Genomic DNA, 72089 nt, shown 5'->3' on the forward strand with positions numbered 1-72089 from the left:
GACTGCCTCTCCTGGACTATTTTCGACAATGAGTCAAAAATTGAGAAAGATTAGGGACCACTCGCCCCCACTGGTGCCCAACAAGTGGGCAGGTCACTTGACTGCCCAACCTTTGCACTCTAAGATTAGCTAGTGCTTGCACCTTACGCAATAGAGTACATCTCTAGCCATAGCTGAGCTATGTACTTGCACCTTATGCAATAGAGAACATATCTAGCTAAGCGGAGCCCCGCACTCACACTCTATACGGTCTAGCCCATCTTCTGCTTATCTCTCTAAGATGAGCTCCAGGCTCACACTCTATGCGGTCGAGTTAATCTCCCGCTTATCTCACCAAAATGAGCTCGCGCTCACACTTTATGTGGTCAAGCCTATCTCTCGCTTATTTCGCTTAGACTATACGGTCGAGCCAGCCTCCAGCTTATCTCACCAGGATGAGCTCCATGCTTTTCTATACAGTCCAGTCTATCTCCCGCTCGAACCTGATTTTGACTTTTCAAGCCTTAATTTAAAAATATTATAAAATTAAAATATTATTACAATATAATTTTTGAATATTATTTTCATTTTAGAATTTAGAAAAGTTAAATTAGTTTTTATTTTTTGTTTTGAAGTTTGGAAAAGTTATAATGATTAGAAAAGAAAATGTTGAATATTTAAAATTGAAAAGTATTTATGTTTATGGTGTTTGGATATTAAGATGAGATGGAATGAGATGAGACCATTTTGCAACCCAAACAGAGCCTTAATTATATTCTTTTCCCATGATTAATCTATTGTTCATTGTCTATCATCTAATTCACCTTGGTGTGCCTATCTCTCATTTTAGGTTCTAAAACTCAGTCAAGAACTCTAAAAATTCAATTCCCTATACTTTAATTCAATACTCGATATTTTAGTCAGTTAACTCTCCATCAAAATTATCACTAGCTAACTTTATTATAATTACATATAGAAATACCATTATTGTTAAAACTAAACCTTTAAATTGTGGGATTGATAAGGACTGATCTATCTTGATGTACAATGTTTTGATTTTACAGAATCTCTTTATGATATATATTTTTTTTTTGGGTCCTACTTTCCACTAATTAATGTCAAGATTGAAATGATATAATTAATATATGGGGTGGGGTACCTCATATCGATGTGTAGATGCCAGCTATATTTCTTTTCAAAATATAACTAAGTGTAATCAGCAATGTAGACTTCTTCGTCATCTTCTTCTTCTTCTTTCATTTTCTTCATGGTTGTACCAACTTAATCAAAATTATCTGAAAAAGACATCCATTTTTATACCAATAAACAAAAATAAAATAAAGGTTCGCGTGGGCGTCCTCCAATGGGTTCATGTGTATAAACGTGAACTACCTGACAAATATATATTCTCAATCAGATAATTATTAAATCGAGTTAAAATTTCAGTTGATCTGAAAGAGAAAATATAAAAAAAAAAAATTAAAATAATATGGAAAGCGAGATTTATTATTAAAAAATTAATTTTTTTATATGAATTATATATTTATTTATTTTTTAAAATAATTACACAGTACTTATCTCTATTCACGACTGTAATTATTATTTTTAAAAAATTTATTGTGTAAATATTATTTTAAAAGTGGTTGTCAAGACACTTCACCATCGAAATGGTCTTGATTAGCACATTGCTTTGCAACTAAACAAAAGCTATTTGTTTTAAGCATAAAGTATTCACCAACCATTATTAATTAGTAGGTACGGTTGAGTCATGCTTCTCTACTAAAAGTTTAGGCTAAATTATTGAGCCTTAGATCATGGGATCATAAAAAAGACCTCGTATTCTTTTTTCATAAGATTACGTACACTTGCATGTGCATGGCCCCACAAATAATGTTTTTTTTTTTTTTTTGGAATTTTATAAAATAAAAATAATAATTTTACTCATATCCCTACATTACAGTATGTCTACTTTATTTTTTTTTATTTTTTTATTTTTTTCTTAACAAGTACGAGGTGTAGGATCATGATAAGTAAAAAAAATTCAATTAATTTAATAAAAATAAAATTAAATAAAATTAAAACAGATGTAATATGTGGTGTAGTAGCAATCCTCAAATCAAAAAAACGTCCGGAAATTCATTTCAGCATTAATTTTTTTTATATATAATTTAATAGCTTGACGTGTTAGTATTGATAATTTATAGCATGTAAATTATACAGAATTCTGATAATTTAAAAGTGCAAAATATAGATAGTAAGATACTATATATGTTTTATAATTTAATATACCATATTAAACCATATTAATTTATAAATTTATTTTTATAAAATATCTTTGTGGTTAAAATATTTTTCAAAAATTTATATGGTTGACGTGTATTCTTGAAAGATGTCAAAAGAAGAAAAAATTGAAGTCATGCATATAAAAGATAAAATATAAAAACGAAAAAAATATGGTAAAGAGGACTCCGAGAAAAATACAAAGGGATTACACTATATGAGTTCTAAACTTTTAAGAAAGATTCAATATTTTTGTTGCATATGGGACTCGATTGTAACAAAAACCTAAATGTATATACTATATATTTTTAACATTTTTCTCAAAAATAAGTTATTTTAAATAGATAATAAAGGAGTTATTTAATTTTTTTTTCAATTTTGAAAAAATACATCTAATTTTTCTTTTCAATCTTAATTTTAAAGCTATTTAAAAGAAGACTTATATATATATATATATATATATATATATATATATATATATCAGCTATGTATGATGCTCTCAATTATTATTATTTAAAAAAAAAGGTTAAAAAGGGTTAAAAATCTTGGAGAAAAGTAGTTTACATATATAGTATGTAGTTAATTAATTTTAACATGAATGAGTGAGTAAGCATGCATGTACGGAGGACATTAAGAAATGACAAAATGGTGTACCTTTCTTCAAAGTGGTTGGGGGGTACAAAGAGGGACACGGAACCTTTTGGCACATCTATTGTCTGAGTGTCATTCCAGCCTGTTTTTGGGTTAATAATTAATAATGTTTTTTAGTGCTCTCAGTCAAACTCAACAAGTTTGAGGTGACCACTTTTAAATTATAAATTTATTAAGTATGCACATTCATTTGGGATAGAAGTTAAAATAATTACTTAGGCCTTGGTTACTAAAATTCAAAATATTTTATTTTATTTTATTTTATTTTATTATTATAATTTTTTCAAATTTTTATATAGAATATATTAAATAATTCAAATTTTTAAATTTTAATATAAAATTAATATTAAAAAATTATATTATAATAATATTTTATTCATTATTATTTAAAATATTTTATCTCATCTTATCTCATCTCATCTAAACTGTATAACCAAACTGGATTTTAAAATAATTTCAAAATTTGAGTATCTTTGTCTAGTTTGTCATATGAAAATTATTGTTATTATAAAATATTTATAACAAATCATATAAACTCACATTAGTTTATAAAATTACTTTTAATTTATTCTTTTTATGATTGTAACAATTTTCTTAAAAAAAATAGATTTTTATACAAGCTTTTCTTTCATACATATTAACCTATTAAAGAGTCATGAAAGTCATAATATAGCATTTAATCCATATTGTATCAAAATAACATCAACATTTCAAGCTCTGATACCAGATGATGCCCGTTAAGAAATTTATTGACAAATTGCTGTTATCTAATGTTATATCTTATTGAAGATATAAAGTATATAGAAAGCTAAGCGAAAATCTTAATAATCTAAATATTAAAATATATTTTAAAAGAATTGTGTATAATGTTCTCTAATTTTCTTTTACCGTTAACTTATCAAATAATCTCATAATCTAATAAAATCTTCACCCCTTTAATACCACCTAGGCCTACTCCTGCCCTATACGAGCGAGCAGTAGCTCATCCAATACCTTTCCCTCCACAAGGACGGGGGGCCGAATCCCATCCATGCCTCTTTGTTTGGTCCATTCGTCCTTGTTGATCGGGTGAGTGGATTTTTTTATCCCCCCACCTATAGATCTAGCCAAGATGTCTCATTCGCTTGTAGATCCTGCCAAAATCAACACCAAAGCAAATACCTAACTAAAATCTACATCAAACAAATGAAAATCAAACAACAAAACATAGATCTAACTTTAAAATGTAGATATAGGTTGAGAGCACTAAAAAAATAAAAGAAAACGTAGATATGGCTTGACATGGTCACCGGTTTTTGGACCTAGGTCGAGAACCAAAAAAAAAAAATCAACACCATCAGCTCCCATGGGCGCTGGTCTTTGGATCGAGTGACCCGTGACTATGGTCATGGGTCTCTAACTGGACATGGCTGTGAGTGAAGCCTAGACAACAAGAAGAAGATAAAGAAGGAGGAGAAAAGAGAGGAGGAGGAGGAAGAATTTGAAAATAGGAAAGGGAGAAGAGAGGGAAGAGAGAGAAACAAAATTGAAATGGGAACTGAAAAGAGTTTTCTTCGCCTCACATATTAAAAATAATATATATAATAGTAATTAAAAGAGATACGGGTGGGTGGGTGAATTATAGGCGAGCGGGGCTCCCCACTCATCATCCGCTCCCACATCTCTCAAAATATATAGAATCCACCCTCCCTTAACCAGCAAGCAGGGGTGCCTGGGTTAGATACGTGTGCCCACCCAACACCCTTAATACCATCAAGAAATTCCAAATGAATATGCTAATTTCTTAGGTATTTTTTTTATATATAATTTCTTAGGTATATTAATTATTATGTAGACGATAAATATTTACCAAGAAATCAAATAAACATTTTCAAAGAAATCAAATCAATTAAAGTCCTAAGCTAATGTAGTTTGTTTGTGATTTAATTAGGTTATAAAATTCTTTTTATAGAAATTAAATTAAATTTACTATATTTAGCCGCATTAATTTATAAAAATTATTTTAAGAAACCTTTTTATAAAATTAACATTTCTATATAAAGAGAAACATATGAATAAGCTATTCGTTGAAGCCAAGATGGTGAGTAGATTGACTTCTTAATAAATAAATAATATTTTTTAGAAGAATAATGTTAGATATAAACTTATATATATTTATTTAAAAAAGAATAAGGTCTATTGTTTTAAAAAAAAATTATCATGCATATTTTAAATTTTCTCACTTAAAAAAAAAAAAAAAAATACACTACTCTCATGCCCTGTTTGGATGTTGAGCTGAATTGAGATTAGTTGAATTTTTTATGAATAGTAGTGAGTTGAGATGACTAAATAAGTTTTCGAAGACCTACTTAAAATGAGTTTTGATGTGTTTGAATATTAGGTTGAGTTTAGATATATTTAGGGCTGTGCACATGAACCAAAAGCCCGCTTAGTCCGATTAAAATAATCCGATCCGACCCAAGTTTTATCGGTTTGAACCTGACCGAGTCATCAACCCGTTACTAGTAACGGTTTGCATTTTGGGTTGTCAAACCGTCCGACATTTATTTCTTCCCTACTCAAACCCTAGCCACACTCTTAATACTTGTCTCTTCGTCTCTCTCGCTGAGCTTATCTCTTCGTCTCTCTTGCTGAGCAAACATGGAGGGTCTGATTAAGGCCTGATCGATGTCACTCTCGGCCACGACAACAAGGACGACAAAGATTACAGAGTGTGTTTGAATCTGTTATGGTCTCTTGAGGAAGGGGAGATGGGAGTGGGTCACTGGGCATTGAGTGGGCGTGATTGAGTGGCTAGCTTCCAGAGCGAAATCGCCAGCGGGAGTGGCTCTGCTTCCAGAGTGAAATCACCAGCTTCCGGAATCCATCTCTCGGGCGTGGGTGTGGTCGGACGTGGGCGTGGGCATGGCTGTGCTTGGACGTGGCCGTGAGCGGAGTGAGGCCTTAACTGTCGAAACCCATGATCGATTGAGAAGGATGAAACGCTTGGTCAATCTCTCCAAACAAGAAGCAGGAGCTTGAATCAAAGAAGAAGAAAAGGGCTGAAAACCGAAAATCAAACCCTTGGTTTGTCGATTATGTTTTGAGAAGAAATATGTTTAATGTGCACTAACAAATGGTCCTTTGCTTTTTTTTTTTTTGCATCTAATTATTTTCCATTTCCTTCGATTTCTGCTTGAAAACCCTTGCTGTAATCGTGTTCTTCTTCCCGGAGAATACTCTGCAACTAAATTCGGGTTCGACCCAACCCGAATGATGCGGATCTCTGCGGATCGGATTGGCGCGCTTATGACTTGGATTCGGGTTGGGTCGGCCCCAAACCCGGCTGCAGCTAATCGGGTTGCAGGCCTAGATATATTTATAGGAAGTTAAACAAAGTTGTAGGGCTCGTATATAAAGAGGTATTATATTAAAAAATATTGTAAATCTCATATGTAAAGAGATTTTGAGTTTAGTGATTTAAGAGTTGAGTATTTAGATATTAGATTAGCTTAAAATTAGATTAAAAAAATATCTCATTTCATTTTTACAACTTTCTTAAATTTTCACATAAAATATAATAAATAATTAAATTTTTTTAAATTTTGAAATAATAATAATATTATAATAATATTTTATTTAATTTTATATTTTATTTAAAATTATCTAATTTTATCTTATCTTATCTTGAATTCAATCCAATCTTAATCCTTTCGAATTGATTTCAATTTAAAACAAGATCTTTATCTAACACTAAAAATACTATTTTTCTTTTCGTAACTACTTTTTGTGGGATACAAAGTGGAAATAAAATATTAATAAAAAAGAAAAGAGAAAAGCATATGGGAAATATAAAATGAATCTGAGCTAATCGGAAACAGTTAAAAAGAGAGATGGAAGAGTGTGCGTGAGAGAGAGAGAGAGAGAGGAATCAAAGTTGGAAGGGAGTGACCGTATACGGACGAGGACCATACCATACGGCTTGTCCGACACGGCCGTTTTACACCCTCTCTCTTTCACTCTGTGTGCTCGTGGGCCCCACCTGACCTCTGTTTCTCTGACCGCCACGGTAACCAAACATAGAACAAAGTTACAACGACAAAATAAATTTTGGACCAAACTACCCCTCCCCCTCTCACTCTATACGACAATCAAATGTTGTGCGCTCTTACCAAACTACCCTTCGTGGAAATGACCTTAGCTTTTTTGAAATGAAATGACTCCTGCTTGACTTGACCCTATAGTCTTTTTTGCTTTGCTTTGTTGACAGTTGTCACATGCATACTTGACCCTTCATACTTGATATTCATCTCACCTATGCATATTTCATGTTTATTTTATTTAAATTTTTATTTATTATTTTTATCGTTTATTAATTTAAATAAATTTTTGTATTTTAAAGTATAACTAAAAGTAATAAAAATTATGATAAAAAAAAAATTATGTATATCTATCACTCTCCCACCTTCTTGGTCCAATATAAAAAAATTAAAAGGATCTCCTATTTTTTAAGCTTTGATTATTTATTAAAAAAGTTTACATTTTTTTGTTAATTAGAGAGATTATATAATATAAACTTAACTTGTAATTTCAGTTTTATTAGAGAACATAAGATGCATTATTTACTAAAAGTTAGTTATTAATTCCTAAAGAGTATACTTTTATCTCATTTAAAATTTAATATTTTTCATCACTTTTAATGTTTTTATTTCTTAAAATAATATTTTTTTAAAAAAGAAACTATCATAATTTATTTATAAAAAAAATTTACATCCATGACCAAATTCATTCTGGAATGTTCCAATATCAAACATGACGTCATAGATTAAAATAATGCATTTGAAACTCAACAAGTACTCTATTTCTTTTTATGATTGGTCTGATTTTTATTATTATTGATGATACTCTCTATAGATAAAGTCTAAGAGATAATACTTTCTACCTAAACAAATACTTAACTTCACCATTTATAGAAAAATATGACTTAGCCCTTATAGACAAACGTTCGAGAGACGAATTTTTTTTATTTATCTTAATTAACAGTAAGGAAACAAAAAAAGAAAGCAATAAGATAGATGTAAAAAAGAATAAATTACAGTTTGAACCAATTCCAATTCAGAATCTGTGACTATCGGTGAAAGCAACATACTTACTTCTTTTCAACTACAAATGTTGTATCTAAAATATATGATAGGGATGAGTCTGATAATCTAGTGTGTGTCAATAAGAATTGTCAAAAGAGATTGTGCGTGAGTTATTCTATTATCAAAATGATATATAAAGTATATCATACACATAACTTAAAATAATAAAATTGATTTATAAAATTTAAAATTTATCTTTTAAATTAAATTATTTATATTTTATTAAAAATATTTTACACAATTTTTTCGATAATCTTACCTCGTTATAATAAGAATAGAATAATGATAACGTTGGCAGTGATTTGCTTGCAGCAAAGTTAAAAGTAGACTGGGGAAGAGCAATTTTGGATAATGGCAATCAACAGAAAGGGCAAACCGGGAAACAGAAAGGGTCATTATCAAAGGAAGCCCCGGATGTTTGCTCAGAAGAGGATCCTCGCACGTTACAAACGTAGAGTTTGTGTGATCGGTTTTATAGCAAAGCTGAGTGTAGAGACAGACAGACAGAAAGACAGGCGCCTTCTGCTGCATATGCTTTCGCTGCACACCAGAACCCAGAAACACCAACTTTTACATCTACATCATCCCAACCCTCGCTCTCCGGTCCTTTCTTTATCTCTTCTTTGTTTTCGTTCCGATTAGCCCTAGCAAAAGCTTTAACCTTTTTGTGTATCTGTGTTTGGGTTTGTGTTCCAGTTCCAGTTATCATTTCATAGCTTTGGCTCCGGAAGATGAGAAACCGTACGTTTTGTTTTTGAAGTGATGGTTTCTCCGTTCCGTATGTCCTTTTTAGTTTGCTTTAGACTCATTGTCTGAACAAGATTGCTTATCCTTTCGGTTAGAAACCAGTACTTTTCGTACTTCTGTATGAAAGTTAAATACTCCTACGTATTTTGACCGTAGTTTTTCTTTTTTCGTTTCCTTCTTTCAATTTACGGAAAAGTGTGTGTTTTTTTTTCCATTTCTTGTACTTGTTTATTCGAAATAAATTAAGTTTATAGGATTTCGTAGAGGATGTGATAGCTCGAAATCCGTTTATCAGAACTTGAACGTTGCAATTTCCGAAATGTAGTGGGATAAGGACCCGTTTAAAGGTAGCAGGTCGATTTTTTTTTTTTCCCATTCTGTGTCTTTTTCAAATCAAGTATCTATAAGAGCTTTGCTGCGTTTCGGAATGTACATGTGGTTCAAGACGCTAAAGGGAGTGCTGATTTGATGGTTTTGATGAGTTTTGGTTCAGACCCATGAAGAATTTATACTGTTTTAAGCAGATTTCCACGACCAATGGGAAATATGAGAGGAATCTTTCCCTCGGAGAGTATAGGCGGGCGGTGTCTTGGTCGAAGTACTTGGTGTCGTCGGGGGCGGAGATAAAGGGGGAGGGAGAGGAGGAATGGAGCGCAGATATGTCACAGTTACTCATTGGGAATAAGTTTGCATCGGGGAGACATAGTAGGATCTATAGGGGAATATATAAGCAAAGGGATGTGGCTATTAAGCTGATTAGCCAGCCGGAGGAGGACGAGAACTTGGCTGCCATGCTTGAGGAGCAGTTCATTTCGGAGGTTGCTTTGCTATTTCGGTTGCGGCATCCGAATATCATCACTGTAAGCTCTGTTTCTGGAATGGGGTTTGTATATATACATACTCACCTGTATTCTAGATTTTATGGAATCAATGAGGCTGTGGTCCTGCACTAATGTAATACGTGATTTGAACTTTTCCTTTTTTTGCTATATATTATGCTTTATTGCCATTCTGATTGACCTTCGAATTGAATATTATGTTATAAGCCTGATAAATATAATGCATGTATTTGTAGTATAGTTGTCAAAGTCCCGTTGGACTTTCACTTTTTGCTTGAACCTAACAACGTTGAATTTACACTCTTTTTTGGATTGCAAAAGAAAAAATTGAATTTTCATCTAATGGCGTGAACACAACTTTCATTTTTATGAGGAGGTTGGACATGAAAGAGCTTTCGGAAAGAGCAGGTGGGAAGGAGAATACAAATGCAAGCTTAATTCTATACCCACCTGTTTTTGTTTTCTTCTTTATATTCTCTATCGTTTATATTTTGTCAGCTCTTTCCTCAGCAGGAGTGATGTTGAGCTAAAATCACCATTTTCTCAAACCACTTCAAACTTACGCCAAAATGGGGAAGGAGGCATTACTGTAGCTCATAATAGCAAGTGGCAGCATCATGTAATGTATATTTTTGTCTATACCAGTAACTAAGAGGAAAGCAAACAAGGTGGAATTGCTTGCAGTTGTCATAAGTGAGGGCAAGGATTTGAAATGCTGGTGCCTTGTGAAAGAGTTACTCATTATCTAATGGAATATAATAGTGGACCGGGCATGTCTTATTGATTTCTGGGTTCATTTTATTTTTGGTGGTGAAGCTATCTTTGTCTTTTACCCAGGGTATAATTGAATAAGACTTTTAACTTTAATAGATTCGTCTTTTTGAGATAAGCAATTAGTTGGTCCTTAAATCTAAACAGCTGACATTAGTAGGACTTTATCCCTTTTTCTGACCACTTTGTATCTTTGCCTTCATGCAGTTTGTTGCAGCATGTAAGAAACCTCCCGTGTTTTGTATCATCACCGAGTATTTGGCTGGGGGTTCATTGAGGAAGTACCTCCATCACCAGGAACCACATTCTGTTCCACTCAACCTAGTTCTGAAATTAGCCCTTAACATTGCACATGGGATGCAATATCTTCATTCTCAGGGGATACTTCACAGGGATCTAAAATCTGAAAATCTTCTGCTAGGTGAAGATATGTGTGTGAAGGTAGCAGATTTTGGTATTTCATGCTTAGAGTCGCAGTGTGGCAGTGCAAAGGGGTTCACAGGCACTTACCGTTGGATGGCTCCAGAAATGATAAAAGAGAAGCACCACACGAAGAAAGTTGATGTTTACAGTTTTGGTATTGTTCTGTGGGAGATTATAACTGCATTGACACCATTTGACAACATGACTCCTGAACAGGCTGCATTTGCAGTCTCCCATAAGGTATGTAAGTGATGAATTCATATAATTATACAAGCCTGATCTTAAATATATCAATGTGGCTTTTCAATTTCTTATATGGAAGACTTTCAAACATCCGTATGCTTGATAAGAACCAAGGTCCTGAAATTTCAGGAAACAACACACGGAGGTTTTTTTTTTTTTAATTGAAAAGTAAATGTGGATGCTGTATCTCATACATGCAGCCAAAGAAATTTGGAGAGAGGGGTGGGAGTAAATACCAGCAAGCGAATCCTTTAGCCTGCTCTGCAGTTGATGTCCTATATTAATACCAGTGAGTCAATCTGTGTTACAGGTTATGAGTAAATCACACAGGAATTTTTTTTTTTTTACCCTTAGATCATTAAGAGCTTGTCCTTTGTACAACTTGGTAGAGATATACATATATATATAGAAATATAATATATATCCACTTCAATCAGCATAAGTTAGATGATGATACTTGATCTCCGAAATTGTCTGCTATTCCTGAGGTTATTAGATAAATACCTTATCAATAGATGGACACACTATACAGATTCCATCCTATGGTTTTTTTTTTTTTTTTAATAACAATATCATTGTAGTTGATAAAACTAGAATGAATGACTGGGGGCTGGGGGTTTATATTACAAATTATTTTAGTGATAAATGAATTATGGCCGGTTGTGTATTAGTTAAGTACCTTAGAAAAAAGGTTAGAAATTGATGTCGGGTATGAGAACGAGTGACTTATTGAGAGTTCGGTTACACTTGGAGTTCTAGTTCTTGTTTACTCGAAGTGTCTACAAAGGGGAACCATACTTTCAAGCTGAACATAATAGGACGTTATCCTTCCAAATCATTCTAATTATACAATTCTTTTACTCCCTAGAGGTTGGCTCAAGTGGTAAACGCCTTTGGTTTGGTGTATGCTCCCTCCAGATCTAAGGTTTGAATCCTCTTAGTTGCAAACAATTTCTAGGGGCCATCAGACTAGGGTAACTTCCCCTTGAATTACCCAATGTGCACTTGCGGAAGACTCCTTGTCAAGGCCTGTACAACCCTGGGATTAGTTGGGACTTTGTTCTTGGACACCCGGTGCCAATAAAAAAAAAAAAAATTATACGATCTTTTTACCGCACTTCAAACAATAAAGGAAAGACCAAACTCATGATGTTTTACATAAATTACCAGTATGTAAAACAACTTGTAGGTTCATTGTGATGGGTTACATTCTTTGTAAGTTTTTTCCTTGAAGAAGCATCCCCAAACCAATATCTTCCTCACATGCAAGGTGGGGTGTCATGTGCTTTCCCTTAAGTTTTGTCCAGTTCATGTGGGGCTGTCTGTTTTTTCCATTCTTATCCATGCAGGACATGCCATGTCCTATTTGTTCTAGGACTAAGATAATATAATAGAAAAATATCCACATCCTAGAATAATTACTAAGCTCTCTCTCTCTCTCTCTCTCTCACGCACACACACACTCACCTAGCAGGTAGCAAGATTAATGTTTATCTTGATACTAACTTGCAATTGGAGGAAATTTCAGCATATTCTAATTATCTTCTGAATGAGAACAGAGACATGATTGTTGGCATTTTCTTACATAGTGAATATTGATTATGACTTCAACAAGCCATAGAATGTAGAAAAATCTACATTTTGCAGCCAAACCAGCCATAAAAACCTGTTGATGGACTATACTTATAAAAAATAATAATAATAAAAAATAAAATAAAATAAAAAAACCTGTTGATGGACTATGATTACAAGCAGTCTTTCAAAAGCAACGGAGTTTTCTGGATCCACAGCTGCTCCTTGTCTTGGACCATTGGCCTTGTGGTCCAGGGGTATCTGCGTTGTGTCCCATTAGAAAATGTGGTCATGTTTACCTGAGCCATGACTTTTTGGGGGCCATGTACAGCCAAGCCAATGCTGGCCTGGGAATAATTACTGATTACAGGAAAAATTGTCATTATTATCTGAAAAAATCTGGTTCTTTACCGGTTTAGACTAAATTGCGTAGTTGAGATGGAGATAAATACTTCGTCTGGCACCGTATGAAAGTTGAATATCTCATTGGCTTACTCCCCCCGCCCCGCCCCCCTTCTTTATTATATATGATCTCCAATTTCAGAAGTTTTGGGGAAGTGTATGCAGTTGGTAATTTTAAAGTTAAATTACATATATTATGTTTTGACCACGACACTTCTTGTGTTCAAATTTATTTTGTTCGTTATGCATTGAATATGCTTGGTGTTGTGCAGAATGCAAGACCACCATTGCCACCCACATGTCCCACAGCATTTACTCATCTCATCAGCAGATGCTGGTCAAGCAATCCAGATAAACGCCCACATTTTGATGAGATAGTTTCAATCTTAGAAAGTTATGGGGAATCACTTGAGCAGGATCCCGGATTTTTCTCATCCTTCAAACCTTCCTCTAATCACACATTTTTCCGGTGCTTTCCAAAATGTATTCTGCGCCATAGATCTGCTTCTTTAAAGGCTTAGAGCATCTTCTTTACCCATGAGCTAAAAGTGTACCATACATTTTTCTAGGCTTATATGTTCAGTTATGATGATGAACTTTTTAAAACACTTTGTCTTCTTGTTTCTTATTTTGTGTTATATATTTTGGAACTTAGAGCAGTTCCTCCCTTCAATAATGTAGCACTTTTGTATCCATGCATCACTCACTTCTCACTTTACTCCAAAGATTATGTTGAAAATGTGAAACTTAGTATCCTTATCCATTGACAATTGTATATTTCAATCTTCTATAGTTTTCAGCTAAATAAAGAATTCGAATCCATTCTCTCCCAGTCTCTCCAGCTGTTCAAATGCTTTGTCCTTCTACTAGGAATGCTTTAAGCATGTCTAAGGTGGGTACTGGAGCTCAGATTTGTTTCTTTAGAGAAGGCATCCCTATCCCTATTGACTGAAATCCATTGCTCCTATTTGATTCTTGCTTTTTTCTTATAATTTCAGTGCTTCATCATGTGAGATATCCATGGATCCACCCACTCATATACATAGTCAACAAAGGGAACAAAGGGGATAGGTAGAGGTTCATAATTATTAATAGACATGATGTACTAAGGGGTTAACAAGGAATCCACTCTAAATTGGTTGGATAAGCAAAGGGCTAATGTTATCTTTTTAAAAATATATATATATATATATATATATATATATTTTATGCGAAAGACTTTTTTTCACTTTAGATTTTATTATTTTCAATCAGACACGATAAGTGGCATATTATAAGTATTATTATTTTGGTGGTTAATATATAAAACTACTTAAAATGTGTTACATCAACAAATTGAGATTGAAAATAACAAAGTCTAAGATGAATTAAGGAAAAAATAATAAAAATAATTATATTTTAATAAGAAAAATAATATTTATAGTCATAAAATGTGCGTGTATCGTATAATTTCGTTTTAAAAAGTAAATAAATACAAAATCTATATGAAAAAAAATTAATAGTGGATTTTATTCTTTTTCAAAATAATTATTCAGTGCTTACATATTCTACGACTGTAAGTAACATTACTCTAAATTATAATTACTTTCAAAACCCCTTTCAATTTCCAACATTATTACAAGGAAAAATGATATTTGCATAAATAGGGAGGGGTGGATTATTTATGGGACTCAATTGCAAGGATCCTTGTTTATATGCATTTAATTAGTGATAAGAATGATTTTGTAAGTATCAATATCGTTTGGATCAGTTCAACCTTGGATCTCATTATTCCAATAATTATTCAAAAAAGTTGGGCATCTTTCACTTTCCTAAATGCCCTCTACTTTATTAATAATTGGACCTTTTTATGGGTGATGACATGGATCATGGATCATCCTTCCCTCTTTCTTTTTCACTTTATTAAAGTTTTTGTCCGGATTTCAAAATTGAGAGTAATTTCTATAATATTTATTCAACAATTAATATTTTACAAAAAATTCAATACATAAATATAAATCTTATTCACAAATTTGTAAAAACTTAAAAAAAAAAAAGAATTAAAAAAAAGATGCTTTCCTTTGCTTTCCCAAATCTCAATTGTCATTTTCTTGGTTTATTATTACTTTTTAAAAATTAATTTATTCTTTAATTGTCTGATTGAAGTGAACGCACTAAATTATGAGAGACCATACCATAAGGTCTAATCATAAAAAGTTCTACACGAATAATATTAAAAATTTTATGTACAGTCATTATCGTACATTTTGATGCCAGTCCCATATCGAAGAATGCTTAATTTGAAAGAATTGAGTTTTTTTTTTTTTTTAATCAAAACAGGCAAAGGAACAAAGGCAAGAAATTCCCATTTGATAGATTTGAATGTAACATAAATGAATGGCATATCTACACATACTTAATTGCTTCATATGCTTCTGTAGTGTACATTGAATGCACCCCCATCTCATCCTTTTCCCACCGCTCTATATCATGAAAACCATTACACAAGTCGATGGTACTCTCGTGACCACAAGGCTTTCACCATTGCATTCGGAGACACAGAATGTGACCTATAAACCACTATCGGCTGGGGAGGATTCAGATCTCGAGTTATTGATTGAATTATGGAATCGAGAGTACGAGAGATATAAATATATACAGTGGATTTTATAGCATTTGTAATTATGAGAATATGAAAATTTTCGATTTTTCGTGCGTCTATCTCTCTCTTACTTTAAAAATTTTAAGGAATCATAGTCCAGTCCAATTATGTAATATCAAAAAATGTTATTTGTTATTTTTTTAACTATCATTCTTTTAAAATTTCATGATATAATATCAAATGATTAATAGGCAATTGAAATATAACAAATAATTGTTTAATCATTTAATATTATATAATGGAATGATAAAAAGGTAATGATTAAAAGAATAATGAGCAGCATCATTCTTTTCTATTATCTTCAAAATAATGGAAAAAACAATTTTTTTACTGTTTAACACAATTAAATCTACTAATAAATAGAAAACCAATATAACGTGTCTATGCCTAATTTAAGTTGTATTATAATAGATAACGGTCCAAACTCTATAGTCTAGTACGGATAAATTACTAGATGCCTCCTCCTCCTCCCCCCCTCCCTCTCTCAAAAAATCAAGAGTTCCAGATTTGATTTTCGTTGAAAGGGAGGGGAGGAGACCCTTCCTCCATATTCCATCTCTTTTCCTCATTCTTTATTCATCCCATCTTATCTATCAATATTTCTTTTACTTAATTTTATTTTACTTTCTTCAAAGTTAAAAAAGATAGATCTACAACTTTTTAGTAACTCTCAAGAGATCTGTATGGCACAAACAGATTCACATGTAAAAAATTGTTTAGAATAAAGTTGTGGCTTTGCAAAAATACTACGTGTTGGTTCTCATGCGCCGCCTACATTTGCGCGTGGTCCTCGAGCGCCACCCCTTCTGACAGTTCTTTTTGACACACATGCTAGATCACTAGACTCACCACAACCTAACATTTCAGATATAACATTTGTGACTAAAAAGAGACAAGAGTATTGCCTTCATGGGCCACCACAAATTCTAAAGTTTACCGAAATTGGTTTAAACTATAATTCGTTCGTTTTCGTATCTATCTTATTATTATTTTTTGTTTCCTTATTATTAATTCAAATAAAAAAAGGATTCATCTCGCGAACGTTTGTCTGTAGAGGTTGAGTTACCTCTTCCTATAAATGTTGAATTTGAGTCTCTATTTAGGCAGAGAGTATTGTCTTTTGGACATTTGTTATAAGAGAATATCAACAATAGTGAAAACTAGACCAATCACAAAAGGAAATAGTATACTGGTAGAGTTTTAAATGTATTATTTTTATTTATGATGTCATGTTTGAATGAGAACATCTCAGAATATATACGCTCATAGATGTAAATTTTTCTAATGAATGAATGACAACAATTTTTCTTTAAAAAAAATTGAGAAACATATAAAAAGTGAAACATATAATATTTATCAAGTATTTATTCAATGAAAGTCGTAAAACTTATAAAAATAATAATAAATATTAAAAAATTCACTATAAATATTCATTTAAGCCTAGTTTGAATAGCAAAGTCTTTCTAGGTTATCACATCTCATCTCAATATCCAAATACCATAAACACAAATAATTTTCAATTTTAAATTTTTAACTTTTTTATCTAATCATTACAATTTTTCTAAACTCCCAAATAAAATATAAAACATAGTTCAATATTTTTAAGTTTCAAAATAAAAATAATATTAAAAAAATTATATTCTAATGATATTTTAATTTTATAATATTTTTATTCAATTTTTTCTCTTCTATTTTTTAAAATTTTATAAAACATATTAATTCAAATATTTTACTATTATTTATAAATCATCACATCTCATCTTATCTGACCATCCAAAAAATATTCTGGTTTTGAAAATAGGAATTAGAAGTAATTTTGTTCCATACCATAATAAGTAAGATTGTCATGCGTTTGAACAAGAGAGGAAAAATAACTTAATAGTAAAGGTTGTAGAAGGTAAGCAACTTCATGAGTTGGACCCTTTGTCCATAAAACCTAACAATGCCACCGAAAATCGATGTAAAGGTAATCCAAATTTGACAAAGACACCTCAAGCAAGATGTCCTTCCTCTACTCTTATACATCTTTTATATTATTATTATTAAATATCTCAATATATTACTCACTTTGAAATGACAAATTATATATAAATTTTCATATTTTTATAAAAATTACACCGTATTTTTATTTTAAAAAATTAATAACTATTTGTCTCTTCTTTTAAGTTTAAACTAAACACGTTAATTGCAAAGATTTGTGCAAAAAGTAAAGCAATAATCAATAGGACTTGGCTTGGGAAATAGACCAATAAAATATCAATAAATTCTATCTATAATAAGTTAAAAATAATAGAAATGATATATACAAGCTCTAAATGCATAAGTCTTGTTCAAACTCTTTATAAAAAGGTAGACTCTATTATAAAAAAAAAAAAAAAAATTCATTTTTTTTAATGGAGCTCACATTTTTATAAAATATTTATACAATACTTATACTTAATATTATTTTATAAATAATATTCATGAGACAGCACTTTTATAATAATGATAATATTGACGTGACACGAGTTAATATATAAAATTTAATTTTTATTAAGAATGATTTATAAATAACTTTTTTGCTCTTACCAGTAAATTATTACAAGTTTGTATAATAAATATGAATAATATTAAACGTATAAATGCTGTATAATAATCTTAAAAAAGTAAAATCTACTATTTAAAAATAAAGAATGAGATTTGTAGTTATAAAATACGTAAGTACCGGATACTCGTTTTTTATTAAAATGAATAAATATAAAATTTATATAAAAAATTAATTTTTTAATAATAGATTTTGCTTATTTTAAAAAAGAATGTACAAAATTTACACAAATTATAACTATATCAAGCATTATTCTCTATTGAAAAAAATTATTACAAGAGAACTCTTCTAAACATAAAAAAAAAAAATATATATATATATATAAAATAAATATATAAATTAATATGATTTTATAAAATCTGTTAAATATATTTTATAATAAAAATATTTTTACAATACAATGTAAGATATAAAATCACAATTTGTAGGTTTAGTTTTACCTAATCCGGGTAAAAGTATTTTTCATATTACAGTGCCAGGCGGGTAAGTTACAGCGAAAGACGAGGGAAAACAACGGGAATTAAAAGGCAAATGGGGAGTTGCAGGCTGCAGGCGGTTGAGCAGATAGGGTGGGGGCAGTGGGGGAGAATTGAGAAGTCGCCTTCTGATTTCTCCCTTCTCTCTGACATTCCATCTCTGCAAACTACCCTATTTTCTTTTCTTCCCTTTTTTAAATATTCAGGTGTCAATTTGTTTATTCACAGAGTTACAAAATTTGTCCCTTTCCTTTTGTCAAATTCTCTCCATCCTGTCTCCTTCAACATCCAGGCTGATTATATATAGTCCACCACCAATAGTGGTTTTTTTATTCACCGTATGTATCTCTGCTTCTGTCTTTACGCAGAAAACACAGCCTCTCTACTGTGAAATGTGGTGGTTGGTGTTTAAGGTATGACTTTCCCTTTCCTTTTCACGTGTTTCTTCATTTGTGGTTGAACCCATTATTTTCCCTTCATACGTATAGTGTGATCCTGTTTTATTCTTGGCGATTTCTTTTATGGCCGTTGTGTTATCATTTTATTTATTGGGTTTCTATAATATGTTTTAATGATTTATGAGTTGACATTTGGGTAACTTGCCGCTGCTTTTTTTTTTTTTTTGGAAGATCTGATGAGAGAACTTTATTAGGCTCTATACATGCAAGGAAAGTTTGAGTTTTGTTCCACTTGATTTTTGCTTCTTTATATGTTACGGTAGGCATAGAAGTTTTACCGAAAGTTTATTTAGGACTTGAAATCTTCGGCGTTATTGTGTCATTGTGCCGAGTTCATTTCACTTTTCCAACGTATGCTAAGAGTTAGCTATTGATTTGTGCAGCGAATACGTAATTGGAAAATTTTATAGCAGTGTGTGTATGAATATGGACTGTCTTATAAATGTATCTGCTTCCTTGGTTGGATCTGCTGGGACAGTTGTTTGATATTTATTGCATATCAGTGTTCTTGTTGATTTTGGCACATAAAGATGCCTGGCATTGTTACTGACGAAATTAGTGAAGAAGGAGTTGTGAATGAACTGAATGGAAATTCTACCCCTATCAAGGAAAATCTAGTTGCAAATAAGTCGCCAAAGAGTTCTTTGAGTCCACAAAGCCCTCGGAATGCAGGTAATGATCTCCCTGTTAATGTGGTGGTTGACACCTCGATCGAGCAGCTTTATGAAAATGTATGTGACATGCAAAGTTCTGATCAGTCACCCTCCAGGCGAAGCTTTGGATCTGAGGGTGAAGAGTCTAGGATTGATTCAGAGTTGCAACATCTGGTAGGAGGGCAAATGAGGGAGGTGGAGATAATGGAAGAAGAAGTTGTTGATAAGCCAGACTACGATTTGCGTAGTGATTCTTCCTCTAAGAAGGGAAATTTATCCAATGGTAAGAAGTCAGGGATGATGGAGGAGACCCAATCTGCAAGTGTGAATTCTGTTTCTCCAGGACGTTCAAAGCAACCTTCTCGCTTGCAGTGGGACGCTGAAACATCATCAAAATCTAGTCTCCAGGGCAAAAGTCCCCCTGAGAGACCTCACACTGACAGGCTGAACAATAAGAGTTTGAAAAAACAAAACAAAGGTGTCACTCTCACGAAGCAGAGAAATTCACCTATGGGAGTGTCTAAATTGCAGAATGAATCCAAGGATTCAACTGAATCAGAATTAGCCAATCCGGATCTGGGACCCTTTTTGCTCAAGCAAGCAAGGGATTTGATTTCTTCAGGGGATAATCCCCAGAAAGCGCTTGAATTAGCTCTCCGAGCAGAAAAATCATTTGAAATATGTGCAAATGGGAAACCTAGTTTAGAATTGGTCATGTGCTTGCATGTCATAGCGGCAATATACTGCAGCTTAGGCCAGTACAGTGTGGCGATTCCCATTCTTGAGCGTTCCATTGAAATTCCAGCTATTGTGGAAGGTCAAGAGCACGCTCTTGGTAAGTTTGCCGGTCACATGCAACTGGGTGATACTTATGCAATGCTTGGTCAGCTGGAGAATTCAATAATGTGTTACAAAACAGGGTTGGAAGTCCAGAGACAAGTTCTGGGAGAAACTGACCCAAGAGTCGGAGAGACTTGTAGGTATTTAGCTGAAGCTCATGTTCAAGCATTGCATTTTGATGAGGCTGAGAGGCTTTGTGAAATGGCACTTGACATTCATAGAGAGAATGGTTCCCCTGTTTCTCTTGAAGAGGCAGCAGATAGGAGGCTGATGGGTCTTATATGTGAAACAAAAGGAGATCATGAGGCTGCACTTGAGCACCTGGTTTTAGCCAGCATGGCCATGGTGGCAAATGACCAGGAGGCGGAAGTGGCTTCTGTTGATTGCAGCATTGGGGATAGCTACTTATCTATGTCTCGGTATGATGAGGCTGTTTTTGCTTATCAGAAAGCACTCACAGTTTTCAAGACCACCAAAGGAGAAAATCATCCTGCTGTTGGTTCAGTCTTTGTCCGTCTAGCTGACTTGTATAACAAGACAGGGAATATAAAGGAATCAAAATCATCCTGTGAAAATGCCCTCCGGATCTATGAAAAGCCCATTCCTGGGGTCCCTCCAGAGGAGATTGCGAGTGGGCTCACTGACGTTTCTGCTATCTATGAATCGATGGATGAGCTTGAGCAGGCACTCAAATTGTTGCAGAAGGCATTAAACATATATAATGATGCCCCTGGTCAGCAAAGTACAATCACCAGCATTGAAGCCCAGATGGGGGTCATCTACTACATGTTGGGGAATTATTCCGAGTCTTACAACTACTTCAAGAATGCTATCTCAAAGCTCCGCGCAAGCGGAGAGAAGAAATCTGCCTTCTTTGGAATTATTCTCAATCAAATGGGCCTTGCTTGTGTGCAGCGTTATGCCATAAATGAGGCTACAAATTTATTTGAAGAAGCCAGGAGTGTTTTGGAACAAGAATGTGGACCATATCACCCTGATACACTTGGGGTGTATAGCAACCTGGCTGGCACATATGATGCAGCTGGCAGGTATAAACTCTCTATCATTCTTGATTCTTCCATTCCATGTAGTTATTTTGCAAGACTTGGGAAGTTTTCTCCTTTTTGTTTCCCTTTTCACCAAGTGCTGATTTGAAATTGAGCTTTTAAGCCATAGTATATGACTCAGCCATCTTTGGTAGTACCAAAACCAAAGCTGGGGTTTGCTTCAATTTCATTATTCAATGCTAAAATTCATTGCAGTAGATGTATCAAGGTTTTGACTCTTGAGGGCTTGAGATATGCATTTTTTTCTTTCCTTGATGTTGTGTCCAGAACACAAGTTTTGAGTGTGTTCAAGAGGTGATTATTAGATTTGCAATGTGAATTCTACTGGTCAGAAAAAGCTGAAATCAGGGGTTGAATTGTCTGAGCCAATCATTTTAATTAAGAACTTCCTGTTTTGTTACAAGAATTATTTATTATGATCCTGACATGGTTTGTAGTCTTCAATGATGAACAGTAGATTATGTATGTTTACCAGTTGTGCCTTTCGTTATACTACACAGGTTGGATGATGCAATTGAAATTTTGGAACATGTTGTTGGAACGAGGGAGGATAAACTTGGGACTGCAAATCCTGATGTAAGTGATGAGAAGAGGAGGTTGGCTGAGTTATTAAAAGAAGCAGGCAGAGCTCGGAACAGAAAGGTCAGATCACTAGAGAACCTCCTTGATGCCAACTCTCATGGTATAAACAACAAGGGCATCAAGGTATGATAAAGATATTTAATGAATATGTATAAAGTATTAAAAGGGGGCTTATTTATGTGTTTAAAGAAAATGATGTCGCGGTTGAATGTCGTAATTGATAATTGTACGGTGCTTGGTTGTATCATTGACTCAGATTATATTGGTCAAACGTAATATTATTTTTGTAATAAACTATTGGAGTAGTCATGGGAAATCTCTGTAACAATCAATTCGTTGGATTACTTGATTAATTCTTGATTTTCTTACACTTCTGTACCATAAGCATTCTTTACAGTCTGTAGTCTGTACCCTTTTCTTTTGTTTTTGCCTTTTGGAAATCTGATGAAACAGCAATTGCTGCTTTGTAAGTTGTAACGAACTGAGTTTGTGAGGTTTAAGTTAGGTTTCAGACATTTTATCAACTGTGAAGTTAAAAGGACGAGAGTTATACTATCAGTGTACTGAGTTATACTATCAGTGTAGTGCATCCTTAAACTTTCCCCCAGGACTTCTGTTCTAGAAAGAGAAGCTCTGACTTCTCTCTAGGAAAAAGAAAAAAAAAAAAAAACACATCCTTCTGCCAATTTTCGCCATAGAGCAAGGTCTTGGCTCCACCTTCTTCTCCATCTCCTTTTCCTCTTCCTTTCCATTACCTATTTGTGAATATGCTTTTATGGTAGTTTTTTTGCACCGGTTTGGATTTCCTCAGATCTATTGCACTTCGGCCATAAACAGACGACACACGCCACACCATATTGTTCCCCTGCTGTTGATCCGCTAGGACGACGCGAAATCACATCCAAAATGTTGGTGCGTGGCTTGATTCCGCGCGTGGTATTCACTCGCCGCCGACCTCTGTCAGTTCTGTCGGCTACACGTGCCGCTCTTGTAGATTCTCCACCCTCCAATCTTTCAGATCGGCCCGACTCCACCTCCATAACACCGGTGCGTGGCTCTCACACGCCTCTCCAGGCGTGCGGTTTGATTGTTTTTCCGCCTCAAATATGTTCTTCCAATGCCGGTTTATCCGAGTTATCACTTTCCCTAAACAATGATGTTGTTAAAGGGACTAAGGATCTCTCCAAAAAATATTTCAACACAATGAACTACAGTTCACCTGCTTGCACTGCTTTCAGTGGTGGCTTACCTTTAGAATGTTTTTTAAGACGATACCCTCTTTATAGGACTTGGTTAGAGACCAAGAAATTGGTTTCAAAAATCCATTTTTTTTTCCATTTTTTCACTACCTTTGCATTGTGGTTGTTGTATTGGAGTATTTGTTGGGGAACCTCACCCCCTTAACATGTATCATCTTTTATTTTAATGAAGTCTCCTTGATTAGGAAAAAAAAAAAAATGTAGTGCATCCTTTAATGTTGGATGGTGAGTGGTGAGTCGTTCGTTATTGCTACCAAGATTGATCTTTAGGAGGATTTCATGCAGCGTGTTGGATGGTTAGTGGTGAGTCGTTCTTTATTGCTACCAAGATTGATCTTCAGGAGGATTTCATGCAGCGTTCTGGCTATAATGGTGCAATGGTACAACTGGTTCCATTGTTGAGAGCCATAAATGAGCAATCGTACAACAGTGATCCGAATGGTAGTTGTAGATGAATCAATACTAATAATTTCTCTACCCTGCCTTAATTAGATTCAAGCCAATTGATAATGTCTAGAGACTGAGGGTACCATAGATAAGATTAGTTGGAGCCCCTCCAAGAAAAAATCACCGTTAGATAAAGTTGATCTGAAAGCAGTTTTCTATTTTGTTTGGGCTATACATTCTTTTCTTACTATTATTAAAATTTCTTGATTACCTATAAAAAATAATGTCCAGATATTTGAAAACTAAAACCCGTTAGGAAAATCTCGTCTCATGCCAAATCTCGCTTCCCCTTTTTTTAGGCAACTTTGGATAGTATTAGTTTGGTCGACCAAACTTAAAGATGCTAACAAATTCACAGATATGAGAATGTGGGTTTTTTTAGAAGAGGAAGGAACCACGTAGTTTATTGAAAATCTATCAGTTATAGTAGAGAAATACTACTTCATGACTTTCTTTTCTTAACTTAGAATGTATTTAGGTTTTCTTTTGTTTACTTTCTGTGTATACGGATTATACCTATTTCATTTGTATAAATAAAATTTACTTATTACTTATATATATATATATATATAAAAAAAAAAAAAAAAGAAGAGTAGAGAAACACTATTTAGGAATGTGGATTGCAAAAGAATCATGTTTGGATTCAAGAAGTGATTCATTTTATCTTATCTCATCATTATAATTTTTTTTTTAAATTTTTACACAAAATATAATAAACAATTCTAATTTTTTAAATCTCAAAATAATAATAATATTAAAAATAATATTCTAACAATATTTTATTTAACTTTAATTTTTTATTTCAACTCATCTCATTTCAATTCACTATCTAAACCACACATTATGTCCCAATGTGGACTGTCAGCTGTAAGCCCTACAGATGAATGAATAGAAATGCCCTAATTTTTTTTTTTTAAATGCTTTCTACAATTTTTTTTAAATAAATACTATATTTATCTCTTTTCAAATCGTAAAAAAATTATTATATTTGCAGGAAAAGAATTTTTCAAAGTTACCAATTAAAAATAAAAGAAATTTTCGAAGTTGACATAAAGCTGAAACATATCGCAAGACTTTTTTTTTTTTTTTTTTGAGATCATGACAGCCATGTCCACAAGAGTCAGCATTTTCTTGTTTCAATTTTTTTTTTAAAAAAAAAAAAAAAAAAAAAGAAAGAAAATTATAGAAAAGAAAAGAGAGTCAGCACTTCCGAGAAACCATTTCATCAAATTCCTAATTCCCCAATTCTAAACAACTCACAGATGCAGCAATTATGGAGTTAAAATCTTCTGGCTCTCTATTGGTTTGACCTGATCCAATCTGCTATATACATAATGCAAAGTTAGACCCAAAATAATGTGAATTGTGTGTGTGTGTGTGACACCAATTCCACAGCTTGTACTATTATTATTCAAATCAGAATACAACTCAGCATGAGAAAGAAGCCACCCAATGCTTTGAGAAAGCATGCTCACGGCATATGCTTGTGCATTTTTTCCCCTTTATTGATGCTTCAGCTGCTGGGGAACGACCTCAATTCTCTGCATCATAGGCAGCCTTCGTTATATTCTTAACCAGAAACACCATAGCCTTCTCAGTTTTCTTAAGCTATGGTAATTTGCAAATTGTTAACTGATGTAAATGCATATCAACCACTGAAACACCAGACAGATAATCAACAAATTATGGGGTCCATATTTTCCGTGACCTCAATGAAAATGTTTACAAAGACAACTGACCAACAAAGGTGTTGTGACAAAGCATCACTGACCTTCTGAATTGAGAAAACATCATCAAACATCCCAGAGATGATTGTGTGATGACACAACAGCAGAAATCTGGACTTTCCTGATGTCTGTTTAGGAACTTCAGTTAATGCTTGCTGTTTTAGCCATCCTAAACTGCATTAATAAGCTTAGTTTAACTTCTAGTTGAGAAAATCTTCTTCCACCCTGCATCCTTGGCCGAATTTCCAACCCTAAATGTGTTCTGAAAACAATCTGGTTTTCCGACCAGACCCACTTCCAAGGCAGGAAAATGGTTCTATCTTTTCTTTTCATTTCTTTTCATAAACTTATTGGGTTTTAGGGTTATACCCTGCCCTTTTCATCTCTACTGTTAAACTTTCTATTGCAGCATATATTTCTTCTGACTGATGGTGCGAGTGATCTCTTGCAATAAATGTATGAATCTTGTTATCAACTTCAATCCAACTACATCCAGGCTGCTTTTTGAGTCCCAACTCTTTAATATCTGATCTAACTCTAGCAGCTTCATTCTGTTTACCAAAGCCTTCATATATGTTTGAAAGGAGGACACGGTAGCCAATGCATGCAGGATCAAGTCTGAAGATATGGTTAGCCACAAGTTCTGCCAGCTTTTCATTTCCGTGAGTTTTGCATGACCCAAGTAATGAACCCCATATACGATCATCTGGGACACAAGGCATGGACATAATCAGATCATAAGCTTGCTTTAGATGACCAACTCGACCCAGAAGATCAACCATGCAAGTATAGTGTTCAACTTGGGGCTCAAGTTTGTGATCTTCAACCATGCCTTTGAAATAACTCCATCCCATGTCAACCCTCCCAGCATGGCTGCATGCAGAAAGAAGAGCAGTAAAAGTTGCATGGTCAGGCTTCATGCCTGTTTCTTTCATCTTTTCAAATAAAAGAAACATTTCATCTGTCCGGCCATGCATTCCATACCCTAAAATAATTGAATTCCATGATACTATATTTCTTTCTAGCATACTCTCAAATACAGCCCTTGAACTAAATATGTCCCCACACTTTGCATAGGTTGAAATTAGAGAATTACTCACAAGACTATTAGACTCGTACCCTCGCCGTACTAGGTAACAGTGCAACTCCTTACACAGGATCACGACAGATAAATAAGCACATACAGAGAGAATACATGCAGCTGTTACACTATTGGGTGCAATTTGTTCAGATTGCATAATATGAAAAGCCTTCAAAGCTTCATCTGCACGCTCATTCTGGGCATAACCAGCTATTAAGGAATTCCATATGACCAAATCCCTTATTGGTAATCGATGGAAAACCTTTTCAGCAGATTCAATATCTCTGCATTTTGCATACATATCAACGAGGGCACCACCAACAAAAACATTGTCATCAAACCCTATCTTTATAGTCAATCCATGGATTTCCGTGCCTCTTGGCTTCAAAGTCAAGGATGAACATGCTCGCAGCACAGCCAGAAGTATGATAGAATCAGCAAATCCAAGCTCTGACATGAAGGTATGGAACAACTCTAATGCCTCAGCAAAACTACCATTCTGAGCACAATTTGAGATTACTGCACCCCACATGATCAAATTATGATTTTGAGACCTCTTGAATATTTTCAAACCAGCTTCAGGATCACCACATTTGAAGTACATGTCTATGAGAGCTGTTTCAACTCTTACATCATCATTCAACCCAAAGCTGTAAATGAATTTATGGATTTGCTCTCCTACAGCTAAATCTGCCAACTGGGAGCACAAAACTAAAACAGTCACCAGAGTAGCAGAATCTGGTATTATCTCAATTGCCAACATCTCAAGAAACATGTCCACTGCCCGCAGCAAAAATCCATTAGAGACATAGCCCAAAGTCATCACATTCCATATCACTGTATTTCCTCTGCTGGACTCGTTATCAAGATTTCCCTCGAAAACATATTCTGCAGTTCTTACATCCCCACATTTCATGTACATTTCAATCAGTCCACTGACTAAAAAATCATCAACGATCAACCCACTTTTCACAACATAGCAATGAATTTCCCGCCCATGAATCAAAGACTCAATTGAAGAACATGCAGATAAAACCGAAAGGCAAGCTACCCGATTAGGGTACAAGCCATATTCCGAAATCATCCTGCTTAAAGTAATCAATGAACCCGTGTAATCCCCTGATTGGCAAAACCCAGAGATCATTGCATTCCATGAAACTGAGTCCCTCTCACACATTTTCTCAAACAATTGGACTGCAGCTTTGACGGCACGGCATTTCCAATACGAACTCAAAAGTGAATTTCCAACAAAAACGTCGTTTAAAACTCCCAACTTCAACACGTGCCCATGAACTTGTTTAACCTTGTCTACATCAGAAAGCATACCAAATGCCTTAATTAAAGATGTAAAGAATCTGAATTGCTCCGCTGGAAAACCACCCTCAATCATTCCAAGGTAAACCTTTATTGCATTTTCAAATAATCCATCATCTACGAACTCTCTAATCAAAGTACCAGCCGATGACACACCATCTGAGGGCTGATCATCTACAGATCCAGATTTGATAATCGATTTCTGAGATTGGCTTTCCTGGAACCGTACCAAAGTTTTCCGATTTTGAAACTTGGAACCGTAACATAGTGAAGAAGCTCTATACAAGGCATGGCTAAAAGAGTAGCGGGATACCTTCAATGGTTTAGAAAGGTGGTACTGGTCCACCCAGTGACCGTTAGCTGAGCCCGGTGGTCTCACAATCGTCATTCGTGCTGAGCCTGAGTTTTGTTTTGATATCACAAAAACCAATTTAAGTTTTGGTTCGTCAATTGCCTAAAGAACACTTTCGAGAGAAACAAACCAAGCAAACAGATGAAGGCCTTGCATTCACTGCAAAATCCCCTTAACTACATCAATAACATACACAACATTCTCATTATCCATGGCTACATTGCACTGCCCATGGAAGAAGACATTTCTGAACCGCCCCCTCAGTTGATCTAAACCATATCAAAATAACAATGATCAATATATCCCAAGACACAAAACATATAAGCTGATCACGCCTTTGCCTTCGGTGGCCAACTTTCCTATTATGAAGCTCAAGAGCCTTCTGCAACTCATAATTTGTAATGATTAATGTTAGATACAGTGTTATGCAAATATCGTGTATTTATTTAAAAAAATATGAGATTTATTATTAAAAAATTAAATTTTTGAAATGAATACTACATTTACTCAATTTTTTTAAAAGAAGTGTGCAATAATTTTACACTTTATGAAGAGAAAGAGTAATGAAGTGCAAAAGTGTCGTGCGCTCATTATGAAAAAGAGAAAGATTTATTATTAAAAAATTAATTTTTTTATTTGAATACTATATTTACTCAATTTTTTCAAAAAGGAGTGCGTAGTGTTTTTGTACTTCATTACTCTACCTCTTATAGATACTATGTAGTCTACTTGTTTGTGAGGACTATGCCAATGCAATCGGACAGACCACCAATCGAGTGTGAGTGGAAGACAAAGATGAGAGCCACTCCATTGGTTTGGTGAAAAATAGCCGTAGGTACAGTAGAGTGTAGCTAGTCCAGCATATAACCAACATTGTGTAGAAAGCCTGACTAATACGTCTGGGTGCAAGGCTATAAAGTACTTTTCACCTTACGGTAGCTGAGCTAGAAAAGCCACCCAACACACTTAGGTGAGAACCAGGGCCTGAAGAGGCTCGTAGTTCGTAGTTCTTTGAAAAAGGCGCCATTTGTATGATGGCAAGCAACGGTTAAAGACAAGACCTTTGTAGCTATATGAGCTTTCTGGGATAACACGAGAATACTTAGAAGGTGGCAATATTATACTTAGAAACTCATACTCCATTTGAAAAGTCACATCCGAAGTGGGTCTACAAAAAATATTATAACTCGACAGATCATATCGTTTGAACCAAGATGTATGGTCCAACTGCACCAATGGATGTTTGTGTGACGAATATCTATGTGATGAATATGATAGGTTTTACGTGCTAGAGAAGATGATGATTCCACACCTCGATGTGTGTATATATATATATACATCTTGAGTTTTGCACAGAAGGTAACTCCTTAGAGGATGATTTCTCGCCATGCTTAGGGGTTAGCACTGACTTTGTTAGAGTTCAAATCCGAGCTTTGATTCCAACTCCAACTTGTGTAGGCTTTGATCGGACTCCTACTTGTTGGAGTGAAGTTTTGGCTTTTAGGTTTGGGCCTTTTTTATTTTTCGGTTTCATATCTAGTCAATTTTAAAAAAGAATTTATTGTGGACTTTCAAATTTCAAATTTTTTTAAAAATTATAAACTAAAACTAAATCATTCATTACTAATTTACTTCTATATTAACACCTAATTGATTTTTATACTAGACTTATACTACAGTGTCTAATTACATGCTATCATACTATAATATTACATATTATTTTCAGTATCTAATTATATGTTATTATACTATAGTATTATATATTATTATATTATACTAGCAACTTATTTATATATTATTTCTATACTAGACTTATTTCTAGTATCTAATTATATGTTATTATACTTTAATAAATTAGTATTATGTGTTATTAACTTATTATAATAGACTTATTAATTACTTCTATACTAATGTCTAATTTATTTCTATACAAGACTTATATTCTAATGTCTAATTACATGTTATTATTTCCTTTCAAAAAAAAAAAAAAAATTACATGTTATTATGTATTAGTATTACATGTTATTATAATAATGTCTAACTTATTTTGACTTAATTATATACTAGACTTTCTAAAGTCTAATTGTCTAATTACATATTATTATATTTTAGCAAATTAGTATATGTATTATTAACTTATTATGCTAGAATTATTTAAATACTAGTGTCTAAGTTATTTCTATACTTGATTATATATGGTAGTAATACTATGATGTTTACATATACTAATCTATAATTAGTCTACTTATATTATAGTATAAGTATATTATTTTATAATAATTAGCTCATACTAGCATATTATTGAATTGGATTCGTGCTACTCTCGAGATATTCTTCCAATAAGGTCATTTGGCCTTTTTTTTCATACATATTTTTTATATCCTTAAACATTTTAAAAAAAATTCACAACATCATTAAAAAAATACTTATTTAATCATTAAGTAAAAAAAAAAAAATTGAATCAGGATCCACTATCGATAGCCTTCATTAGGATGCATAGCATTATTCTATTGGATTTAACTATATAAGTTCTAGTTATATAATATATAACTCTACTAGTATATATGATAAATATATAGATAAATATATATTTTTATAATGTATGTAATATTGGAATTGAATTCGTTCCAGCGACACCTCTAACTTTGATTGAATTTTTTTTTTTTTAAAAAAAAAATCCAACTTCAACTCTATTTTAGTGGAGCCGAATTTTTGGATTTTTGCTTTAGTCCTAACCATGCTTATATAATTGTGTTTTACTAAGAGAGTGATTCTTTGTCATGCACTAATATATATGCTCATCCATTTCGTTATATGAAACTATTCATTACATATTCACAAGCATTGGTTCTCATTAGTAGTCTTGTTATAATTGCCTAACCTATTTATGATTTTGATGTCGGAATCATAAATTTTGATGCAGAGGTAGATCTAGGAATGATTCTCGAGGAGGAAGTTCCAACCCAGCCCTAGTGATAGGTGTGTAGGCTTGTTTCTATTGTATAATGTGTTCACTTTTAGAAGTTGTATTATATTTGGTCAAGTGATCACACGTGTTTGGTCGGCCCCTTATTTTGGGTGTACAAACTACAAACAGCTGGATATATGTATAATTATTTAAGAAACGAGGTGACTTGTGGACATTGTAAGAATATGTATATATAACTTTTAGACTTTTGGTACTATATATAAACCTTTACTTTTCCGTTGCAAATCATATATTTATTTCCTTATAAGTGCACATCCTAGTAAATATTGCACGTATAACTCAACAGAAACGCTGCTAAGCGGTCCATCCGCTTTTCTTTAAAAAGCAGCCCTCCACTTAGAAGCTACCACCTCAGTATTTTCACTAAACCGTTCCTACAGTCGTGCGCATGGGATTACATTCCTTCAGAAAGCTCCTTTTCAATTTCAGATAGATTTTGCCTCGCGCTCAAGCAATTCATTTCGGCCCCAGACCACTTCGCATCCAGACCACTCCCCGTACTACCAAAACCACCGCCGACCAGTTCCTCCTTCACCGATTTCTCCCAATTTCAGATTTCTCCCAAGACAAGATGTTTCGCACAAATCACGGACTTGCAGATTTGCATGAAGTTTTAATTCAGATAATAATTTTTAAATAAATATCTCATCCGATTGTTATGAATTCTGTTGTGAAGTGTAAAGAATTTGATTTTGAATGAAAACGGAAATCATGCTTTATTTATTTTCGAACACAAACCGAGCATTTGCAGGTTGAAAAATTACAGATTCAGAATTAAAGCTAAGAAACAAGAAAAAATATGGCTGACGATAAGCGGCAGGAGGCAGTTTGCGTGACCGGAGCCAACGGGTTCACTGGATCATGCCTGGTCAAAACCCTCCTCAACTCGGCCTACTCCTCCATCCACGCCTCCATTTTCACCGGCTCTGATCCTTCCCACCTATTCGATCTTCCCGGCGCTAAAGACCGCCTGGTGGTGTACGAGGCCGACATCTTGCTCCACAAAAACATTTTTTTTTTCTTGGTGGGTGCCTTCTCTGGTTCTCAACAGGAGCTTAGAATCTCTATTGAAATGGATGATGCAAACAGTTAGTGAGAAGAATTTCTGAGGAAGAAAATAATCATAATCGTTACCTCCTTTTTTTTTTGGGCAATTTTTTTTTTCTTGGTGGGTTTCTATGGTTCTCAACAGGAGCTCAAAATCTCCATTAAAGTGGGTGATACAAACAGCTAGTGAGAATAAACAGTATGCAAGGCCGTCGATGGGTGTAAGAGGGGGGGGGGGGGGGTTTTGTTTCTCGCAGAGTGAGGAGAGAGGGGGCGCTGTGAGCTGTTGTGAAGGGGAGGGGGATGATTTTGCGCAGGGGAGGGGGATGATTTCGCGCAGGGGAAGGGGGGGCTGTGTAGTTGAAGATTCCATGTAATGTGTTTCACGCTAACTATGGTGGAAAGCCTACGTGTCTAAAAACTAATGGCAGGCTGTTATATAGGAAAAATTAGCCGGACCGGCTAGAAGGAATTCTCATAACTCAATTTCAACATTGGGTGTTGCTGATTGGCTGGCACCCTTAACACGAATGATTCTCACCATGTTCTTTATTAAATAAGAGGCATCACACTATCACTCTGTTAATCTAGATCCAAATTTAAGAGAAAATCTACTTTTAGGCCGGTTCGCTTTACCAACACCACACATTGTGAGATGGTGAATTTGATCTGGTTGCCACATCACGATTTTACACTCCTTCCCTTCAGATCTTGTTTGCACACAGATGGCTTTCTCTCTCAAATCCCCTCCTCCCCGTGTCCCTCACTTTCGTCTGTCCATAGCCCTTAGATCCCTTCCTCCTCGTTCTATTCTCACGTAGATCCCTTTCTTCTCCCTCAGATCCCTTCCTCCCTGTTCTCACATCTTAACCCTTTCTTCTCTTAGCATTTCTGATTATTTTAATATAACAATGGAGGACATTCCTCAGTATATTTCTCCTTTAATTCAATGAAATGAAGTAAGAGTTTCTCAAAAAAAAAAAAAAGGAGCTATGAAGAAGGAAAAAGAAAGTAATGAAATATGAGTGTAAAATCTGGGTGTATAGCAAGAGAGATTGTCTAGATTGAGAAATGCAAAAATAAATAAATAAATAAATAATGCGAGCGTTTAGTTTTTAGCAAAAATAAAAAAATAAAAACCACGTCACAACTTGTGTATTGTATTGGAGAAATAAAGGCCGATGAATAGAAAGACCCATATTAGAATAAGACTTTTAAGGTATTTGAGTCTACTTCGGCTCTACTTCATTATTAGCTTCTCTTGAAATGGGCTTAAGGCCAGTTGTAGGACTGGACTTAAAACTGGTTCATGTTTCGTGGGCTTTATTCCTTGAAGACACTTTCCTACCAATGCTATCTTGTCATCTTGAATTGCAGGTTAATGCTTACCTCTCCATCTACAGTCATCGTTGTTTGTAATGCAACTATGAATAGGAATGAGGTGCATGAGCCAGAGAATTTAGAAATTATTACTTCAGAATTTAAATTTCTATTGTCAATATCATACATTTATGATTCCAACCTCCATATCTATATATGAAAAATGATTAGTAGTTATTCGATATGCAAATTTCTAGTAATTCCTCGAGGTAATAGCTCAGTTAGTACGACATAGTACTTTATGACTTCGAGGTTATGAGTTCGAATCAAGATATAAATTAAAATCATTTAAAATAGTTAAGTTTGATTTTTGAGTCATGAGATGAGATTTAGACCTGTCGGATATTTTAAGGGTGCTATGATAACGGGCTAGTTCTTGAAGGTCGAGACAATAACTATAACTTAAACTGAACATTTCACAGTAAAGAAAAACTCCTATAATCACGCTAAAAAAAAGTTTGATACTTTGGTCGCTCTCATTTCCCTTTTCGACAAGAAAAAAAATGTAATTCTTCTAAAGAAAGAACGTTGTTAACTTGTTACGCGAAAGTGTACTAAAGTGGTAAAGAGACAAATAATTCTTAAAATATAGCTGAAGAAATGAATATTTGAAAATACAATTAAATACATAAAGACAACAAAATAATTAATCAAATAATTGTTAAAAAAATAAAGATATAAAAACGAATATTTAAATAAAAATAGAAAAATATACGGTTGCTTTGAAAAGACAAAAACAAAATAGTTAAAATACATCAACTCAATTCCTTAACTAAAATTTAGATACAATTTTGAGCATTCGAAGATAAAATGCTCCAAAAAAATAGGCTGTCGCATTTTCACGTGGCTTTGGAATTTGGATTAGCTCTGCTTGAAACATCTATCGATTGGCCAGCAGCATTAAAGAGAGCCATTAAAGCTGTATCCTGTAAAGTATGACTTTTCTGGGGTGTCATTTCTGTTATAATTGTCCGGACGATAACTTGATAAACATTAAATACACATGTTCAGGACTTCAACCATTTCACTATTTTGGTCGCTTTGTAAGTTAGTTGATTGAATTGAGTTAATTTATTTTAAGTCTAGTTGAATATTTACATATTTAATTTTTACATTATTAAATTTAACTTAACTCAAAATTTATTTATACATTATATCTATAATTTCTTTTAACTAAAAATTTCTTAATATGTAGAATTTATAATTAGTTTTTTAACTTTGATCTCATAAATATATCTAAATTTATCTTAATATTTAAATACATCTAAACTCATATCCGGTAAATTTCACAAAACTTATTCTACTATATCAATTCATTAATATTTATAAAGAATTCAACTAATTTAACTCAACTTAACATCTAAAATAAATCGAATGACCCATCAATCCAAGTATCTTTATAGTGAGATGAGATGATAAATAGTTTATAAATAGAGAACTGTTATAAACGTAAAAAGATTACATAAAATAAACACACAAATTGATTTGACTTCATGAAATCTGTTAGATTTACTTTATAATAAAAGTAACTTTATAATCTGATGTACTACATCTAGCCACATCAGTTTATGAGTTTACTTTTATATAATTTTTTTGTGGTTAAACTATTTTCCTTATAGATAGGAAAATACTTTAGACATAAAGGAAAGTATTCTTGTAAATAATAGTAAAATTATTTAACTTAATATATTTTATGAAATTTTGAAAAATGAGAGAAAAAGTTGAATAAAAATATTATTATAATATAATTTTTTTAATAATATTTTTTTTAGATCTAAAAAAGTTGAATTATTTTTAATATGATGTTTAGAAGTTTAGAAAATTGTAATAATTAGATGAAAAAATTGAATATTTTAAATTAAAAAATTTACATTTATGATGTTTAAATATTGAAATAAAATGAGATGAATTGACCATAGTTGTTGGTAACACTGTTAAAATTCTATTGAGATTTTTTGGTATAGTTTTTTTATTATTATTTAACTTGAATAAGGTTAGATTTGATAAAATGATTTTATAAATTAATATGCTTGACATTAAATTATTTTAATTTATAAATTTATTTTTATGAAATTTTTATCTTTCATGTAGCATTGTATTTAATTTTTTATTTAAAGATTCATAAATTTAGTATTATGGATTTCAGTGAATTAAATTCTGTCTTTGGATAATGGATCTTAAAATTAAATATATTAAATACTAATATCTCTCTAAATTATTAAAAATATTTGTGTTAGAAAATTGTAAATAATCCTTTCAAATCGATCGGTCATTTTCAAGAAAATTCATGACTGTAGCGTAGCGAGACGGCTTTGTTATAATTAAGAAGGGTTGAGGAGTCCTTTCATCTGGGACCGGGAGATGGAAGAGAGTGTCATAAACAGCTGAGCCTTTGCGCATATTATTGAATGAATTGTCTTTTATCATTAAGTTGGAACTTTATTAGTCTACACCTACTCAAGCGGGTACGTCACTAAAAGTCAAAGAGTCATTATTATCGCTAGTTATTTTTTGATTTTTTTAATATATTTAAATTTTTTAAAAATAAAAATATATTAATATATTTAAAATCACTTTTTTAATTATAAAATAATTTTTATTTTTATTTTATTTTTATAAGCAGCCAACTAGAGCGATATGTAAAGGAAAAAAAAAAAGAAGAAAGGAAAACACTAGTCTGACATACAATTTCTACGGAAATTGTTGACCAAAACTTTTTATTTATTTAATTTTTTAAAATATATTTTTATTTAGTGATTTAATAAATATTTTTAAATGAATATATGATTTTTTTTATTTTAAAAAAATCTACATAATTTAAAAAAATAGTAAAAGAAAAAGTTGATGAAAGAAAAATCAGGATTTATGACTTTCAAGAGCATCAATGCTGACCTAGTTTGAAAAGTGGGACGAGATAATAATTTTATAAATAATAATAAGATAATGAAAAAAGTCATCATGCCATCTAATAGTTATTGCTTTATTTGATCTTTTAGTGAATTTTTTTACTTAATGTTTAAATAAGTGATTTATAATGTATTAATGTATTTTTTATATTCTTTAAAAATATTTAAAAATGATAAAAAAATATGAATAAAAAAACAGTAATTTTACACAAGCAGTCACTTGCAAGGATAAGCTGTAAGCTGCACACTGCTGTTGCTCTAAGATAATTTATAAATAATAATGAGATAATTTGAGTTGGTTATTTTTTAGATTCTAAAAAGAAAAAAAAGAAAAAATTGAATAAAAATATTATAAAATTAAAATATTGTTAGAATATAATTTTATAATATAAATTTTATTTGAAGATTTAAAAAAATTAAATTATTTTTTATTTTTTATTTAAAAATTTAAAAAAATTATAATAATTAATTTAAAAATTTTATATTTAAATTATGTTTTAGAAAGAGATGAGGTAAAAATTTTGAAATAAGATTTAGTTCTAAATAGGCCCAATTAATATTGCTCCAAAATAGAGCAAGAGATCAACTTCAAAGGATGGTTATGCTTTCAAAATCCCATTCCTCAAAACATGTTTTCAGAGCCAGCTTCTATTAGGAATTTAGGATGCATCTTGGTAATCCTTATATTTTACTGTAAGAAAAATGAATATATGTGACGAATTGTGACGAATTATTTAATTATTATGAAAATGATTATTTATCGCAAGAATAAATTTAATTTAAATATAAAAATAATAATTTTCATAATATATATCATGAATAAGCATTTTTCGGATTGAATTTGCAAACTTGTTACCATTTAGGTTATTTATTTTGAATGTTGAGATGAATTATGAATAATAATATTTTGTGAATTTTATTAAAATAAATTTAATTTTTTAAAATTAAGATAAATTTAGCTTTTTGGATTCAAATATACGAATTAGAGTGAGATTAGTTTAATTTTTTTTTAAATAAAATTAAAAAAATAATAAATTAATGATTAGTTTGACCAAACACAACCTTATTGAATCGGTAGCAGGTAGTTAACTCATCTCAACAAGTAATATATCAAAATCAACCGATCTTTAAGGGATTTTCCAAATGTTGGTCCAGTTTTTCTCATGTCTATTAATTAGTAGTTCACAAGTGTCTGCCTCGCGGTCAAAGTCTGCACTCTGCACACAAACTTAATTCATTGGCCTGACTATGGACCTAGCTGTTTAAATCAACAGCATGCTTGCAGCTGCATACTGATAATTATAATTAATATCGGTGACTCGACCAAGCTATGCATGATACAGATCATGGTGGATGGATGTGTCCTTGTCGAGGATGCCAAAAGTTTTGGAATTTTTTTGTTTTTAATATAATATTTAATTAATAAAACTGTGAGTACGGTTCTTATTTTCTTAAAAAAGTGGCATGCCGCAGCATATGTGGGGGAGCTGGGCTCTATTGAATGCGAAGACAATCCTCCTAAACTTCTGTAACCACAGTACTGTCAATATTTTCATCATGCAGATGACCCAATTAATCGTATGATTGAGATTCAATGAGATGAATTATTTTGTTAAAAATTAAATAAAATATTATTATATTATAATTTTTTAATATTAATTTTATTTTTAAATTTGAAAAGATTAAATTATTTATTATATTTTATGTTAAAATTTTAAAAAATTATAATAATTTTATAAGATGATATGAATATTATAAAAAAATTACTTACTTACGAATCAATTATTTTTAAATAAATGATTATTTTTAATTAAAATGAATCTATTTTTATCAGAAATAATCTATTTTATTGTAAAAAATTATCACAAATATCTTTGTAAAAAATTATCACAAATATCTATTTTTCTAAAATAAGATAATTTAACTTTATGTAACAAACCAGTCCTACTATTCCAAAAACTCTGTTTACACCTTTCATCCTTCTTTTTCTTTTTGCTTAAAATCGTACGTACATGATTTAGAACCATATACGCAACTTTTGGTTAAAAAATTCACATGCAACGAACATGACTTTCGGTGAGAGGGTTAAAAGATTCACATGCATGCAGTGTTAAATTATATGTAATGCTTTATTTATTTTTAAGTTTTCACCATTACCAGGCTTGAAATTTACTCACAAACTTCTAAACTGCGATTTGATCTATTAACAATTTCAGCTTCTGCAAGAGTCCAACGCTACTCACATTCACTGGCTTGCTTTGAGATTTGTGCATAACGCCCACATGCATGCACAGAATGTAGCTATAGGGTAGGACGCAAACACATTATGGAGCTAGCTAGGGCAATTATTGCTGCACTCTTTCAAAGGGAAAACAACAGTAGTCACTCAGCGTAACAACAGTAGTCACCCAGCGTACTGATCGGGGAGATCGAAATAATGCACGTAGAGACTGTATCAGCGTATGCATGCTGCATGCAGAATTTACACAAGGAATGTCATGTTTACCATTGTGTGCAACATTCATCAGTGCAACTTGCATGCACGTCTCTTCTCTCTCTCTCTCAAATTTCTTAATTTTTGGCATGGTAGGAAAAAGAAGTGAAAAAAAGAAAGAATGAAAATACTAAATTTCAGTAAACACCTAATAATTAAATGAAGAAAGAGTTATGCCCTTCTACAAAACTTGAGGCATTTTTAAGGTTAATATTTAGTTTAATCCCTATCAATCAAACATGCACTAGGAAATAAGAATGTTTTTTCCCCGAAACGTTTCATTCAAAACTTGAAACACAGTCTAACCTTGACCTTTCTCTCCCTTAGCCTCAAATTATATATATCCTCTCACAAAGATTGCCGCTTCGATCACCAACACCACCCCCATTTCAATCCCACATCGGGTGGGGCGCGCGGGTAAATTAGTTTTTATAAAACTTTCTTCAAGTAAAAATTATTAAAAAAAATTGGGTATTGTAAAATGTAAAGAAATGTAAAAGAGATGCTCGGGAAGTAGAAACCCTAGCAGAGCAAAAGACAAAAATGAAGAGTCTTCTAGAAGAAAGAAAAATGAATCAAATTGAATTAATTGTCCATTTGTACGGTAGCTATTTATTTTACATGAGTAAAAACCTATACACGAGACTATCACGTGATATATAATAAACAAAAGAAATGAAAGAATAAAAATATTAAGTCCTGATACCCCCTTTCAAGATGGAGAGTATATAGAGTGTACTCTCATCTTGGAAACTAGGTGATGAAACTGGTGATAACCAAGAGGTTTGGTTAACACATCAGCAAATTAATGACCAGAAGCCAAGTGAAAAGTCTTGATAACTCCAGCTTGTATATTTTCTCGAATAAAGTGACAATCCAACTCAATATGCTATGCATTTTCATGGAAGACTGGATTGACAACAATGTGTAATGCAGCCTGACTATCACAAAAAAGTTGATCACTATAAGTATGTGAAACATGAAAATCATATAAGAGAGTGTGAAACTAAATGATATCACAAGTGGTAGAAGTCATTGATCTATACTCACCTTCTGTAGAAGATCTAGAAATAATGGTATGTTTCTTGGTCTTCTAGGAAACCAAAGAGTCCCTAAGAAAAACACAATAACCATTTTTAGATCTCCTACTGTCAGGACAAGAAGCCCAATTAGAATCAACAAATGCTTTGAGAGATAATGTATTGGCAGCTAGAAAGAAAATGCCATGACCATGACCAGAAGTGCCTTTGATATATTGTAAAATTCTGTAGGCTACCTGTAAATGTTGTTGTCTAGGCTGAGCCATATATTGGCTAAGTCTATTGATAGAGTAACACAAATCTGGCTGAGTTAATATGAGGTAAATAAGTCGACCTATAAGTCTTCTATAAACTGTAGGATCAGGCAACAAGTCCCCCGCATCTTTACTCAATTTAATATTCTGTTTTATAGGAAAGGCAATAGGTTTAAAAGCAAGTAAACTAGCATATTGAATAATCTCCAAAGAATATTTTCTTTGACATAAAGAAATACCAGCAGGAGATCGTGCCACTTCCAAACTAAGGAAATATTTTAGCTTACCAAGACCCTTGAGCTTAAACTTCTCATCAAGCAAGAACTTTAAAAACTCAACAGATTTCATATCATTACTAACTATGAGAATATCATTAATATAAACAAGAAGGGCAATGAAAGATGAACCCTCAGTCTTAGTAAAATGAGAGTAATCAGTTTTGGATTGTTGAAAACCCATATTGAGTATAGAAGTTGAAAACTTAGAGAACCATTGCTGTGAGGCTTGTTTTAGACCATAGAATGATTTTTTTCAACTTTTAAACTTGGGACCCCCCTCTAACATGAAAACTAAGAGGTAGAACTATGTATATTTCTTCAAATAAATCCCAATGCAGAAAAACATTATTAACATCAAGCTGTGTAAGATGCCAATCTTTCACAGTAGCAATGACCAAAAGAGATCTAACAATAGCCATTTTAGCAACATGTGAAAATATATCAGAATAATCAAATCCTTCTGTTTAGGTATAACCCTTGGCAACTAGCCTTGTCTTATATCTTTCAATGGAACCATCGACACGATATTTAATCTTATAAACTCATTTACAGTCGATGGGCTTTTTACCAGGTGATAAAGAAGCAACAGTCCAAGTATTATTAATTTCCAAGGCTACAATCTCAACTGACATGACATCTCTCCAATGAGAATGCTTGATAGCTTGATGATAGAATTCAGGTTCAGTATTGGCAAAAATGGACATGACAAAAGATTCGTGTGAAGAAGAATTAAGATTAGCATAAGACAAAAAAATGAAGATATCATATTTAGGAGGAGTAGATACAAGGGAAGAAGAACTTGATGAAAGAGAAATTGTTAAAGGATCTAATGTGGAGTGTGTAGAAGAGAAGTTACAATGAAAGTTCTACAAATAACCAGTTACCTTTCTGATTCTAGAAGATTTTTTAGGAAGGTCAGAAGGTAATAGTGCAGTGATAGAAACTGGAGAGGTAGAAAACTGAGTAGATGAATCACTTAAAGATGAGTTTAGAGGTGAAGGGAAAAGTCTGTTGAAGGCACAGTTAAAGAATCTAGAGTTGAATGTTCAATAGGAAAAAGAGAGGAAAATTCAATTTTATTTTGAGTTGCAAAAGGAAAAATATGTTAATGAAAAACAACATTTCTTGATATAGAAGACTATTTAGTTTTTAAATCAAGAAGTTTGTAACCTTTTATTCCAAAAGGATAAGTAAGAAAAACACAAGTTCAAGTATTAGGGTCAAACTTGGTTCGAGATCTTCGTAAAGTGCATAGAAGCAAAACAAAGGTAACCAAAGATTCTGAGATAATCATAAGAGGGAGCAGTTTTGAAAAAGAGTTGAAAAGGAGATCTTTGTTTCAAAAGAGGAGTATGAAGCCTATTAATGAGATAAGTTGCTGTTAAAACAACATCATCCCAAAAATTAATAAGCAGATGAGACTGAATCATCATTGTTCTAGCCATATTAAGGATATGCTGATGCTTTCTCTCCACAATAGAATTTTGTTGAGGAGTCTCAACACAACTATACTGATGTATTATGCCTTTAGAATGCAAAAAATAAGCAAAATAAAATTCTATGCCATGATCAATGCGAAGTAATTTTATTTTTAAATGAAATTGTGTTTTAAACATTTTATAAAAAACGCTAAAAATATGTGAAACTTCAAATTTATGTTTAAAAAGATAAAGCCATGTAGCACCAGTTGAATCATCAATAATAGTAAAAAAAATCTGTAACCTTCAATCGTAAGTACATAATATGGACCCTAAACGTCACAACGAACTAGATCAAATGTAGCAGTAGACAAATGAGCATTATTAGGAAAAAAACAATTTTTTCTGCTTAGCTAAAAGACAAATCATGCAATGATTGCATCGAATAGTCAATTTAGAAACAAATTCACAAACAGCATCGTAGAATTAAGAGGATGACCAAGTCTATGATGGCGAAGCTCATAATTAGAGCATTTGGAGGTAATGGAACAAACAGATGGGATATTGTTTCAGGTAAACAAGCAGCATGTGAAATAAAAATAAAATTATTATTAGAATTAGAAAGGCCTGACTGTTGCAGTATATATAGACCTCCATGCAATCTACCAACTCCAATTTGCCTTCAACGAATTAGATCCTATATGAGACAAATGTCTGAGGAAAACAAAAAAGAACAAGTTAGCAACTTTGTTAACTTGCTAATAGAAATCAGTTTGAAATGAAAAGTTGGAACACAAAGAACATAATGTAAGATAAGATGTTCAGAAATGGAAACAAAACCAATATGTGTAACAGACATAGATTGACCATTAGGAAACTTCATAGAAGCATTAACAGAATGCATAATAAAAGTAAAATAATCAACAGAAGGAACCATATGATTAGTAGCTCCAATATCAAGAATCCAAGAATTGGAATCAAATGTAGCAAAATGAGTAACATAAAATATAGGATGAGTACTATTACGAGGAAAAATAATATCAAAAAATTATTCGAAACAACTATATTAACAGCAAAAGGCACTAGATCAATAGATTTAGGAAATGGAAACTTGGACAAAAGTTGCTAATATAGAGCCTCAGTCAATGAGAAAGGAGAAATAACTGAGGATTTACTATCACTAAGGACAGTAGAATTAGCCATGGACTGTAGAATTAGCCATGGACTGTTGCCTTTGTCTTTATTTGTAGCCCAGGAGAAAACCATGCAACTAGACACTTGTCAATCACATGACCAATAATTTCACAATGTTTACATATTGGTCTATCCTTCTTGGAAAAAGATTTAGCAGATCTGGTGCCATCAACATGAGAAGAAAATATATGAGAATCAACAGAGGACAAAGATAAAAAAGATATTTCGTGTTGCTGTTACTCTTGTAAAACAAAAGAAAGAACTTTATTAAGAGGAGGTAGAGGCTCTATAAGCAAAATTTGTGCACAAGCAGGTGCAAAAGATTCATTTAATATAGGAGTTCAATGTTCTTACAGCACCACAAGAACAAGCAGGAATATGCTTGTAATTAGAAAGTTCATTCCAAAGGCCCTTAAGACGAATAAAATAATTACTCATCGAAAGAGAACCATGAGTAAGAGAGGAAATCGATTTTTACAAGTGAAAAATGCGAGGTCCATTCTTCTAAGAAAATCGTTCCTTAAGATCGGACCAGATCTCATATGCAGTTGTAATATACAAAATGCTAGAAGAAATCTCAGTAGAAATAGAGTTTAAAATCCAAGATATCACCATATTGCTGCATCAGAGTCATAGAGAAAGGAGTGAATCCGTTGGATTCAAAAGTTTAGGAAGAGATCCATCAACAAATCCAAGCTTATTCTTTGCAAAGAGAGCTATGGACTTCAATTGAGACCACGCATGGTAGTTTTCTCTGAGAAGAGGTCCTAAGTGACCAAAAGGACACCAGGATTGTCGCTAGGATAGAGAATGTAAGGAGAAATAATATCCTCAGAGAAGGATTTATGAGATGGAGCATGGAAGCTATTCAAGAAGAAGAAAAAACATTTTATACTATGTAAAATGTAAAGAAATGTACAAAAGATGCTAGGGAAGCAGAACCCTAGTAGAGCAAAAGAAGAAAATGAAGAGTCTTCTAGAAAAAGGAAAAATGAATCAAATTGAATTAATTATCCATCTATACAGTGGCTATTTATAGTAATGAGTAAAAACCTATACATGTGACTATCACATGATACACAATAAACGAAAGAAATGAAAGAATAAAAATATTAAGTCTTGATAGGTATTTTTTAGAATGTTTGGGTTGTGGTCCCTAGGGGTAGGGTGAGGAGGAGCCCCCACTAGCAGCCATGCACATCTTGCCAAATAATTCATCAATGTCTCTTTTTTTGTGTTTTGGTCCTCATTTTGTTGTATTATGTTTTCTTTTCCTTGAAAGAGAGAGTACTATAGGCTCACATCTACACGTTTAATATTAGAAATATGATTTACTTTAAGCTCTTTAGGGTGCCGTTTAGATAGTGAGTTGATATGATCAGATAAGTTAAGATAAAAGTTTAAAGTTGAATAAAATATTGTTAGAATATTATTTTTATTTTAAAATTTAAAAAATTTAAATTGTTTATTATATATTGTGTGAAAATTTGAAACAGTTGTAATGATAAGAAGAAACACCTTTTGTATCCAAACAGCGCCTTAATTTTAAAAATTCTCATTATATATATAGAGATAATACTATAAAAAATAAAAAATACAAACTTAGTCAAATATGTATGAGTTTATAATATGAATCAAGTTAAATTTTATACAAATTGTATCATTTAGTAATAGATATATTTTTGTGTTCATGATAACTTATCTGATAAATAAATCGAGCGGAACATGAATATCATTGATTAGTCACGAGGTTGTCAAATAATAATATTTATTTACTATGTCACAATAAATTGCAAAAACTAAAAAGGCTTTGTTTTCATCTCGCATTGTTTGTTTTTGCAAATAAAATGAGATGAGTTGAGATAAAAATTGAAAGTTGAAAAAAATATTATTAGATTATATTTTTTTTAATATTATTTTTGTTTTAAGATTTGAAAAATTTGAAAAATTTATTTTATTTTGTGTAAAAATTTGAAAAAATTATAATAATTAGATTAGATAAAATGAGATGAAACGAGAATAATTGTGAAAATAAACTAGGAATGAGTATAATGTAAGGTAAGTACGTATGTAGCTTCCCTGGTTAGGGTAGCTAGAAGGGTATGAAAAAAGAAAAATGATAAACATACAATACTTTTTACAATACATTTCACAACCATGTTTTAAAATAAGTGTATTATTGTAAAATACTTTAATAAGCTAAGTAATATCATTTTACAAAAATACCATCATTTACCTCACTTTACAATGATGTATTGTGAAAAGTGTTGTGATGAGTGTTGTGTGGGTATCAAAATTAAATCCCTATCACGTAAATGTACAATGATCTGACTGTGAGATCATCAAGTTGGTGATGTAACTGTAGGGCTCCTGCTAGCTTATAACTTTGAGTTCGAAGTAGAATTTTAGGAACACTCCAAAGCTTATCGATCATGAGTTTTAACTAGCATTCACGATTGTATGATTGCTTGTCCTTCCACACAGACAACAGGCACTGAATAGAAAAACAAAACAAAACAAAATTTGCAACACAGAGAGAGAGAGAGAGAGAGAGAGAGAGAGAGAGAGAGAGAGAGAGAGAGAGAGAGAGAGAGAGAGAGAGAGAGGGGGTCCCAAGTATATATAATAGGGCTGGATATATATATATATATAACTTGATCATATATATTATATTGCTGTCCACAAATTAACACCACCAATATGACCCTAGCTCCAGTGAATTCTATATATATATATATATATATATATATATCACAATCTAGCTATATATATATATACACGAACATGACCATTTTTTTTGTTTTGTTTTTGTTTTTATATCTTGCTAACTTCCCTTGACTCAAGCACCACATCCATGGGACCTCTCCGAAGGATGTGGATACCATGCCGTGTCGAATTGCATGATGGATCATTCATGTCCTTCGATTACGTACGTACGGCCTTCTACTAGCTAGGAGTTCCCAATCCAACGCTGTGGAAATATAGATTACACTCGATTAGTACTGTTACTGTCCATTAAGATCTGACGTTACAATTTTGTCATGATCTCCATATTCTGTATATGCTAGATACTGTAGATCGGTGCGCGATAATCCAGTCAGTACTAAACTACCAACCCAAACCATTTTTAGGTGCATATATGGCTTACTTTTTTGTCAATGTGGCACTCATCCATTGGCCAAGATCAAAATATGAGATCAGATCGTTTTATTAATTCTAATTTTTCCATCTATATCATTTAATTCTATCTTTTTTTCTTAATTATTTAGCTCTTGGATGGTATGCTCTAGCTAGGTGATATTATACGAGTCCCCCGACCTCCACTTTTCTCTTTACCTTACAATCTCCCAAAATTATAGAGTAATATATTTAGTATAAGTCTCAAATAGATAAATTCTATATAGATCCTTTATAAAAAAGTTGATCCCACAAATAAAGAATAAGATTTTTTTTATTATAGTTTTTGAGATGGGATTCACTTTTTACGAGGGGACTATATGGAACTTGTCTATTAATTGAGTCTTGTTCAAATCAAGGGATTCATTTTTTTTACAAATGAACTATATGAGACTTGTACTATTTGAGTCTTGTACAAATTATTTCTTAGAATGATATTATCGTACTTTTAAACGAAAAGAAAGAATTTGCATATATGTATGTACAGTTACAAATGAATCAAGTTGAGTCAAATTTGAGTAATGATTCTTGAGCTCGATTAGCATATTTATTGGTTCAAACTTTGCTTGAATACGAATACGACTCAAATTTCCTGATTTGAACTCAGCTCGCTAATTATTAATATTGTTCAAATTCAACTTGAGTTTGATTAAAAATAAATGAATGTGTCAAGCTCAAACTTGATTTTTTTTTTTGAAAATTTTGATTCTTATCTTTTCATTAATATAATGTTTTTATTTTATTTTATTTTTACAATAAATTCTAACCATTTAACTATTCAACCAAATAGTTTTAATTAATAATAGGATTCCTTAATTAAAAAAAAAACATAATATCAACTTAAGTTTATTTATTTTTATACAAATTATAGTTAATCAGTTAAAGTGGATTTTGGTAACTATTTCAAGCAAATGTTAATTCAGTCTTTCATTTATAACTACATTAATAGACTATAATCTATATAATAATTAGAAAATTGATATATACCACTAATGCCATATTGTATAATACACAATGAACTAAATTTATAACATAACCTGCGTAACAAACATAAAATAGCTTGATATATTATATATAACTTGTAATAAAATGCACAACTAAATATAGATAACTAATTACATAAAATAACTTTTATAAAAGAAATTATACAAAATATCCCTACACACTTTGAGAACATAATAAATATATTAATTAAACTATATATAAATAAAGTAATAGTATGTTATAATTAAGTATATGAAATACAGTTAACATGTAATAAATATATTACATACATATATAATACATATTAATTACGAGGTTTAAAATTAGCCAAGTCAAGTTTTTACGAATTTGGCTCACCAGCCTAAATTGAGTTGAGTTGAGCTTATATGATTTTTACTCGTTTAATATTTGAACTAATACTAATGTTTACAAATTCGAACTGAGTATATACGAGCTGAATCTGAGCTGCTCAAGAGCTATTTTATTAATTGCATTTCCATGTGTGTGGGTATATATATATATATATATATGGATAGATAGATAGATATAGATATATGTATAGATGTAGATATCTTCTATAATAAAAAGAGTCTATCCGTGTATGAACAGTCCATTTTCTCCAAATTTCATTTCCCAATGTTGTCCCTCTTCATTCATGTTTTTTCCATTTTGTCCTTGCTATTTGTTTTGTTTTATTTGCAAATTTTTGTTTTTGTCCCTTCATTTTATGGGGAAATTTATGTCTTTGCCCCTGTTTGGTTGGCTGTAGCCAGTCGTCTATCCATTTATGAACAATAGTTTTCTCCAAATTCATTTCTAATTTTGTCCCTCTACATTAATTCTTTCCATTTTGTCCCTACATGCATATTCCTTCCTATTCTACTCTCTGATTTCCTCCCTCTACTCTCTCAATCTCTGATTTCATCGGATGCATCCATAAAAGAAAAACATCAAAGCCAAAAACATCCCACGAAAAACAACGGGTATGATCAATCCAGAGTAACCTAAGAACACACGACGGGAGACAAGAAACAGACACCATAAGACTAACTTTATCTTCTACAGCTTACAACCAACTAAAAAACAATGCATGACTGAGGTTTTAGATCCGAAAGCAAACAACCATGAGACCATATTCACGGTAGGTCATACCAGAAAAGATCAACAACAAAACAAAACAAAGATAAACCAAAGACAAACAACCATGAGAAACCAAAGGCAACAATTATGACAACAAATTTAATCAACAAATCCAGAATGAGGAGAGGGAGAGGGATGGTTGTGCGGTTTTAGATTCAAAGGCAAACAAACTATATCCCAAAAAATAAAAACCAACCAAAGATTCACCCAAGAGACCACACCCACGGCAGACCACAACATAAAAGATCAATAACATAGATCTACACTCCACAACATAGATCAACAACAAAACAACAAAAAAAAAAAAAAAATGAAAAAAAATGTTAATAAAAAAATCCACTCGGATCCCACAAAGAGAATGTAGATCTATGAAGGAGGAGAGGGAGAGGGAGGGTCATGCGGTGGATATATGTGGCTTCTCTAAGAGAGAGAGAGAGAGAGAGAGAGAGAGAGGGATGATGCAGAGAGTACAAGAAAGGAGAGGAAAACAAGGAGAATGGTACGGGAGAGAAAAAGAGAGGGGAGAGAAGAGAAGGAAGAGAAGAAAAGGGGAGAGTGGTGCAAGGGAGATAAGAGACGGGAGAGAAGAAAAGAGAAAGAAAAGAGAACAGTTTTAACCCTTTGCCCCAAACGGTGCCGTTTGTTTTGGGGGGGGTTCTTGGGCCATCGATGATCGTACAAGACTTTTAAATGCCGATTACACGTAGATATACCACTCACATCATAACATAAAAAAATCTTATTTTTCACTTTATATTGTTTAAATCTTATAGTTCAGATATTAAAAATTTATTTACAAATCTAAAACAAAAAACAGAAGCCCAAACAATTTTTTTTTTCTTTTCAACATGTGAAGGGGCATACGTGACTTGCACGTAGCACTTCACTAATATGTATGAAACTTATGAATGATAAGTAATCGTCCCACCAACCATTGTTGATAAAGGAGCTAGCCATTCACACACGTGCTCTTCGAACCCCATAGTACTATCACTATATATATAACTATATATATATATATATGTATATCATACACACTCTACGATAGGTGGGTGGCTTTTTTCAAAGACCAAAGGGCCGAGTCCAACTGTAGAACTCTCTCTCTCTCTCTCTCTCTAAATTCTTCTTCTCTGCTACAAGAATGGAAGGTAGGAATGAATACAAAAAAGGGTTGTGGACGGAGGAGGAGGATCGAATTTTAATGGATTACATAAGGGTGCATGGAAAAGGCAAGTGGAATCGAATCGCGAAAATGGCAGGTTTGTAGTTTATCTAATATTTCTTCTATTTCCCCTGTTACCGGGAAAAGCTTAAACTTGAAGATCGATTATTCCGGTCGTCTATTTGTTACATAGATCTGATGCTATTGCCAAAAAAGAAAAAAAAAAGCTCAAAAAATTGTGTTATATGCAGGTTTGAAGAGGGGTGGCAAAAGTTGCAGATTAAGGTGGATAAATTATCTAAGTCCTAGTGTAAAGCGGGGTGGTTTTTCAGAGGAAGAAGAGGACCTCATCATTCGGCTCCATAACCTCTTGGGAAACAGGTCTGCTTCTTTGATCATTAATGATCTTTATACGTTTTTAATTTCTTCCTGCATGTTTTCCAGTCAGTACTATCGATCATTAGCCTCTTGAAAATCTGAACTTTCCTTGCTGCGACTATGATTGTCTCCATTAATATATTTCATAAAACAAGGAATCCAAGGGTTCAAATACAAACGATTTGCTGGTTATTTTCTCTCTTTCAAGATGCCAACCTCGGTTTTTACTTTTCTATTGTGGATAGCAGCTTTGTCAATCCAGCTCGTAATGATTGTGACTGGCCTTTAATACTGCTGGTCTTTCTCTTTGTCTCTCTCTCTATATAATATATATTTATATATATATATATATAGAGGATATATCTGTGTATGTATATATGTATATAAATGTCGTATACCTCTTTATTTTGTTGTTTTGTTTTTCTCAGTTTGTTGTTATTCCAATTAACTGTCCAGCCATTGGCATTCAATTCACCGAGACAAAGTCATTATCAGCATTAATTTTACAAGAGAAATACTTTTTGCAGTCGGCAGATGCAGTTGGTATGCAGTCAGCTGTAAAAAAGTGAATTAATACGGGACCTACATGAAAAAAAAATTATTTTTATAACTTTTTTTTATCCATATAGGTCCCCCTGAATATAAAAGAATTTTTTTATAATTTTTTTTATTCATTCCGTATAACCGACTGCACGCCGATTATATTTGCCGACTGTATGTAGCAAAGCCCATTTTACAATTACTAATATATGACAAGGTAGTTAATACAGTAACATGAGATCTTTTATTGCAAATATAACGCTATTTGTGCCAAAACCTACTAAAATGTTGGTGAATTTCTAACACATAGGTGGTCTTTGATAGCCGGGCGGGTACCTGGGAGAACTGATAATCAAGTCAAGAACCATTGGAACACTCATTTGAGCAAAAGGCTCGGGATTAAAAAGGGAAAAACTAAAGTTTCTGTTTCTACTCACTTATTTTCTAGAGAACCAGTGGCAAACTGTATTGTCCATTCAGAATCAAATCCTGAAATACCAACTTCCAGTTGTAACAGGAAATCTACAGCACTCGAGACTATAATGGAAGACAAATCTCATTCTGTCTTCAGCTTTACTAGCACACAAGAAGTCATGATGGACGACAATAACAGTTCCTATTGGTTTTCTAACAGTGATCTAAGTTTATATGCTCCTTATTTGGTTGAGCCTCTAGATGAATATGCTCATGCTCTTGATTTTGTTTGGGATGGTTTGTAGGCTATATTCCTTATTAAATGGTTTTGTACGAACTCTTTCCTTCATGTTGTCTCAATAGATCGTTTTTAAGTGATTTTTCAGTACTTTCTTTTTTCCTCTTACTAATTTCTACACCTACATATTCATATGAATGTATAAAAATTAAGAAAAAATCTAGTTACAAGTATAGTTATGTATTAATCTGCGCACCAATTTAGTGTGATTGGCCATAAAATATATTTTATTAAAAACAGTGTTAATTTAAATTTTAAATATAAATGAATCAGTATTGATATGCAGATTAATACGTAACTTTGTTTATATGTAGCAAAACTCAAAAATTAATGGTGATCAATCAGAAGGCTATGAAGAAATGACCATAGAACTCTTTGAGCGCAAACAACCTATAACATTTGACGTTATATATTCATGCGACCCACTGATCAAGTAGAAAAAAAATGATTTCAAGCCTAATGCAGTCATTTTCGAAAAAGTGCATGGGGCACGTACGTACACTTGAGATCTAATGAAAAAATTAATATTTTTTAATATATCTCAATTTTTTAAAGAGACTGCACCAGTTTCGGACGTACGCCATTTACTCCAGAAAATTTAAGTGATATTAGTCTGTGACGTTCAATCTTCATGAAGAACTAATTTAAGGTTAATAACATAAATAATTTAATGCAAATACATTTATGAAATACGGGCCGGGTTCTCTATATTAAAAGTCTATATATATATATATTGTCCGAACTGAAGTTTCCAAAAATAAAATTAATAAATACAATTTGCAATCTACTTTTTTTTAAGGGAAATTGTTATAATTTATTTATCATAGAAACTCACATTTATCACCGGATACATTATGAGATATCTCCATATCAAATATGACATTATAAATTAAAATAATGTATTTAAAACTCTACCAGTATACTATTTCTTTTTATGACCGGTCTAGTTTTTACTATTACTGATACTCTCTATAGACAAAAGTCCAAGAGACTCAATCTATGCCTAAACAAATATTCAACCTCACATTTCATAGAAAGAGAGGACTCATCCTCTACAGACAAATGTAACTTTTTTTTTTAATTTTTTAATTTTTAATTTTTTTAATTTTTAATAAAAAATAAGGGAACAAAAAAAGAAAATAGTAAGATAGATACGAAAAAGAATGGAATATTACAGTTTAAACCAATTTTGATAGATTTCAGAATTTGTGATAGCCCGTGAAGATAAAACTTTTATCTTTTTTTAGCCATAAAGATCAGATTTGAAAAGTTTGATTGTGGCGAGTCTGGTAATTTGGTGCGTGTGTCGAGAAGAGACGTTGTCGGATAAAAAAACAACTATAATATACTGAAAATAATATATTAATAAATCTTGAATGAACATTTTGATTATTATTTTTTGCATATTAAAAAGTTGAAGGATGATTTTTTAATTAATTCTTCCTGTATTATATTTAATATCATAATCTAATATAACATTAAATTAAAAATGTTTCACATTGAAATTTTTGGAAATGAACTATTTTTTAAAAAGTTGTTCATTATTTTGTGTAGAGTTCTGTATATATACGTATGGACAAAAGAAATTATGCCAATCCACGTGAGTCATGTCTCTCTCTATCCTTTGGCTAATTATGATCGAGGAAATAGTTTAGGATGCCAAACTATCAATTTTGGCTAAAAGTTAAATATTATAAGGCTGAAAACCAGTAATCATTGTTACGGAGAAATGGCTGCAGCATGCATTCTAAAATGCCAAAAAGTGGAAACGGTAATATTATAAGGCTGCAAATTAAATATGGGCTCTTTTCCTTGTTACTGTAATCATTGTTATAGGGAAATTGACTTTGGCATATTCTCTCATCATTTACACACCATATATAATTGACTGCAAGAAGGAATTAAAGCAGAACATCCATGGAATAATATTGCAGTTTCACAGTTCCTTATTTTTTTTTTTTTTGGCCTTTGTGTCTTTGTTGAATTTGATCTAAACTTTATTATTTACCTAAAGTATCTAATATACTGGAAAGTATTGCTGGAAAAAAGAGGAAAAAACAGGCCAATCATGTTTCTTTAATGCCGTGTTTGCCATAAAGCTTGAAAACTTTCCATTTGGTTCAGAGAAAAGGAATCTGGAAAAGTTTTAGAGAATAATTCAAGTAATAATTGGAGAGTTTGAACTTTGTATATATGGGAGTTCTAGAGTTGTGGCCAAGCATTACACAGCTGTACCGGCTGCAATGTGACTCATGCTTACTGTGAGGCTCCAGTGCCCCATGGATCATTTATTTGTTGGAGCCTGCTACACCCACAGATAAAACCGAACAGGCAAAATGTTTCTTTTTATATTTTTCTTTCATATATATATTTTTTATATTTTTAATTTTTTTTGGAAAAAAAATCACAATATCTTTTAAAAACACTTTCTTAATTACTAAATAAAAAAAAAGAAAAAGAAAAAATGGCATCGGTTCTGTAGATAAAACATTATCCTTTATTTATTTTCAACAAGCAAGTTTCACGTGAACCCTATTTTTTCATAAAGTTATTTTTCGGGACCCAAGTACAAGACATATTTATGATCATCGAGACTATATTTGCCATGACATGAAAGAAAACTTGAAAGTTTGTTGTTGAAGTATCAGAACCACAGCAGTAGTACTACTGGCCCCAAAGTGGCGCCTCACGAGTCATATATAATAGCATTTTTTTGGATCTTTTTTTTCCTAACAATGGAAGTTTAGCATTGCACGCTGTGTGTGAAACGTAAGCAGATCATTACTTTTTCATTGTTTTGATGATGTTATTATATCGTCAATATTGGGTACTGAATAATTCTTAGGGTTACCTAACGAGCCGCCCCCCGCATTAACTGATCATTGAGATTTTTCTTTTTGTTCTTCAAAACATTCATCATTCATATGAGCTGATCTACCTGTGATTATTTAGAAAAAAAAGTGAAACAGATAATAAAAAATGACAGAAAAGGAGGTGGGGAAAAAAGATAGAAAATCTAATGAGGTTCAGGTCGGTCTGAAATGATCATTAATTCCCAATGCATGTAGCATGAAAACAAAGATATCTTGAGTACTGGCCTACCAAGGTGATCATGCTGAAAAAAAAGGCAGGGCCTCTCTCTATTTGTACACCATAAGAAACAAAAGGATTGGGTTTGACCTTGTCCTAATTGAGAGCAATGAGTCGTATCAGAGAGGCTACCGGCCTCAGAATTTGGAAACTAGTCATATCTTGCACTATGCTATTTGGAAAATTTCCCTTGGATTGTAGTGAATATTCCCCCACAAATAATTGCCTTTTTGAATGATATAAAGTTGCTCTTTTGTTTTGTTTTGTTTTGCCCGTCTCTCACATGATCATCATCTATGTTCTCGAATCTGGTTTTTCTTTCAAAGGCAAACTCAATTCACTTTGAGAAATGTAGGATGGAAAAGGGGCTAGCTTTGATTCTTGACGCATATAATATATGTTTCAGTCCCATGTCGGCTTGGTTCATCCCTCAAGTCTGCTATGATCTGTACGTGATCTCATTATACTTCTTCCTTACAGCTTTAAGTACTGTTTGGTACGTACGTCTGAAATATTCCATTTACGGATCAGCTAATTAATTGTTGTCACATGGGTCATGGGTCAATTATAAATTCATTTTTTTTATTGGTACAAAAAATTTGAGAAATTCTTGGAACAATAGTATATATGTAAAATTCTTATGAACGATTTAAAATTTCATTTTAAAATTAATAATGTCTAAAGCTAAAATATAAAAGTATATATTATTTATTATCTATTATAATATATAGTTTTCGAAGTAAGAAATTTTGCTCCTATATATCTAGTCATACGTATATATGACCGCAAGAAGATTGTCTTTTTTGACGATTAAAATACCAGCAATAATAGGTAAAATTGCTGAAAATAAGTTTTCCCCGCGAACTTTGGTTGGAAAAAGTTGAAAATTGGTTGGAAATAATTTACAGGATTAATATAAAAATTGCCGTATGACTTATCTTTTTCTAGCGATTTTTAAGTGCAATTTAGATAATGAGATAAGATAATATAGTTTTAGATGAAAATTAAAAATTTAATAAAATATTGTTAGAATATTATTTTTTAATGTTATTATTGCTTTAAAATTTAAAAAAATTGAATGATTTATTATATTTTTTTATAAAAATTTAGAAAAATTGATAAGATGAAATTAAATACTTTTACTATATTAAAAAACAGCCTTAATTGCAAACCGTTGGAATTATATTTTTTTCGATGATTTATAGAAATGGATTTTCCCTAGCTTCTTTGTGTTTCCAGTAATAAACTTCACATTATTATGCAAATGAGGCAGTTGTTAATGTGATGTAATGGCTAGTAGAATAATCCAACGTAACATAATTCATTCATGAAACCTTCCAACATCATTCAATATTCATGAAGCTCACCAAGATACAACTCAGTTTATTCTAAGTACACAAAATGTTCCAACATTGCCACAATGTCATTACATAACTATGCTGATCCTGTCTAACTAGTGCCCTTCCATCTTCAATCGGGATTGTCAATTCTGTCCAACTAGTGCTTGTCAATTTCAGCCATCTTGATCTTCTATCTAAAATCACCCTCTTTATAGCTCCACATTTTTCTTTACATTCTTAAAGTCCTACAAATATAGGCACTGTAACAATACAAATACAAGTTACTCATCCCAACCAATTTTAAACTCTAAAACATGAATATTACAACCAAAAAGAGATTAGGGCACACAAAAGATCTAAATCATGCAACAAAAACTGGTGATGAAGAGGCAGCCATGTAGGCAACATTTTCTATCAATGGAGCTTGTGGAACATTATATACATTTCTATTTGTTACCTATTGCACCACATACCAACTACCATCCAAGCTTGTTTTGTTTTAGGTAAAACATGTGTGAAACTTGGCAAGCCAAAACAAATGGCTCCTCCTTATACCGCGTTTAGGACATATTCACACTTGTAAGATTCTCACCCACGCATATCCCTCATCTAGGATCAACAATGTCGAATGAATCACATTTGAATAAGTAGACAAGACGCTATTCCAAGTAGTGAAATTTCAAAATGTTTGTTAGAATAAAATAAAACTTGATACTTTGGGATTGGTGTTCACCACTAACCAATACACTGCAATTTTGAGTGCGATGATGTTCTTCATGGTGACTCATGTGAAATCTTATATTGTTCATGATGCAGCCAGAATATGACATAACCCAATGGTTAGGACTACATGCTAGTGCATATAGATCTTTAGAAACTTTACCAGGATTGTCAATATGCAAATTTGAATTTGTCGCAAGTAGAAACAAGGAGTAGCATCAATTCACTCAAAACAAGTTAAGTGTAAATGGTATAATTGGGTAAAGTGACAATAAACTTGGAAAAATATGTGTGACTTGAACCACTTTGAAAATTCCATTGCCTGCATACGCTCAACATTATCTGAGTAATCTTCTCACAAATTGTTGCAATGCTCATTGTACAAAAACCAACCATGGGTTAATAAGTCTAGGGGGGCCAAGTTAAGAAGTAATGTTAGAATTAAAACCAAGTAAACTAGGGAATTGTTGAAGCTACTTACTTGAGGTCTTGTCTGATCTCTTTACAATTATTAAGCACATAACATTTGGTTATGTTAAAGTCTAAAAATGGCACAACAGGCTAGAAGGGGGGAAAAAGTTATTCTTGGCCCTCTGTAACGATTGGGCCTGTACATCTAGACAGTGAGCAGTAAATAAATACAGAGAAAATAAATAGAGGGAGACACACATATTTACGTGGTTTGGCACTAGGCTTACATCCACTGAGGGGGTGGGGGGCTGGACCTACCTATTGAAGCCATAAGGAAGGTAAGTGTCGGGGTAGGCTGGAGCTGGATCCCCACCTCGCCATGAGAGAGGTTGGGCTGTCAGGCACAAGCACATATTAGGGAGCCACCAACTCAACCATGTGCACACAACGGGCAACCACCATCTTGACCACATGTAGGAAATGGGTAGCCAACACCATGCTCTAGTAGCCCATGAAGACCCTCAGCATCACTCCCAACACTACCCGTTTATGAAGTCACATGACCAAGAGATGCAACAATGGTCACACGTTGCACATCCCAAACATCGATCAACCCAGGTGGACAAAGCCACAAAGCTTACGCCAGACAACTTGTTTAAAAAAAAAAGAAAGAGAGAAGAAAAAGTAAAGCCAAAAAGAGAATAAACAACAACCATGATTTGTCAATTTCAGTCCAGCAAGGATTGGCTACAATGGCTAAACATCGCGGTTTGTCTCCTTTAAAACTTGTGTGCATTTTATTTTTACTAACATAATTTATTCCTGTAGCGCAACACAACGACTACACAGCCACACTAGGATGTGTGGCTATCCAAGTTGCACATGGTCATGGCGGGACGTTCGTTGCTTGTGCATGGTTGTGCAGAGGTGAGTTGAGATGCAGTGGCTAGGTTGGGACATTTTTGCTATGCATTGGGCAAGTCTAGACTGTTTGGCCATGCAATGGGAAAGTCAGGACTCGTTGCTTGGGAGTCTAGATGGTGTTGGGTGAATCAGGACACCTATGGTTGTCGAGTCTCCTTTGGCCGTGTATGGGCGTGTCGGGACTTCTCTGGCTGTTCATGGTTGAGTTAAGTCTGTTGCTTGTACTGGTCATGCATGGCAAGGTTGAGTGGTCAGGTGGAGTTGAGGTTCTGTGGTGGGTGGGGAGTCCGTTGCTTGCTTTGGTCTAGTTGAGTCAGTCTGAGGAGAATGCATGGCAGGGAAGAGTCTGTCTGAGGAGTAGATTGCGGTCGGCCAAGGAGTTGGCTGTTCTTGGCTAGGGAGCTTTGTGCCATGTTGCTCGACTGAGATGTTTATGCAGGGTGGCGTGGCCGATGACCATCTAGAAGAAGGCAGACAATGCTGGCAATCCATATGGCGACTGTCGGTAGGACTGAGGGCTCACGGTAGTTTGCCATGAGCTTGCTGTGCATGATGCATGCACATGGTGTGTGGTTGAAGGTCACAGTGTGCCCACCGTGGTGGTTAGGGACAATCTTTGAGCTATTAGAAGACGCAAAAAATCTAAGTGGAGACTGCCGGAGGGGATTGGGAGGGCCTCACGTCAGTTTACTGTGAGATTTGTCGAGTGCCTCTTTCGCGTACGGGTTGCATGGCCGAGGGCCACCATGGTAGTCGGGGATCACCACAAGGGCGACAAAAGATGTTGGCAGTCCAGGTGGTGATTGCTTGCGCCCTTCCTTGCCACGGCGGGATGGGGCCAAGCAATTTTCACCACATGCGAAACTGTGCACGTGGTTTGCCTGGTGAAGTCGCCTTTGGGAGGGGTGGTCGGTGACCAACTCAGAAGATTTAGAAGACACCGAGGCCTATATGGTGGCCACTAGCATCTCCCCTAGGCCGTGGCACTTTTGGGTGCACGACGTGCACTCATTATGTTCTCGTGCGTGGCACTGTGTGCCATGCATGGGTGGGATGTGCACGACATTGTGCATTGCAGTGCATGTGCGTAGTGTGTATGAGTATATATTGGCCCATGTACTCCCCTGGGTTGCACAATGTGTTTGCAACTCAAGTGATGGGTAACTTTTTTCTCTCTTGGACAAAAAAATGTTCACTTGTCCATGCTTTGGAATAGTGCTGGTTATAAAAATAAAGTTGAAGTGGCTGAAAATACTTATCTGAGAAACTTTTATTGATCATTCGGAGATTATTTAGTACGTTTTTCCTTCTCTTGCTTCCAGTGTAGAAAGTAGATCTATCCTACAGATAGCGATAACTGTTAATGCCTAAAAATGGCACAATAGGTCGGAAGGGGAGAAAGAGTCATTCCCGGCCCAATGTGACGATCTGTGCCTCGATTCGTGTGGTGTGGAGACCTCAGTAGTGGTCTGGTGCTGCTATACAATGTTCATATGTATGTCAAAGGCAATAACCAGTAAATCAATGCAAAAAAATAAATAATGAGAGACACATAGATTTACGTGGTTTAGTATTAGGCCTACGTCTATGGGGTTTGAGGAGGGGAGAGTCCACTATAGTATGCTTGTTTTACAGTCTCTCTTGATCTCTCATTCTCATTATACAATAGATAGTGGAGGTCTGTCTTCTAGTGGAGATATCATTGCTGGAACTCCTGTCGTGAGGTTGAAGAAGACTCTGGCCAAAAGTCCTTGAAGTTGTCTAGTTCCCTTCCTTTTATCCTCTACCCTTGCTTCCTTTATTTCACATCCCCTCTCTTTTATGTCACTTCTCTTTTCCTCTTAACAACCTGTACTCTCTTAGCCTTTTGTCATTTCCTTCCCTCTGTCTTTCTTCCCTCCTGACCAGACCTCCCACCTTGGGCTGAGCCTAGAAAACACTATGGGCATGGTATATTTTATCCCTTTCAGCTTGTTACGAAAAGGTCATCATCTAGTCAGTGATGTGTCTCCAAGCCCATAGCCTTCTGTTTGCAAACACACAGTCTATCACGTATAGAGTTAGGCAAAAACTCCTTAACTTCAAGTCCGTTTGACACCAAATCTAACTACCAGATCTAACTCCGTTAAAGTTGGAAAAATTGGAGTTTGAAGTCAGAGTGTCGAGCCCAGGTGAGCTCCACAACTTGGGCTCAGGCTTCAAATATTTTTTTTTTAAAAAAAAATAAACAAGTGTAAAAAGATATCATTTTACATCCTCTTTTTTGTACAGTGAGTTTGTAATTGAATGAAACAACGTCGTTCCATTTAAAGTGGAATGATATCATTTAAGTGTAAAAGGGGTCCAAAATGATGGATCCCTTTTTCACTTGTTAGTCTCGAGTCTAGTGGCTAGCCTAATTCCCGTAACCCTTTTCCATCCCCCCCTTCACGGCATGTTGCCGTCTTGCCGCTTGCCTAATCGTGAAACAACGACTGTTGTGACTCGTGAGGCTTAATCGTATAGCCATGACACCCTTGAGCATTGCACTCCTACCACCTCAAGACTCAAATTTCAACCCCAAATTTGATCATCAATCAATTCCAATCGGTCTACTCTTCATTCCAAAATCCAAGCCTAGGGTTTGTTTGATTTTTAGGGTCAGAAAAATTGAAAGGATTTGACTTTCAGACATGGGTTTTGTTTTTAATGTTTTGGACTTTTGCAAGTTGTTATCTATTGGTCAATAACTAATCAACTGCTTGGGATTCAATTTGAATTCCATTATAGAATTCTGATTTTTGGTTTCTACTGTAATTTACCGATTGGTTCTATTCATCAGTATCCAATCAGTTTTTGATTCTATTGTCAATTAGGCAGTGCTTATAGATTTCTTGGTGTGTATTTGTGATTATTATTGATTAGTGCATTTGTGAACTTTGAGATTTTTACTGATTATTGCATTTGTGAAGAATAGTTTATTGATTTCTTATGTAGTTGTGAAGTTGAATTTACTTATTTTTTGGTGTGTATAATTATTCTTATGCCTTTTATTTTTCAAGTGAATATGGATATGGATACTACACCTACTTCGGATGATCATTCCAATATGGATGCTTCACTGCCTATGCCTACCCTGATGATAGAGATATCCACCCCTAGACCTGCTTATACAAGTGATTTTTGTGCAAGTAGTCAACTACACGAACCTAGCAAACTAGAAGAAGTGGAGTTTGGTGACAGTTGACCACCACGACCTAATAAGAGAAGGTTGTGGACATGGGATCATTTCATGAAAATTGACAATGATCGCCACCATTGTGGAGATTGTTTTGGTTGTCACTCTAAAAAGCAAGGCATGTCAATTTTGATCACACATTTGAATGGTTCTGTGTGGTTTAAGATTTTCATGTGGTTGGTGGCTAAAGATCAAAAGAAACTAAATTATGAAAAAATGACAATGGAAGATGGTACAAGTAGTAAGAAATATCAATCGCTCATTATGGTGAGAAGAGAGTGAGGGAATAGCTTGCAACCCTGATTATAATAGATGAGATGCCTTTTCTCACTGCTGAGGAAAAAAAGTTTCATAATTTTATATCCTGATTTCCCATTCCTTCAAAGTATATGGTCATGTAAGATTGTTTGAAGATACATGCAAATGATAAGGCTTGCATGAAGGATACATTTATGAGCATTGGGCTAAGAGTTTCATTTAAAGCTGATTCATGAACGTCAATTCAGAACTCGAGTTATATGTGTATCACAACTCATTTTATTGACAGTTAGTGGACGTTGCATAAGCGAAATTTGACATTTAGACAAATTCAAGATCACAAAGGGGCAAGTATTGGAAGGCAGTTGGATGATTGTATGAACGAGAAGAGAATTACAAAATTTCTTACCATCATATATAGTTGACAATGCTAGTGCAATTGATTGGTTAAGGAGAAATGGAGTGTCCTATGAAGACAAAATTTGTGAACACTAGTTTATACACGTTAGATGTTGTACTCACATTATCAATCTCATAGTTAATGTGGGCTTAAAGGAAGTTGATGAGCCCATTGTCAAGTACATTAATTCTTCCCCTAAATGGCTTGACAAGTTTAAGTCATGTGTCGTACAACTATAAGTCCCATGTGGTAGAACGTTATGCTTAGACGTTTCTACTAGATGAAACTCGACATATACCATGTTTGATGTGGCAGAAAAATCAGAGGGCTTTCTGGAGGATGCAATAGGAAGATGGAAATCTATATCATTAATTTTCTGAGGACACACAGGGGAAAAGGGGGCGTGGACCCTAAGTTTTTCATGATTGGGATAATGTGAGATACTTTGTATAGTTTTTGAAATTGTTTTATGATAAAACTATTTGCATCTCCAGTAGTTTATATTGTACTGCTAATTTGTACTTTAAGGATCTTTTGGGGCTTTATGAGGACTTGCAAGGGAGCTGTGAAAGTAGTGATAGGTTGTTAAATGATATGACTATGTGGATAAAATCTAAGTATGATAAATATTGGGAGATGTTAAGAAAATAAACAAGTTATTACTTGTGACTATGATTGTTGATCCCTGATATAAGTTGGTTACTTTAGAGTTTTGGATTAGGGACGTCCTTTGTAATGAGACGGCTGATAGTTCATTACAACCTTGAAGAATGATATTGAAGCCTTATATCGCCATTACAACAACAATGTTCAGTCTTCAATCACATGTGGGAGCTCCTCAAGATCAACTAGTGCGACTTCTTCCTTAGATGACACACATGCTTCGAGTTTAATCATTTTGATGAGAATGTATCATCAAATCCAGGCGTCAAGAATATTATGGAGTGTAAATATGAGATTGAATGATGTTTTATGGAGGATGTCGGGGCACCGGGCGATACATTTAATGTCTTAACTTGGTGAAAGATTCATTCTACCAAATTTTTTGTCGTTTTCGGAATAACACGAGATGTGTTGACAATTCCTATCACAATGATTGCTTCTGATTTGGTACTTGGCACTGAAAGTCGTGTGTTGGTTGCTTATCGAAGTTGATTGGCTACAAGAATTGTGGAGGTCCTTATCTATGTGCAGAATTGGTTAAGATCTACACTTATTGGACTAGGAAGTGTTGATGATGCCGAAAGCTATAGGATTGAGTCAGGTAACTTTAAGATTTTAGAATTTAATGACTAATTAGATATTTTTATTGTTTTAATTATTAAACTTATAGTTTTTATTATTTTGTAGACATATCTATAAACCCCACAATACTTGTAGAGGACTAAGATAGTGTGATTATGGGAAGGAGCCCCGATCGACAAATGGTATAATTAACTTTTATGTTAATTTTACTATTATCCTTTAGTTAAGTGGTGTAATGCTAACTTTGTTTAATTTTCAAAACACTGCAAGATTCTTGGAAAGTTGAGAACTATGCATTTGAATACATGATACTTGGGAAAGTTGTTAGATTTTCATTGTTTAATCTAATTACGATACTTTATAACTTTTCTTGGTTGTGGTTTGTGACATTGGTCGTGGAACAATGGATTATGTAGTGTATTTATATGTGCTGATTAAATTGATTGGAGTCTTGGGAGGGAGTTTCAGAGTTGTATTGTTATTGGAGAAAATTAGCCATGAAAAGTGGAGTCTTGACTCTTAATAATTGGAGATGGTATAAAGTAGGATATTGATTTGATATATTTTGTAACTTTGTAGTTTGTAATATACATATAGCTACAAATACTCATCAGTGTGTTCTTGTAAAATGTTTGTACGGGTGTGCATTAAGATATTATGTTGCATTATTGTATTTTAATGTTTATGATTCTATAACATATATATTTGATTATTTACTTTTTTATTATAGATTTTTTTTTAAAATAGACTTCATTTCATTTAATGAAACTGAAGTTACAGCTGTGACTTATTAATACAGGAAAAAATCCAGATTACAAGCCAAACTGTGCATCTGCTCTGGGGCACCCTCACACACAAATTTCTTTGTGATGGACATTATTTTAACTTCTATAAACTCTCTCTTAACAAAGAAAGTGCTCTATAAAAATAGAACTAAACAACCCCTTTTCCAAAAGAAGAGAAGTACTATCAACCTTCATCCTCCCAAAGAGGATGAAGTACTATCACTCCGACTCCTCCCAAACGAGGAACGAGACTCTGTTGCTATGGATACCAAGTCCCATAACCTATTTCTTTTATTAATCAACATAAATAAAGAAAACACATTACAAATACTAAGGAAACATTGCAAACACTGCAAAACCGAAGAGAAATTGAACAAAGAGGCTACGGGAGTGCATGCATGACATGCGCCAGTCAAGGAATAAACTGGGTAGACGATCGTGGAGGTGCCGGAGGTGTTGGATCCAACGGCGCCATGCATGGCACTAGAAAAAGAAATTGGATGGAGGCACGTGGCGGCCACGGTGGACTTCAAATCGGTGCGTGTAGGAGATGTGTTGCTCCTTTGGATGCTGCATTTGGTGGGTTGATAGATTGGCAGCCTCTAAATCCCCTTCTGGGGGTCGTGGTGTCCTCTGACCACCAAAAGGTCTCCAACCGGCACTCCTCCCTTATTTGGCTTGAGAAAACCAAAAAAATAAAAAACACAACAGAAAACAAGAAAAAAGGGCTGGCCCCTCAAAGGTGATTTGGTTTTTTTTTTTTCCTAGAGAGAGGTCAGAGTTTCTCTCTCAATAAAAAAGGCTTTTTATTATAGATGGATCTTAATAATATAATTGTAATAGAAGAATATTTTATTTTATTTTTGGCCCAACCTGACATAGTGAATTGGCCTAACTTCGAGTTAGAACTCAAGCTGACCTTTGACCCAAGTCAGAGTAGATGGTTGGAGTTAACGAATCTGACTTTGTCAGAGTTGGAGCCCAACTCTAATCTTGTACACTATGTTCTTCAGCCTTGTTTCAACATCATGGAGGTACATGTAGCAAAAATTCAAGTATTCTACATGGATATAGGACTTCGCGATTGAACCTTTAGGGTGAGCCTTATTCTTAAAGTTCCTCTTAAATTTGTCTAGATACCTCTCTAAAGGATACATCCACCTATATTAAATTGGTCCTGTAAGTAGAGCCTCATTGTGGAAAATGGTAGGCTATGTGGCTCAGCTCAGTCAGCTCCAATTTTATATATTGTGTCATAAGTATTATCCAATTGCAACAGGAAGGAATCTTTTCATAAAAATATAATAGTCATGACTTTTAATCCCGAAGATTTTTGCAATCGGTAAAACTAACACATTGAGAAATATTAGAAGCCAAGCCATCAATAGATTTCACAGCATTGAACCAATCAGAAAAATGTTTCCTCTCAGCTCCATACGAGGTAAACCATGCATGCGTCATAATAATGCATTCTCCATCCTGTTTTAGTTGTCTCATTCCTTATCTTGAGTTGGAAAGGTCATGATGTGCATTGATATAATCTTTAGTTTTTCCTTGAATATTCATCAATGTTCCTAAAAGGTTATCACATATGTTCTTCTCAATATGCATCATATCTAGATTGTGTCTAATCTTTAGAGTGAATCAATACGGTAATTGAAAGAAAATACTTCTTTTGGTCCAATTCAACTCCTCAGTGGTATGCTTCTTTTTCTTTATAGTTTTATGAAAATGAGCATTTGGAATATTTTGGAGTTGATTGATTACATCTTCTCCCGAAAACTTTGTAGGTGTGCAGTAATGCTTTCCATTGCCATTAAGAAAACTCTTTTTCTTTCTTCAAATGTGGGCCAATGGTAGGAATTGAAGATGACCCATATAATTGAATATGTTTCTTACTTGCATGATGGACATGCCATTTTCCCTTTAGTGCTCCACCCAGGGAGGTTTTCTTATGTGAGGAAGTCTTTAATTGTCCAAAATCTGGGCTGCCATTGCATTGTATGTATCTATAGTATTTTCCCATAGATTAAAGACGCCATCTATTAGAAGCAGCAAATAAATATCGATTTTATTTCTTGGTGATCTTGGTCTAGGAATCATAAGTGAAGTCATGAAAAATGGATCTTTTATGCATGACCATGAGGGCAAGTTATAAGGGACAAGAATCATTAGCCATATGCTATAAGGTTTACTCAAATTATTAAATGTGTTGAAACTATCATTAGCTATACCAAGCCTCACATTTCTTGTATATTCAGCAAACCAAGCATGCTCTTTATCAAATGCCATCCACAACTCAGAGTCGACAAGATGCCTTAGAGTACCTTGATCATTAATGTGCTAGTCTCTATGCCATTTCATATCAATTGTTGTTTTTTGGGATATAAGCAACTTTGTAACCTTGGCTTTAACAAGAAATATCACAAAACCTTTTGAGGAATTTGTCGTTACTTACTTTTGCTAAAGATCTACCTTGACACTTTACATTTAGGGTACTCTTCTTTATCCGCATTTTTTTTTCCCAAAAAAGTATGCAGTCATTCAGACAAGCATATATTTTAGTATAATTAAAGACCATGTGTCATTACAAGTTGCGTGACTCTTGGTATGAGTTAGGCAAAAGAGCATTGGGAAAAATTAACATCAGCAATTGAATAAGCACGTTGAATGAATCTACACTCCAACCACCAAGTCCTTTAATGTGTAGCAACTTGACAGTAAGCGAAAGTTTTGAATACTTTGTGTAACCCGACACCATGCCTCAACCAATACATAGTCAAAAGATTTGGTTAATTTAGTTTCGACCGACATGGAACCCCCGACATGGAATGACTCGGCTTAATCAACATCTATGAATTTTCTAGCCCGAATGTGTTCTAAGATCACATCAACGTTATCAATATATTCATCATTGTGTACAACATCATGCAAATCATCATCATCACTAAAAGATAGAGCTTCCTCCTCGTCATGAATTATCCATGCCATGTAATTTTGGATCAATCCATGTAATGAACAAATGAGTCTCTACCTTGCTTCTAGGTAAAAAAAAATTATTTGAACATAGGCTACATGGACAACGAATTTCATCACGGCCGATAGCATGAGATCGTGTCAAAGTAATTTTTGGCATATTCCCTACATTTAAATCTATCGATGACATGCCTACAACTCTTATCCATATACAAAACAAGTAGAAATGGAAAAGTTGTATGACTCCTAAAGTCCTAACGAATCTTTGTTCACCATGGGTCTTCATCATAAGTATGAAAGTATAAAAGTGTGGCATAATGATTTATAAGTACAAATATCGATTATCAAAGTGGTGAAATGCTCAAAGGGGTTTCTTGCTGATGTGTGCAAATATCATGATAGTCTATAGTTGTATTATCATTGGTATTTTAGATCACTGCATATAGTACTAATAACAATGATGTCAATGCGATCTAGCTAATAGTTAAAAGAAAAAAAAATGATTAGTAAGACTATTTAAAACAAAAAAATGAGTGCCAATAACAATAATGTGTGCACGTGAAGTACAAAAAACTAAGCAGTTTTGCCTTCAAATGGAGTATTTCATAGAGATGCATATAACCAATTCGCTAGGTGCATGTATTAGGAAAGTCATGTGCTTAATGATTAAGGGAGTTCAAATGAAGGCCACTCATTGGACAAGTCTACAATAGCGGTCACAACATTTTCAATTTCGATGGATAATTCATGACACTAACTCATAAATCCATTTATTTGTGATATCCAACAAATACTGGGTGTCAATGTTCCTGAGTGAGTGACTTACTTTGGCTCCATATAATGAAAAATGTAGGGTACTGTCAGAACTTAGAGACACCATAATATATATATATATATAATTGATTGCTAGAAGTATTCAAAATTTATAGGATGAAATATCCAAATTGTGAAATGCCCAAAATCACATATTAAAATAGAGTAATATAACTAAGGAAAAGAGTTCAGTCTCCATTGGCGACCTTTAATAGAAGCCCACACAAGACATGTAGGGTAATTTTTTTTCCAAGATTATAGCTAACTAGAGTAGTGGAGCAACTTCATGTTTAACGAGCGAAATAAAGATCGATAAAATAAAGAAGATGTATATAAAATCAAACATGAGTAATGTGACCAATATCTCACCTTAAATTGAAGCTACAATTTAGGCTCTGTATCACTCTCTCTCTCTCTCTCTCTCTCTCTCTCTCTCTCTCTCTCTCTATACAATGAAGAACATAAGTAGGATAACAATAAAAATTAGGAAAAGACATAAAAAGTTAGAAGTTGAATAAGATTAGGAGATATAAAGGGCCAAAAAAATTTATAAAGAAGGTACATTTCATCTAAGTAAATGCCCCCGAATCCACAAAAATGGCACAAGTTGTTAGCATCCAACAACCCCAAAATTTATGAACAAAATGTGCCTCTTACACATTTTATTAGCTTATTACCACACTTCCATACTTGAGTGTGGCTAAGAAGGTGGACATTAATCCTTGATAGGGAGAGCTAAGTAGTGTCGAATTAAAGCATAAGTAATTATGTTTTAACCTTAAAATTCTAAAATATTTAGGATCATGCATAAGCACAAAATCTTTACAATAGAAATCATAAAAGGTACATCAAAATCATAAGCCTAAAAACCATTCTGTTTAACACCAAAGCACTTAAAGTATGTATAAAAAAGCAAACTAAAAATCTACCAATTAAGCACAACTAACCGAGCCGAAAAAGATACAAATTCTTAGAAAAATCAAAACAAAATTGACAATCAAACTAGTATCGGATTCCATTCTTTAGTAGTTCGTGATCCTTTCACTTGCAAATAACAAAAATATCATATAAAAAATAGATAGCTAAACACAGAGATTAGGGCACCTCTACAAACATAAAAGGTAAAGTTTATCTCATAGGACTAACTTGAACCAAACATGAATATTGATTTTGCTATTTGTAAACCTTGCATATATAATCAGTAAAATGATTATACTTCCTTTTCCTTAAAGAAAAAGTTCTAATATTGAATGATTATTGTGAGGATGTTGCTAAAATGGTAACAAGGAGGCAGCTAGATAGGCAACGTGTAGTTAGACAAGGAGTAAGGCGAGCAGCACGTTGTAGAGAGCCTGGCAAATACGAGGCAACATAGGGCAATGAAGGAAGGTTCATATGACACTAGTGAGCAAAAGATGTGATGGTTGTAGTACAAAGGCTAGCAATAGGCGAGGACAAGTTTGATGTAGAGAAGGGAGCTCTCCTAAATAACCTGAAGGTGCTTAGAGGACAACAGGTGTCGTACCCAAGACCCATGCTCCATTCAAGACATCATATTCGGAGTGCACCTAGAGAATCCAGAATATGGATAATGCAAACCTTATTGTCTGACCTCAGAAATATGGGATAACGCTATGTGGGAGACCCTCAATAGGAAAAGGACTGTGGGATTGGACTGAATGCAATGTTGTAGGGACGTGCATGCCTTGTCCCATCAATCACTCAGTCTCTACAATTCTTCAAGTCTTGAGGAAAAATGAAAAGCCCAAATCGAAAGTCTCTCATTCAAGTAAGACAAGGTTAGAGGTTAGAGGAACATCAGGACTGTAACTAGCAATGCCATCATATAAAAGGCATTGGACAAAAATTAACGTCTCACTTTTGAGATCGTAAAGTGTTTGTCTTTGAAGTCTTCATGGAAGTAAAGAACTCAAGAATTCCACGACAGAAGGATTGTTGTCAATGCCGCTTTAGTATAGAAAAACTTTTCAGGTAGGTTTGCCCCTACGACTATATTGGAAATGAGGGGTAAATGTTTGTAGGTATGTTTTGGGATTTGCATATTTTGTATCTCATCCATTCTCTTACATGAAAGGGCATATTTTCTTTATTATATTATTGGCTATCTTTATGTTGTGATGTTGAGACAATGTAATTTTAAGATGTGATTTGACATGATGAAGTTCAAAGTGATGTTTCTTTTCGAGCCTTTGAAAATCATGGAAACATGTTGAGAAGTCCTTATCCCATTCCAGCAACATGTTACCATGAGTTTCATATGGGTAGAGGGATTCTTCATGATCATTGGGATGGAATATTTTTGTATTGGCCTCACTTGATATCAAGGGTAGAGAGAGTCCCCGTGTTGATTGTGTATGTTGTCCTTTGTTATGTTTGGTGACATTCCACGTGTTGACCGGGTAGAGAGATGCCCCGTGTCGGATGAGTGGAGTGATTCCCAGTCAGGTTTTGGTGAATGAGTTCACGTATTGGCTAGGTTAAGAGATTTTTCATGCCAAATGGGTGGAGTGATTCCTCATTGGTAATATTATGATGATGAGTACTTATTAATATATGTATTTTTCTTAGAGGGTGATTCGTCATCATATTTATGTATACATGTGACTTGCTCAAAGGATGATTCTTCACTATACTTGGGAATACATGTGTTTTGTCTGAATGGTGATTCCTTGCCCTATGCAAAATATGTGTTTCCTTAGCTTTATTTATATGAACTAGTATATGCATATTCATTGCCATTGTCTCTCATTATTAGTATTGTCATGAGTTTTACCTTATTGAGGTTTTATTGAAATTCACTGTGGTCGTCCCACCTACAATTTTGTTCATCAAAGCCATAGACCTTGATGCAAATATAGCCTAGGAGAATTATCTTGAGGAAGAAGGACCATCCCAACCGAAAGAGTAGCCATGGAGGACTGTTTGTGTTAGCGTTTATCTTGTATTTAAGATGTTTGTTATAATTAGGAGATGAACTCTCTACGGTTCAATACATGTTGATGTTAGTGAGGAACTAATGATTGCCTGTAACTATATTTGGGACGAAGTGACAATGACTTATGACTATTACTATTATTGAAGATTTATTTTGTACATCTTTGCTACTGATTAGATTAGTCTCTGACTAGTCCCTTTTTACAATTCTGCTACAAACAACTACGACTCGTATGCACATAGCCATTGAATGCACACTATGTTTTAGGAAAAGTTGGATCTAGTCGACTTGTTGGCATCCTGGGCAATGCAATTCCTTGTCAAGGGACTACCGAGGGATGAGGGCGCCTCAGCTTGGTATCAGAGTTTTTACGGCTCTGAGTAAAGCCATATATCACTTAGGTATTGTACTAGAGTAATAGGACATGCTTTTTAGTAGAATAGACTTGGATCCTTGAGCATTATAGGCTTCAAACATTGTGAGTGGGTAAAAGTGAACAAGAAGGTAATAGATTTGGGTTTGAGTGGTAGGATTTCATTATGGTGCGGCTGAGAGTTCCATCTAACAAACGACCAGTGGTGATCATGCAAAGGATCAACCTTGTGATGATGAAAAATATGCACTAGCCCAAGCGATAGACCTTATAACGAACATGCTGCAACAACAATAGAAATACTTCCAACGATAGTTGCAACTATAGCAAGTTAACCACCCATGTATCGAACAATGAGGTTTTGTGTACGAACGGTTCTTGGCCTCTCGATACTTAGGATTCTTTTGGAGTGAAGGACCAATAAAGATGGAGAGGTAGATAATAGATATTGAAAGGACATTCGAGGTGTGCAGTTACACGGAAGACTAGAAAGTACTATATGCGAGCTATTTGCTCCAGGGAGAAGTAGTGACTTGGTAGAATGCCAAGATACAATTGCTTGTCACGGAACTAGGATCCATAGAAGCTATTACTCGGGAAAGGTTTAAGATGGAGTATGATGACTGATACTTTTCCACCATAGAAAGACAATAGGAAATAAAAGGATTTTGCCAACTTGATCCTAGGCAGCATGAAGGTTGAGCAATACACTATCAAGTTCAAAGAATTAGGAAGATTTGCCCATCATCTTATTTCCACAAAGGAGATGCTTGCAAAATGGTTTCAGGATAGGTTACAACTGCGAATATGAACTGAAGTGGCATGTTTACAAATACAATATTTTTAGAGGCTGGTGAATGTAGCCTCAATCACAAAGCACCAACACCATAGTCTAATGGTTGTGGTGATGGGTTAGAAATGAAGGACATAGTCTAATGCTTTATTTAAATTAGTAAGATTATGCAAAACTCAACTAT

The 72089-nt window shown here is 33.6% G+C and overlaps 4 protein-coding genes across 5 annotated transcripts; 3 read left to right on the forward strand and 1 right to left on the reverse strand.

Moving 5' to 3' along the window:
- The first annotated feature begins 8393 nt into the window (after positions 1-8393).
- On the forward strand, positions 8394-13723 carry LOC122290460 (serine/threonine/tyrosine-protein kinase HT1-like). Its single transcript, XM_043098188.1, has 3 exons — positions 8394-9640; positions 10598-11053; positions 13303-13723. Exons 1-3 carry the CDS (start codon positions 9278-9280, stop codon positions 13549-13551), a joined length of 1068 nt encoding a protein of 355 aa, XP_042954122.1. The 5' UTR covers positions 8394-9277; the 3' UTR covers positions 13552-13723.
- Positions 13724-18794: 5071 nt separating this feature from the next.
- Positions 18795-22684, forward strand: LOC122289937 (protein KINESIN LIGHT CHAIN-RELATED 3-like). Of its 2 annotated transcripts, none has more exons than XM_043097374.1 (3): positions 18795-19144; positions 19573-21731; positions 22250-22684. In XM_043097374.1, the coding sequence occupies exons 2-3, from the start codon at positions 19720-19722 to the stop codon at positions 22458-22460; spliced, it is 2223 nt and encodes a 740-aa protein (XP_042953308.1). In that variant the 5' UTR covers positions 18795-19144; positions 19573-19719; the 3' UTR covers positions 22461-22684. The 2 variants fall into 2 exon arrangements, with proteins under 2 accessions (XP_042953308.1, XP_042953309.1); XM_043097375.1 differs by having other exon boundaries at positions 19693-21731.
- Positions 22685-25203: 2519 nt separating this feature from the next.
- LOC122290533 (pentatricopeptide repeat-containing protein At2g03380, mitochondrial-like) lies at positions 25204-28906 on the reverse strand. Its single transcript, XM_043098300.1, has 2 exons — positions 25809-28906; positions 25204-25578 (listed from the first exon to the last, which is right to left on the reverse strand). Exon 1 carries the CDS (start codon positions 28545-28547, stop codon positions 26112-26114), a length of 2436 nt encoding a protein of 811 aa, XP_042954234.1. The 5' UTR covers positions 28548-28906; the 3' UTR covers positions 25204-25578; positions 25809-26111.
- Positions 28907-49847: 20941 nt separating this feature from the next.
- On the forward strand, positions 49848-51694 carry LOC122289993 (transcription factor WER-like). The gene is made up of 3 exons (XM_043097491.1): positions 49848-50071; positions 50226-50355; positions 51203-51694. The coding sequence occupies exons 1-3, from the start codon at positions 49954-49956 to the stop codon at positions 51609-51611; spliced, it is 657 nt and encodes a 218-aa protein (XP_042953425.1). The 5' UTR covers positions 49848-49953; the 3' UTR covers positions 51612-51694.
- The last annotated feature ends 20395 nt before the right edge of the window (positions 51695-72089 follow it).

This window comes from Carya illinoinensis, chromosome 12 (assembly GCF_018687715.1).
Source record: "Carya illinoinensis cultivar Pawnee chromosome 12, C.illinoinensisPawnee_v1, whole genome shotgun sequence".
Taxonomy (NCBI): domain Eukaryota; kingdom Viridiplantae; phylum Streptophyta; class Magnoliopsida; order Fagales; family Juglandaceae; genus Carya; species Carya illinoinensis.

Bases quoted from the DNA above. Each gene is read 5' to 3' on its own strand.
- LOC122289937 (XM_043097374.1), top strand. From the start codon at position 19,720: ATGCCTGGCATTGTTACTGACGAAATTAGTGAAGAAGGAGTTGTGAAT. The intron at 21,732-22,249 runs GTATAAACTCTC...TATACTACACAG, and splicing joins ACATATGATGCAGCTGGCAG to GTTGGATGATGCAATTGAAA.
- LOC122290533 (XM_043098300.1), bottom strand. From the start codon at position 28,547: ATGACGATTGTGAGACCACCGGGCTCAGCTAACGGTCACTGGGTGGAC.
- LOC122290460 (XM_043098188.1), top strand. From the start codon at position 9,278: ATGAAGAATTTATACTGTTTTAAGCAGATTTCCACGACCAATGGGAAA. The intron at 9,641-10,597 runs GTAAGCTCTGTT...GCCTTCATGCAG, and splicing joins GGCATCCGAATATCATCACT to TTTGTTGCAGCATGTAAGAA. The intron at 11,054-13,302 runs GTATGTAAGTGA...GGTGTTGTGCAG, and splicing joins CATTTGCAGTCTCCCATAAG to AATGCAAGACCACCATTGCC.
- LOC122289993 (XM_043097491.1), top strand. From the start codon at position 49,954: ATGGAAGGTAGGAATGAATACAAAAAAGGGTTGTGGACGGAGGAGGAG. The intron at 50,072-50,225 runs GTTTGTAGTTTA...TGTTATATGCAG, and splicing joins TCGAATCGCGAAAATGGCAG to GTTTGAAGAGGGGTGGCAAA. The intron at 50,356-51,202 runs GTCTGCTTCTTT...TCTAACACATAG, and splicing joins CATAACCTCTTGGGAAACAG to GTGGTCTTTGATAGCCGGGC.